Here is a 72,089-nt window from a genome sequence, read left to right on the forward strand (position 1 = left end):
CTCATATCCTAGTGGCTGTTGATTACGTCACTAAGTGGGTAGAAGCTATCCCCACTAGTAGTGCTGATCACTACACTTCTATCAGGATGCTTAAAGAAGTTATTTTGCCTAGATTTGGAGTCCCTAGATATCTAATGACCGACGGTGGTTCACATTTCATTCATGGTGCTTTCCGTAAAATGCTTGCTAAGTACGATGTCAACCATAGAATTGTGTCTCCCTATCACCCTTAGTCCAATGGTCAAGTAGAGCTAAGCAATAGAGAGATTAAACTGATTCTGCAAAAGACTGTCAACAGGTCTAGAAAGAATTGGTCTAAGAAGCTCGATGATGCACTGTGGGCTTATAGAACTTCCTATAAGAATCCCATGGGCATGTCTCCGTACAAAATGGTGTACGGTAAAGCATGTCATGTACCTCTTGAGCTAGAGCATAAAGCTTATTGGGCAATCAAAGATCTCAACTTTGATTTCAAACTTGCCGGTAAGAAGAGGTTATTGGATATTAGCTCGCTTGATGAATGGAGAACTCAGGCATATGAGAATGCCAAGTTGTTCAAAGAGAATGTTAAGAGGTGGCATGATAAGAGGATACAAAATTTTGAGTTCAATGTAGGTGATTATGTCTTGCTATATAACTCTCGTTTAAGATTCTTTGCAGGCAACCTTCTCTCTAAATGGGAAGGTCCCTATGTTGTTGAGGAAGTATATCACTCCAGTGCTATCAAGATCAACAACACGGAAGGTAATTGTCTGAGAGTTGTAAATGGGCAGAGAATCAAGCATTATATCTCAGGTACTCCCATAAATGTTGAAAGCAATATTATTAATACCATAACTTTGAAAGAATACCTAAGGGATATTTATCAGCCTGTTTCAGACTCCGAAAACGAAGAGGTATGTGATTCGGTAAGAAAACAGAGTCCAAAACTTTTCCAGTAGGAAATTTTCTCCGTTTCGGAATATTTGAAAAAAATAAAAAAAATGGAAGTAGTCCAGAAAGTGCGCGAGGAGGCGACAAGCCTGCCCGGCGCAGGCCCATCCCCTGGCCGTGCCGGGAGGGCTTGTGGCCACCTCATGCGCCTCCCGGACTCCATTTTCGTGCGGAGTACTCCTTCTGGTCTAGAAAAAATCAATATATATTCTCCCGTGAGGTCTGACCCCTGTATCACGCAGATTTCCTCTCTTTTTCGTTTCGAGCCTGTTTTCTGCAGCAGATTTGGGGCAAGATGTCTTCTCAAGATTCAGAGGGGGAGAGCTTTGTGGCAGATTACCTTGCTAATCCCAATGTCTATGGGGACTTGGATCCTTATGGCTGGACCACTGATGAGGAAGAAAATAATGATCCAAAGGGGAAGGAACAAACAAGTTCCGATGAAGAGGACGCTCCTCTACCTCACCCTGGACACACGCATGTGGAGTTCAAGAAGTCAAGCCTCCCTGACTAAGGGAAGAAGTCTAAGACTTTCTTTATCCCTTCTCGTTTCTTGCAGGAGAGTAAGCAGGAATTACGCCAAAGGGTGTTGAAGCTTGAAGAGGAAAATGATGATCTGAGGGAGCAGAATTTTATGCTCAAGTGGAAATTAAACAGGCTCAAGACCTCTGCAACCACCCCTCCACCATCACCACCAAAGGAAGACAACTAAACATGGGTATGGGCAATCCCCTTGGCTTGTGCCAAGCTTGGGGGAGTTGCCCCGATATCGTATCACCATCACATCTTTTGCCTTTACCTTTGTTTTAGTTTTCCTTTTCAGTTTTCTCTTTCTCTTGTAGATTAAAAGTATTAGTGTTTTAGTTTTGAGTGTTGCTTTGTATCACCCCCGATGTATTCGAGCTCGTGAGCCATATAATAAAGAGTGTCTTAGTTGAAGGGCTTTGCCTCTTGCCATGATCAAAAGAGTGAGAATAGAACAAAAGCATGAAAGATCATGTAATGATCTTATGGGAAGTGATGGCTTCACATATAAAAATAATGATGATTGAAACTTCTTGAGGGTAGGCAAACGTAGACCTTGGTCATTGTTGCAATTAATAGGAAGTGATGAAGAAGGAGAGGTTCACGTATAAATATATCATCTCTGACACCATCTATGATTGTGAACACTCACTAAACTATTGCATGCCTAGAAGTAGATGTTGGACAAGGAAGACAACATAATGAATTGTGTTTGCTTGGCTCCAATCAATGTTATATGATTAGAGATCCCTTAGCGTGTGAAGATTGCTTCCACCTCACATTAGCCAAACCTCCCGCACTAAGTAGAGATACTACTTGTGCATCCATAAACCATCAAACCAGTTTTGCCATGTGAGTCCACCATACCTACCTATGGATTGAATAAGATCCCTCAAGTAAGTTGTCATCGGTGCAAGCAATAAAAATTGCTCTCTCATATGTTTGATCTATTAGTGTGTGGAAAATAAGCTTTGTACGAACCTGTGATGAGGAAGACATAAAAGCGACAGACTTCATAATAAAGTTTTTTATCATAGGAGGCAATATAAACTGACGTTCCTCCGCACTAAGAGGACACGCATCCAAACCTCAAAAGCGCATGACAACCTCTGCTTCCCTCTGCGAAGGGCCTATCTTGTACCTTTACTTTTTGCCCTTGAAAGAGTCATGTTGATCTTCACCAATTCCTTATTTCACCTTTATCTTGGCTAACGTCATATTCTTGGGAAAGATCTATATTCATATGTCAACTTGGAAGTAAGTATTCATGAATTATTATTGTGACATTACCCTTGAGGTAAGCAGTTGGGAGGCAAAACTGTAAGCCCCTATCTATCTCTGTGTCCAGCTGAAACTTTGATCTCATGAGTACCACGTGAGTTGTAGCAATTGTAGAGAACGAAAGAACGATTGAGTATCTGGATTTGCTTTACAAGCTCTTATTTGACTCTTTCTGATGTTGTGATAAATTGCAATTGCTTCAATGACTAAAGGCTATCGGTTGTTACTTCTCGGTAAGGTTCTTGATCAATGCTTTACTTTGGGAAGGAATTATCACTTTAGCATGAGAGATTATATGTTGGTATGGCTGTTCTAATCATGATCATGATGCATGCATGTTCGTATCTTGTTTTGTCGACACCCTTCCCCCTAAACATGTGGACATATTTATTGAGCTAGGCTTTCGCTTGAGGACAAGCGAGGTCTAAGCTTGGGGGAGTTGATATGTCCATTTTGCATCATGCTTTTATGTTGATATTTATCGCTTCTTGGGCTGTTATTTCACTTCACGGTACAATACTTATGCCTTTTCTCTCTTATTTTGCAAGGTTTACATGAAGAGGGAGAATGCCAGCAGCTGGAATTCTGGCCTGAAAAAGGAGCAAAGTTGATATACCTATTCTGCGCAACTCCAAACGCCATAAAAATCGACGAGGATTTTTTTCCGGATTTATAAAAAAAACTGGGCCGAAGAAGTGCCAGAGGGGCGCCAGCAGGTGGCCACAAGCCTGCTTGGCGCGGCCACCACCCCTGGCCGTGCCCAAGGGGCTTGTGGGCCGCATGCTGGCCCACTGCCCCCCTCTTCTCCCGTATGAAGGGTTTCGTCCAGAAAAAAAATCAAGGAGGAGCTTTTTCGTGGATTCGCCGCCGCCACAAGGCTGAACTTGAGCAGAACCAATCTAGAGCTCCGACAGGATGATCCTGCCGGGGAAACTTCCCTCCCGGAGGGGGAAATCATCGCCATCATCATCACCAACACTACTCTCATCGGAGGGGAATCGTCACCATAAACATCTTCATCAGCACCATCTCATCTCCAAACCCTAGTTCATCACTTGTAACCAATCTCCGTTTCGCGACTCTGATTGGTACTTGTAAGATTGCTAGTAGTGTTAATTACTCTTTGTAGTTGATGCTAGTTGGATTACTTGGTGGAAGAGTTTATGTTCAGATCCTTGATGCTACTCATTACCTCTCTGGTCATGAATATGATTATGCTTTGTGAGTAGTTACTTTTGTTCCAGATAACATGGGATAAGTCATGCTAATAGTAGTCATGTGAATTTGGTATTCGTTCGATATTTTGATGTGTTGTATGTTGTTTTTCTTCTAGTGGTGTTATGTGAACGTCGACTACATAATACTTCACCATTATTTGTGCCTAGAGGAAGGCATTGGGAAGCAGTAAGTAGATGATGGGTTGCTAGAGTGACAGAAGCTTAAACCCTAGCTTATGCGTTGCTTCGTAAGGGGCTAATTTGGATCCACTAGTTTAATGCTATGGTTAGACTTTGTCTTAATTCTTCTTTCGTAGTTGCGGATGCTTGCGAGATGGGTTAAACATAAGTGGGATGCTTGTCCAAGTAAGGGCAGTACCCAAGCGTCGGTCCACCCACATATCAAACTATCAAAGTAACAAACGCGAATCATCTGAACGTGATGAAAACTAGCATGACAAAAATTCCCGTGTGTCCTCGGGAGCGTTTTTCCTCCTATAAGACTTTGTCCAGGCTTGTCCCTTGCTACAAAAGGGATTGGGCCACTTTGCTGCACCGTTGCTACTTTTGTTACTTGTGGCTTGCTACGAATCATCTCACCACACAATCACTTGTTACCGACAATTTCAGAGCCTGCAGATTTTACCTTGTGGAAAACCACTTGTCAGATCCTTCTGCTCCTCATTGTGTTCAACACTCTTACTTATCAAAAGGACTACGATTGATCCCCTATACTTGTCGGTCATCAAACGTCTTCGTGATCCAAATCGCAACCCGTCCCGCGATCCCAGCACGATCCGTCCCGAGCTAGTGCTGAACGGACGGCATCTCCGCATTCAGCACACATACACCTTGAAGATGTCTCCACCTCCTTGATCCAACAAGCGAGGTCAGAGTGGTAGATGAGTTCCCCGTCATCGCGACAACGTGACAGTGGTGCTGGTGTAGCTGTCCCGGGGGGCTTTTCCAAGCACTACTGGAATGTCTAGAGGAGGAGACGATCTAGAGGGACAGGGAGAGGCTATGCCGTCGCTTGTACATTCCTGCAGCCTTCCCTCCCTCACATATATATAGGAGGATAGGAGGAGGGATGCGTCGTTGGGTTTCCCCTAGGGGTGGGGCGACAACCAAGGGGGTGCCTCCCCTCTTGGCCAACCCATGCCCTAGTCGCATGGGCCTTAGGTGGGAGGGGCAGGCAGCCCACCAAGGGATGGTGCAGCCCCTCTCACAGCCCATGGGGCCCTCCGGGGAAGGTGGACCCTCCCAGTGCACCCCCGGAACACTTTCGGTACTCCCGTCACAAAAACCGGTAAGTCCCGGAACTTTTGCAAAACTCGAATATCAACTTCCCATATGTCAATTTTTACCTCTGGACCATTTCGGAGCTCCTCATGACATCCGAGATCTCATCCGGGACTCCAAACAACTTTTGGTTACCACCACACATAACTCATTAATACACAATCGTCACCGAACCTTAAGTGTGCACATCCTGTGGGTTCAAGAACTATGCACACATGAATGAGACACTCTCCGGTCAATAACCAATAGCGGGACTTGGATGCCCCTATTGGCTGCTGCATATTCCACGAAGATCTCTATCGGTCGAACCACGATGTCAAGGATTCAATCAATCATGTATATTGTTCCCTTTGTCCATCGGTATGTTACTTTCCCGAGATTCAATCATCGGTATCTCTATACCTAGTTCAATCTCATTACCGGGAAGTCTATTTACTCGCTATGTAATATAAGATCTCGTGACTAACTCTTTAGTCACATTCTTGCAAGCTTGTATTGATGGTGTATTAGCCAGTGGGACCTGAGATACCTCTTCGTCATACGGAGTGACAAATCCCAGTCTTGGTCGATGCCAACTCAACAGACACCCTCGGAGATACATGTCGAGAGCCTTTATAGTCACCCAATTATGTTGTGACATTTGATACACACAAGGCATTCCTCCAGTGTCCGGGAGTTGCATGATCTCATGGTCATAGGAAAAGGTACTTGAAATGCACAAAAGAGTAGCAATAGACTGACACGATCATATGCTACATTCATAGTTTGGATCTTGTCCATCACATCATTCTCCTAATGATGTGATCCCATTATCAAATGACAACTCATGTTTATGTTCAGGAAACCTCAACCATCATTTGATCAACAAGTAGTCCATTAGAGGCTCACTATGGGCATTGTGTTTGTCTATGTATCCACACATGTATGTGAGTTTCCAATCAATACAATTATAGCATGGATAACAAACGATTATCATGAAAAAGGAAATATAATAATAACCAATTTATTATTGCCTCTAGGGCATATTTCCACCAGTCAATACCCTAGACTTGGGAGTATCCTTGAGCTACCAATCTTGCCGTGTTTTGAATGAAAAAACCATTCACATCTTGCTTGTTCTTTAAGATCTATTTGGTACAAATGACAGTGTGGTTCTCCTTTGGCTTGGGTACCAATTGTGGGTGTTAAAATCGGCCGATCTGGAGTAGGGGATCCAAACTATGGATCTCTGGTCGATGGGTAACAAGAGAAGATGGAGACGGTGTTTTACCTAGGTTCGGGCCCTCTTGATGGAGGTAAAACCCTACGTCCTGCTCTTGTTGTTATTAATGGGGTAGTACAGAATCTAGAGTTGATCTACGACGAGATCGATGGTGTGGTCTGAAACCTAATCGTAATGAGCTTGATGTATCCTACGATCTATGGCCCTCTGGCATATATAGACGCCATGGGTGTCAATGTTTACACGGGGTCGGTTACAACAAAGAAGGAATATGTCGATTACCACATCTTCCTGGATTACACGCCAAGTCTTCAAAAGAGTCCATCTTGAATCCAACACTCCTGCCGATGGTCGAACAACCCAGTGTGTCTTCATAGATCAACTCTAGATTCTGTACTACACCAAGCTCATTACGAGGTAGGTAGACAGCCCAAGGACCCCCTAATCCTGGTATCCCCGAGTAGCCCCCGAACTAACCTCCAATGCCACGGTTCAGGTCCACTTCCTCGTTTCTTCAATCCTTGGCTTGCGAGGCAGGTTCCACATTATATCTGGTTGATCCTTTCTTCCGCATTGTTTCTTCACTTGCGATTGACGAAATGCAACATGGCCCACAAAGAGTGGATATTTTCCTTTCACACAGTTAACCACCCCCTTGATTCCTGTGCACCAATGGAAAATGGGCGGTTCCTTACCAAAGGAAAGAAGTTACACTCCATATAACATGCATGTGCCCTTCAGCAACGCTCCCCATCCCTTCCAACACATCGAGAAGAACACCAAACAAACGAAGTCATGACGGCCACTACAGGACCCTCCTCGCACCCTCATGGCTCTCTCCCCAAGGATTGGGCCATCTGTTCCACCTGGGGCCTCCGTTTGTGGGAGCTCGAGGTGAAAGGGTATTTGCCCGACTCAGATCTAACTCCCTCCTACCCTGGTCAAACCTCCGCCAACGGTGAGGCCTTTGTAGAGAGGTTCCCTACGTCCGATAAATCAGGGAGGGTATGCTTTGTTCCCTACCTCTTATGAGGCCTAGGCTTCCCTATCCATCCCTTTCTATAGGGCCTTTTGGAATATCATGGGATCCAACTTCACCACCTTACCCCTGGATCTATTCTCCATATCACGGGATTTGTCGCTCTTAGCGAGATGTTCGTGGGTTGTGAAGACCATTTTGAATTGTGGAAGAAGTTTTTCTGCCTCGTCCCCCAAACTGAGGGCGGGGCTATTCATGAAGTTGGAGGAGCCAAAGTATGGTGCATAGACATGGTCGGTTATCCGGTAGGTACCCCGAAGGAAGCTCCCGAAGAGTGGACCTCCGAATGGTTCTATATTGAATACGTGCCTTTGTTTAACCCCGTCCGAAAGGGTCTGCCCGAATTCTCAACCGCTCCTATTAACAAGCAGTTTAAATGGCGCCCAAGAAGCCTGTATAAAGAAGATGACTCGAAGGCGAAGCAGCTGCCGCTAAGGTAAAGCTATTGACACACTATCGGCTTACCATGATCGATGTTATGGTCGAAGCCATAGGGCGGTGCGTCCAACCTCTCCAACGTAGTTCCCATCGTCTTTGGCAATTCAATGGTGCAAGTGATGCCACCCGATACAAGTGGGAAGGTCTGGCGGATCCGATGACATTAGCTGCCATGTTAGTTGATCTTCATAAGGGCGAGAAGGAAGGCTTTATCAGCCACAACACCAAGGCTAGTTATTAAAACCACAATCCCATCAAATGGGTTCGTATAGTTCAATTCCCCTAATTTGGATTCAAATGTTATTTCCGGACTGACTAAGTCCAAGAAATTTTATTTTTTCAACATGATTGGAGTTGCATGGTAGAAAAAATCAGCTGCCCTCCACCTCAGCCAGAGAACTATGCCAAGGACGAGGACCCCAGATTCTATGAAATACGTCTATAAATTTAAGAGATGGGTTCTTTATCATAAGAGTATAAATGACACCGAGGTCACCCTCATTGCTAACTATCCAAAGATACCTCCTTCCTCAAACAAGGAGAAAAATAAGAAAGCGCCTTCGCAAAAAGGTCATTCGACTGTCTCAATGGCCCCTCCTGTTACAACGCGTCATCGCTCCATGCGCCGAACACCTATTCTTATAGGGTCTTCCAATTCTACGATGAATATTGGTCCGCCCTCTAAACGTGGATCCTCTATAGGGACTGCTCCCATTGCTCCCCCTCCAAGATGTATCATTTTTAGAATAAGCATTGCTTTTTCCAATAAACAACGTGTATTTACATCTATCGCTGTATTCGATAGGACACGAACACATCCACCTACTTCGACGGCGGTGGACAATGTGAAAATCCCTCATGCAGGTCAGTCCACCAAGGATTATGACGATGTTTTAGTTACCAACTCCGAAGTGGAGAGTGTAATGAACCATTGTCGACGGAAAGAATCCATGCGTCATCCTGGTTTTACCGAACTAGAGTTTAACGATTTCAGTTCGGTTGATGCGCACCTCAGATCTTCCCGAGCAGGACTCAAAGGAGTAGCCAGCCGTATGTCAACAAGCCTTAAGGTAAGTATTCATATTTTTGCTATTTTGCGTATAAATTCCCAGCCACTAGCCCTCGATCCTTGATTGCGCAACATGGCCGATTTGAGGATCTAACCCTAACTGTCGACATGCTTTGTAGGCTAAGAGGGATAAAAATAAAGAACTGTCCTAGGAGATTGGAACTTACGAACACAATGCGAAGCTGCTAAAGCTAAGTTAGAAGAAGTGAAGAGTATCACCACACAAGCACATGGTAAAAGTTTTTGTTTCGAACTCATATGCATAGTTGTCCTATTGTCCCCCCTTTTTTAAGACGAAAGCATATTTTGTAGCATCTGAATCTATAGGCCAATTGCAAAAAGATCTGGAAACGGCCAAAGAATTGCAAAGATATGCCGAGTCTCAAAACAAGGCCAGCTGTAACTCATTATTACGAAGTGTAGACGAAAATAAGAAGCTTAAGGTAGAAAAGAAAGAACATATAAGCCATATTGAGAGTTTAAAGACTCAACTGGAACAAGCCACCGAGGAAAACAAGAGACTGAAAGGTCGAATATTCGGTAAGTAACATGCTGAACCACGTGAATATATCAAAATGACTTCTCAAATCTGATGAACAATTCCATTTCTTTGATACAACACTCTTGACCGGGCATCCGGAGGAAGAAGCCAGTTTGTTTAGCGGCGACCTTCTAAAAGATATGAGCATGGCCGCAAAGCGATGAGAAGAGTTCTAAGGGCCTTATGGACGGCCGAAAAGCCCCCGGAAAGGATGCTGGAGCTGGTTGAGCGCTTTAAAGGGGCTCGGAGCCGATTTGAGATGTGGAAGACATCGGCCTGCCAAGAAGGTACTCGGGAGGTGTGGGAGATGGTGAAGATAAGGTTTATGAATCTCAATCCCAAAGAAATGCACGAGTCGGTCGGCTGGTCCCGATGGTCAAGAGGTGCCTCTTCACCTGATTTACGACCAAGTAATGCCCACTTCACACTCGTCGTAGCAAGATTGTCGCCTAGATGCAATAATAGATAACTTAGATCAGCAGCCTAACACATGATTTTATGTAACCGAGTATTTGCAATTCTCCGTCTCATGTGTTAATGCTATCTTAACCAAACATACACTTCTACCTTCCTGGATAAACATGAGGAAGTGTTCCATACAATGTAACCTGTGAAATAAGTAAACATTTCAGGGAACCAGGCAATACGGCCAATTGGTGCTACCAGGTAGATAATTATCATGGAGTGATATTATATTACTTTTTACTTAGCAAGAAACAACTTCCCAAGGAAACAGTTCCTTTACAGGTTCCTTTCACAGGGTTTTGTGAGCATCCGCTTTGTACGGAGCTAGTGTATGTTTGGGCATTTTAAACCTTGGTGTTAGCCAACGAATTATTGTAATTACCTTCCTTTGCGAGACCAATTCTTCATTAAGAACACTAACTTTCGGCTTCACCCGTCTGAGGTATGTATCTGGATTACCCGGTCGTAAAAATCATGGAGGTGCTCCCTTTATCTTCTAGATGAACAATTGGAAACGTAGAGGATAAACACAGGAGCCACGCAACCCAACTTGTCAAAATCTTAAGTCAAATTTAGTGCATATTGAGGCTTTAAGTATAGGAAGGGAAGACGCATTATAAAAATGATGCACAAATGTATTTATCGGCTTTACAAAGCCCCCACGTGTCTACAGTAATTACATATGTCACGGACACAATTCGGTTAATCCGAACATGATCTAGGATACACTAACCCCTTTTGATAGATGAAAAAGGATATAAAAATTTAAAAAACATAACGAGGAAATGGGTAAGTTTAACTACGTCAGCTTAGCTGTAGAAACACTAAAGACGAGCTGCATTCCAGGGGTTTGGTTCAATACGATTGTCTCATGCATTGCGGAGACGATATGCCTCTCCAGTATTACATTGTCGATGATGAAGGGGCCCTCCCATTTGAGTGATAGTTTGTTCTTTTTCTTCTCAGGGAGGCATAGCACAAGCTCGCCCACATTGTAAGTCTTTACCCGAACTTCCCTGCTCTGATAGCGTTGAGCCTGCTATTGATAAAATGTGGACCGTGCCAGGGCTATGTCGCGCTGCTCTTCTATTGCGTCCATGTCATCCTGCCGATCTAACATGGCTTGTTTTTCCTCGTACATGTGTACTTTAGGTGCATCGTGGATAATGTCGCACGGGAGGACTGTCTCCGCCTCGTACACCATAAAAATGGTGTATAACTCGTGGACATGTTCGATGTTGTTCGTAGGCCCCACAATATGGAGTCGAGCTCGTCTACCCAATGGCAATAAAATTCTTTAAGAGACCAAACTAGACGAGGCTTAATGTCGCTCATAGTGAGACCGTTAGCCCGTTGGACCTGTCCATTTGTTTGTGGGTGGTAGACGGAGGTGTAGTTGAGCTTAATGCCCAAATTCGTGAACCAATCCTTCAGCTCATGGGCTGTAAAATTGGACCCATTATCCATGATTATATTGTGTGGAACGCCATAACGGTGAACCACATCGGATATAAACTCGATGACTGGTCCGGATTTGGCAGAAATTACTGGTTTGGCTTCGATCTACTTTGTCAATTTATTTAACATAACTAGCAAGTACTTCTCTTTCTTGGATCCTCCTTCTATAGGTCAACCATATCCAGCCCCCATACCATGAACGGCCAAGTGATCAGTATTATCCGAAGAGTTGTTGCAGGCATGCGGCTCTGGTTTGCGAAGAGTTGACATCCAACATAATGCTGGTCAAGCGAATGAGTGTCCGCTCGAGCCGTTGGCCAGAAGAAACCAGCTGGGAATGCCTTGCCTACCAGAGATCTAGCCGCTGCATGATGGCCACCCATACCTTCATGTATTTCAACCCAGAGTTGTTTACCTTCTTCCTCTGATATGCATCACTAGAGGACACCAGTACTACTTTTCTTATCAAGACTTGGATCACCGAACTATCAGTCTTGCTTTTGTTTGGTCATCGGGGAGTTCCTAGCGAAGGAGATAAGCCAGAAAAGGTTCGGTCCATGGCGTGATTGTACACATAATCTCATGAGCTGAGAGCAATTCCTCTAATGCGGATCCACCGATGATTTGATCATTTGGCACAACTGTAGGAGGAGCGCTTCGCTCCTTCTCTGTGGTTTCAATATCCCCATGCTCCTCCTACCATACCATGGAAGGATTAAACAATCATTCCAAGAAGGTATTTTTGGGGACACGATCACGTTTGGCATCCATCCGAGCGAGGATATCGGTAGCCTGATTATTGTCCCTAGAGACATGATGGAACTCCAAGCCTTGGAACCGAGCCAATATTTTGAGGACAACATTCCTATAAGCTACCATCTTCGGATTTTTGGCATCAAATTCACCATTGATTTGTGAGATAGTGAAGTTTGAGTCTCCTCGTACATCCAACCTTTCTACATCCATAGAAGTTGTCATCCTTAAGCCATGTAGTAGAGCTTCGTATTCGGCCGCGTTATTGGAATCACTATACATGATTCGCAGAACCTGTCGAATATTGTCACCAGTGCGGGATGTAAGTATGACACTAGCCCCTAGGCCAGCTAGCGTCTTGGAGCCATCAAAGTACATCGCAGTGGGAATATGTACTATACTCTATAGGGATTTCCGCTTTCGTCCACTCTGCTAGAAAGTCATCCAACACCTGAAATTTAATAAATCAGTGTGGCTTGTATATAAAATTTCAAAGGGTAATAGTTCTATGGCCCATTTAGCTATGCCTCTAGTGGCGTCCTTATTGTTGATTATGTCGTTCTAGGGTAGCTCGGGTGCTACCATTACCGAACACTCTTGAAACTAGTGTTGGAGTTTGTGCAATGCAATTAAGACTATATAGACTATCTTTTGGTAGTGAGGGTAGCAGGACTTCAGACAAATAAGAAACTGGCTTTTGTACCCATAATTTGTGGTGTGCCGCCTCTCGTTCAACCACGAGTACCACGCTGACAACCTGATTCGTAGCCGATATGTACAACAACATTAGTTCCCCTGTTGTGGGTGATGACAGTACTGGGTTGCTCGCCAGCAATGTTTTGATTTCTTTCATGGCTGTTGTTGCCTCTTCGGTCCACTCGAAATTTTTGGTTCACTTGAGCATGTGATAGAGAGGGAATGCCTTTTCGCCGAGGCGGGAGATAAAACGGCTTACCACCGCCATACAACCTGCCAGTTTTTAAAGATGTTTCAACTCCATTAGGATTGTTAATTGGAATAGGGGTCAGATATTCGCCGGATTGGCCTCTATTACCCTATGGGAGACGATGGATCTGAGCAGTTTACTTGAGGGGACACCGAAGACACACTTCTCTGGGTTGAGTCGTATGTCATATTGTCGGAGATTGTCGAAGGTTTGCCGGAGATCGTCCACTAGCTTCCTGACATGTTTGGTCATGATGACCACATCATCCTCGTATGTCACGACTGTCTTGCCAATTTGTTTTTCTGTACATGTTTGAATCATGCATGGATACGTGGCACCTGCGTGTTTTAACCCAAAGAGCATTGTATTGAAGCATAATGGACCGTAGGGAGTGATGAAAGCGGTTGCCACCTGATTGGATTCCTTCATCTTTATTTGATGGTATCCGGGATAAGTATCGACGAATCAAAGTGAGTCATGTCCTACGGTGGCATCAATGATTTGGTCAATGCGATGCAAATGAAACGTATCCTTAGGGTAGGCCTTGTTGAGGTCTTTGAAATCAACACATAATCGCCAAGATTTGTCCTTTTTAGGACCATGACCAGGTTTGCCAAGCACTCGGGATGTTTCATGTCTCGAATGAATCCGTCTTTGAGTAACTTTGCTAGTTCTGTGCCCATGGCTTGACGCTTGGTCACTCTTCGCGGGATTCCTAGCATGTGTGAATGGTGCGAGGCAAATATATCCCAGTTTTCTTGCAAGAATCCACATAGTGCTTCATCGATCGCGGGGTCAAACTGTGTTCCGATGGACACTGTTTTGGCAGGGTCCATCGGGTGTACTTGAAACTTGACTATTTCGTCGGCAGGCTTGAAAGATGTGGACTTGGGCCTCTTGTTAAGAGTCGCATTGTCCCTGTCACTCTTGAGCCTCAACGGCCCCTGAGAGTGCCTTGAGGGCGAGAGCTACGGTTTTATTGTCTATCCGTAGGTATTTTGCTAGATCACTTGTCAGGGTAATGACACCATTGGGTCCGGGCATTTTGAGTTTCATATACCCACAATGGGGTATGACCTGGAATCTGCTGAAGGCCTGCCGCTCGAGGAGGGTGTGATAGCCGCTTTTGAAGGGTACAATATGGAAGGTGAGATCTTTGGACCTGTAATTCTCAAGGGTGCCTAAGACCACATCGAGGGAGACCCGACCCGTGCATCGAGCTTCTCTTCCGGGGGTGATTCATCCAAATTTTGTGCTACAGTGTTTGATGCGGAATCAATCAAACTGCATTTTCTCCAATGTCTCCTCATAGATGAGGTTTAGGCCACTACATCCATCCATTAGCACCTTGGATAGCTTCAAACCATCTATAATGGGATTGAGGACTAATGTGGCATGTGTTGTGTTGGACCGTATTCCAGACTGGTCTCCCTTCGTAAATGTGATGGGTGTGTTTATCCAAGGGTGTGCTGCTGCCACCATGTATATTTAGTCGACTTCTCGGGAAGCTCTTTTCCTTTGATTATTTGAGGATAAAGTCTCATAAATTGTGAGCACATCGACACTGTTATTGGGGGGGGGGTCGAGTGAACGCCCTTGCTGTGGTTGGGTCTCGAGAATAGCTTCTCCACTTTTGACCACCTGCCTGACGACCCAACATGCTCGAAGCATGTGGGTTGAGACAGTGTGAGGTAACTGGAAATGAATGGGCAATGGCTATCCAATAGCCTATCCAGTACGATTTGGGATCCATGAAGGGACATGTTATTTTTTGATGGTCCACATTTACTTAGTTGCTACCAAAGTATGCGCTTCTTCCGAGTTTCTCTGGGTAGGTCGGTGCGGGTTGATTCTCCATGCAGCTTTTGAGACTGCCAGGTACTTTCCATGGCGTATTATTGATGTATCAATGTCGAAAGCTCAATGAGGCTTTGAATGCGGTGACACGCGATAGCATTCAAGATTCCCTCTTCGTGACAGTTATTCTGGAATATATTTATAATGTCTAGGCAGTTGTAATTTTGTATTCGGTTTATAGTTAGGAGGAATCTAGCCCAAAAGTGTTGTACTAGCTCTCCTAGCGCCTGTCGTACATGGTGGAGGTCCCATATACTAGGTCCTTCTACGATACTCAGATGATTCCTAGACTAGGAGGTGGGTGGGAAATTTTTTGGTGTTTTGACAACAAGCGTTCATGTGGTATTATAGATCATATCCAGTACCGTTGGAGAATTTGGAGCGTCAGGTCTGTGGCCCATATGGCTGACCGAACATGACAGCTTGGAGTCCAATTTGAGTTCGGGGCATAACTAGTTTGCTAGAGAATCCGAGTTACCGGATACTGGGCCGCATATAGTCCTGAGTTCCAGTGGTCGAGAGGGCGAGCCCCTCACTGGTTCCTCAATAGTGGTGATCAGGTGAGTAATAGGTGGGATATCATCGAGTTTGACCGCGATCTGGATGTAGACCAATGGTTGGTCATGGAATATTCTAATGGCTTCTATTTGGCCAAGTAGCTCGTCCAATTCCCCAATATCCATGGCGTTCGTAAGTACACAGCCTACATGATCAACCGAGGGCGTTGCCACCTTCGGAGTATACGGGGATGTGCCTGGGACGCGGTCATCAGATGGTGATTGGCATGGTGCGTCCCGTTCGATATGTGTCGTGGTTTTGTGACGGCAGATGTCCTCGTGAAGGTCTTAGGTGTGAGGTCATCACACTATGTGGCTCCTTGAGAGGGGTTGGTCGGAATCGAGATACGTGGAGTTTACCCAGGTTTGTCCCCTCCGATGGATGTAAAAGCCTACGACGTGCTTGTGTTTCATTGATGAAGATGATGCTCTCGATTACAAGGGTGCGGAATCACTACCTCTAATCTCGAGGGTGTCTAATCTGTCTATCTCATGATTTGTCTTGGCTAGCCCTAATTTTACTTCACTTGTCCCTCTTGGGGTGCCCTGCCCCTCCTATATAGGTTGAAGGGGTAGGATTTACGTAGAGTCCTACTAGGACTAGGACTAGTTTCTCTGGGAAGGATTTCCTCCTCTTCTTGGGCCTTCTCCGTGAGCCGTCTTGCGTCGGCTTGCACACTGGGCCTTGTGCTTCGTCGTCCACGTAGATCCGGCGAGCAGGGTAGCCTATGAATCACTAGCTCATGGGCCGGGTCAAACCTCCTGGTCGGGTCAAACCTTCTCGTCGGGTCAAACCGTGAGCTATATCTCCAGCATTAGCCCCCGGGTTAGCTTGAATTTATTCATGGTAAGCTCCTAAAATTAGAATAATAAATATGTTAAGGGACCGACTTTCTCCTTGGCCAGCTTATTTTAATGAAGTGGCTTCTCGAAAACCTTGATTTCTTCGAGCCGTCTTCACAATCATGTTGCTAGTCAATGTTCTTTTGAAATATTGGGAACAAAACACCCATATGTCATTGAGTGGGCTTCCAATGTTTTGATCAAAATATTGGAGATAAGAAAACCGTATGAAGTTGAGCTGACTTCCATTGCTTCGGTTTTGATGAAAAATGTTGGGAATAAAAAAATTGTCTGTTCTTAAAACACTTCCAACTTGTGAAGCCGGGTTTCTTGTATGCACTTTGTCCACTCGACCATATAGATAGCTTTGTGCTTGCGTTTCTGGTATTGTTTGCAAGTGTTGGTGATGAAAATGTGGTATTGACCATTGTTCGGCTGCTTAGGGCTGCTTTGAAACCCAGATTGATTATTATGCTGTTGATTGCCCTGATCAGGATGCTGCCCATTGACAGTGTTTTTCTTGGTGCTTAAAACCCGATCTTGAGCCGCCTGGTTCATCGAAACCTGATCTTGAGAATCCGCCAGACGAGTCGCCTTGTGAGACGGCTCCATCATACTGACCCGGATGTCCTCCACCATTAACTCTTGCATGATATAACAATTCTCCCATGAGTGAATACATGTCTTGTCTTGGGTACTATGCTTTTGGGCAAGGCGCCATGAGTGTTTCCTCATAATTGCACGTCTTATTCCCATTGTAAGCTCTTCCAAAGCGGCATTGGTTCTTGCACCCAGTATTGGTATTACCCAGAAATTCTGACCTCCCCTCAGGCTGTTTTTGTTTATTATTTTTGACCTTCAGGGTTTCCACCTTACTAATTGCTCTTTTCACCTTCACCTTTCTTGTTCTGGCCAATTTTCTCCTCGTCCGATCCGAGATCCTTCATGCCATCTGACTCAGCATACCTCATCATAACATCCATTAAATTGCCCATGTCTTGAGTCCTTTGTTTTAGGCGACCAAACTTTAGGACAAGCGACTGGAAGTGACAATTTTTCTCCAAAATCAGGAAGGCTTGGGAGGCCATAATGCTGTCTAGTGAGTGGATGATTTCTGCAACCCGGTGGGTCCAATGATGAGCTGACTCGCCTTTGCGCTAGCCACAATGTTGAAGGCCAACAATTGTCATCGGCCATTTGCATGTTCCTTGAAAATGTCGGGTCATGCTTGTTGGTGACGCCAGCTCAAACAACTGCACTCTGGTGGATTTTGATAAAATTATTGGGAATAAAGAAATCCACGTGATGCTGAGTCGGTCTTTCAATTCTTCATCTAGAAAAAATATGTTGAGCCTGTCTTTCAATGCTTCAGCTCCACTTTAAAATTGATCGCTTGAGGATGTTCTTCCTCTCCCTCTTTTTTCGTCCACATTACGTGTATCCCCCAAGCTCCGAGTTTATAAGTTCATGATAACTTGGCGCTTCACGTAGAAAAATATCTTGGTTGTAGCCCCAAGGGTCGGGTTGTCTTGCTTGCAGCAGCCTGGGACATGTAATTGTCTATACTTAAAAAGCTTAAGCTATTGTAGCCCCCAAGTGCCGGGTTGTTTTTTGCTTGCAACAACCCATGACTTTTGAACTTGGTTTTGAATGTTATAGATAGATAGCTTTGGAGAATTCCGGGGTGTCGTCTGAGTCGCCAGATATGATCTCAGTGTTTTGAATTTCACATGTCTAGCCCCCAAGGGCCATCTCATCAGTATGCGATGGCCCGGGTCTTCAATTTGGACCTCATAATGTGTTAAACAGTTCAATGATGTAGCCCCCAAGTGTCGGGTCGATTGCGTGTCATGCCCAAGATGCGACCCTATCCTCAATTTGGCACGAGGGGCCACGTCAGGGATAGAAGCGCATCTCGTCGTGTTGCAAGAATGGATATCGTCACAAGTACATGTACTGAAAAGAAGAGATATATAAAAGAATTGGCTTACACTCGCCACAAGCTACATCAGAGTCACATCAGTACATTACATAATCATCAAGAGTAAGAGCAGGGTCTGACTACGGACGAAAACAAATGACAAAAGAAGAACGACGTCCATCCTTGCTATCCCAGGCTGCCGGCCTGGAACCCATCCTAGATCGATGAAGAAGAAGAAGAAGCAACTCCAAATGAACAATCAACGCACTCGCGTCAAATAACCTTTACATGTACCTGCAACTGGTGTTGTAGTAATCTGTGAGCCATAGGGGACTCAGCAATCTCATTTCCAAAGGTATCAAGACTAGAAAATCTTAATTGGGTGAGGCATGGTTAAGTGGTGAGGTTGTAGCAGCGGCTAAGCATATATGAGGTGGCTAGAACTTACGAGTACAAGAAATAAGAGGGGGGAAGATCTAGCAAGCGGACGTGAACTACGGATGATCAAATGAATGATCCTGAAGACCTACTTACGTCAGACATAACCCCACCGTGTCCTCGATCGGAGAAGGAACTCACGAAAGAGACAGTCACGATTACGCACACAGTTGGCATATTTTAATTAATTAACTTCAAGTTATCTAGAACCAGTGTTAAACAAAGTTTCCACGTTGCCACATAATCGCGGGCACGGCTTTCCGAAAAGATTTAACCCTGCAGGGGTGCTCCAACTAGTCAATCACAAATTACCACAAGCCGCATCGAAATCCTCAATCACGAAGCTCGCGGTCTCGTCGGATTCCCTAGTGGAAAACCTCAACTCTGAGATTACCCAAAGCATCACCGGAATCCCAATGCACAAGATATTTCGTCAAAGGTAAAACTAATCTAGCAAGGCCGCCCGACGTATCGACGATCCCGATAGGAGCCGCGTATCTCGTTCTCAGGACACGACGGATGAGCTAGACGTCGGGATCGCTAAACCTTCGGGTGACCAGAGGGGCGCCGGCCATCGCTCAGGTGGGACCAACACTCATGAGGAGCACTGGCCCGGGGGTTGATTAAATATCCTCGGGTTAATTACTCCCTATGCAATTCATTAGTTGTTAGGCAAAAGTAGTACCAAAGTCGGGCCTTGCCAGACCAGCTTTAATCTAAAAGAATTATCAAGGGGGTCTCCATAACAACCCCAATCGTGTTAGGAGTGCTCATTTATGGAACATAACATCGGTAGCCGAAAACTAAGGGGGCAAAGGTGGAACAAAACACCAGGCTAGAAAGGCCGAGCCTTCCACCTTTTACCAAGTATATAGGTGCATTAAAATTAAATAGCTTTTACATATGGTGATATCACAAGGGACTCATGTTATCACACGGAAGCAACTACACCTGCAACTAGCAACGCTAACAACATGGTTAAGCAAGCACTAACATAGCCAAACATTGGTTTGCTAGGTTGAATAGTTGAAGGTTTCATGGCATAGTTGACAGGCTGATATTTAACAAGTGGTAGGCAACGAGACGTAAACGGTAGAAACGGTAAAACTAGCATGGCAATGATAGTATTGATATCTGGGGAAATGGTCATCTTGCCTGAGATCCCGCTTGGAAGAAGAACAACTCCGTGAATTCGGCGAACCAACGTAGTCGAACAGGTCCTCACATTCCGACACGCTTGCGGAACTCTATCGAGACGGAGCAAACCGAAAACAAGCATCAACACAGATATTCACCACACGATGCACAACATGATGCAAACCTATTATGATGCATGATCAGTTCAATCATGCAAGTGATGACATGGCAATTCACCTCACGCAAACACTACACATTAAATGAAGCTCGATATGCAACGAGTTGCATAACGACGAAACCCCACAATTGATTATTAGTTCACTCCCGATTATTTACACAACAATATTAAATGTTGTTAACAAGGCAAGGGTGAAGCGGTGATTCTACATGGTATCCTAGACGGTTAACTCGCGGAGCATAGAGCAGAGCTACGACACAAGAACTTGCAACACAAGATGTACATGCCATGAATGTATCATGCATGCAAGTACAAACATCACGGGCAAGAAGAGAAAGAAACAGGTGTCGCCACGGTGAGCGAGAGGGAACCATGGCGGCAAGACGGAAACGAAGCCACAACAACGTTCCTATCCCGATAACTCATCGAGATATCGTGCCAACGTATAGGGAGTGTGTGTGGGAACGTTAAATAAAGATGGGGTGATCCCGGTTACCGGGTTCCCATGTGTCGGGGCACAACATCAGAGGGACAACATGCAACGGGCAACATACGGCGCAAACATACAGTACATCTCATTCATCATATGCGTTCGGTACACGACACGTCTCATCGGTATACCTTTGAAGCGTGCATATCGGAACGGTTCGGATCGGGGCGGACGTCGTGGTCGTAGTTGTCGTCGTGGTAGTAGTTGTACACGGTCTTGTCGACGGTAGTCGAACTCGTTCCCGGGGGTCGACGCGGGTGACGATGTTCACGGCAAACTTGTCGACGAACCACAGCAGGCGGGGATGTTGCCCGCGACGATGGCACGCAACACAAGAGCAACAACAACAACTAGCAACGCAGCAAACTACCTACACCTACTAGCACTAGCATCCAACAGCAAGCAAGCTAGCACCTATCTAGCAAAATGGCGCGTAGCAAGGCAAGGCTAGCAGTTATCTAGCAGCAGCAAGCAGCAGCCAACGCAACCAGCAACTCACAAACAGTAGCAGTCGGCAACAGCAAGCACAAGCAACAAGGCACAACAACCTACAGGCAGGCAACGGCAGCGTCGGCAGCAACTAGCTAGCATCAGCCGACATCAGCAGCATCAACAGGCAAGCAGCAGGTGCAAATCGGCAACATTAGGCATGCATCCGTAATAGAAACAACTACCGCAAGGGCAGCAACTATCTACCCGGCAACAGCGGCAGCAATAGCTACACAAGGCGACAACAAGCAGCAGCACATCGGGCACAACAACTCGGTAGCCACAGGCAGGGGTGACGGCGCACCACGACGAGGGCGGCGGGGACGGCGAGGCCACGGCGGCTCGGCGAGGCACAACAACTCGGGCGGATCAGCCTGGGCCAGGGCGGCTCGAGGCGGCGCGGCGTGGGAGCTCTCGGGGAAGAAGGCGGCCATGGCGCGGGGCGGCGAGAAGAGGCGAGACCGAGGGCATGGCGGGGAGGCCTAGAGGCGAGGCCATGGGGATCGGGGAGGAGAGGTTGAGCGTGGGGGATTTCCTCCCTGGGCAGGTGGCGGCGCGTAGGGACGAGGGGGAGATAGAGGGTGGAGGAATCGGGAGGAGGAGAGGGACGAGGGAGAGGGGAAGACGGCGCACGGGGGAAGCGGACACGGGGACGAGGGCGCTAGGGTTTGGGGCCTGGTTGGCCTTGGGCCGGGTGGGCCTCTCTCCCTCCCTCTATTTTTGTCTCTTTTTTAAAAAAAATCAGAAAACAGCACAAAAGAAAAATGCTTTTAACAAAATAAAAAATGCCTTTTTTTACTCCTTTAAAAATACATCCCAACTTTAAAAAACAGATTGGCATTTTTAAACGAATAAAAATAACCTTTTGAAGAATTAAAATAAACCCTTTTACAAAAGAATAAAATAAAACCCTTTTTATTTAAAGAATAAAATAAAGGCTCTTTAAAGGAGAAAAGAAATGAGACTGTTTTAGAAAATAAACAAAAGGAAGAAATAAAGAAAACCCAAGGGTTGCCCCCACATGTAATAAAATGATTTTCTAAAAGAAGAGAATCTTTTGACAGGGTTAAAACTGAACTCTTTAGCAAAACCAAAAAAGAAAGAAAAGAGAGGGGAGAGAAGGTTTACGTCCATGGTGCAACAGGGTTTGAAGCGGCTCTGTTGCACCCACTCTCAACACGCCAACGAACAACGCCACACTCACAAAGCACTCACAAGCAACACCGACAAATAACACAGTTGACATGATGCCATGCATGATGCGATGATGCAAACTACATGACGATGAAACAAACAAAAATAACCACACGACGGAAACGGAAACAAAGGGGAATCTTCTGGAATGTCGGTCTCGGGCTGTCACATTGCGTGCGGCGACTCGGGACTTTCATGTACTCCTTTGAAAAGAAAACATCATATGATGTAGCCCCCAAGTGCCGGGTCGTATGCTTGCAGCGACTTGGGGTTGTGTGAGAATAATATAACACATCATAATGCACTTCAGAAGCAACCCTGAATTTGAATGAATCCTTGACCTTGGTTGTAATGCAACCTAGTATTTTGTCGTTTGTACTAATATCCTGGAATAATGCCATTGTCCTTGAGATGAAATCCCTGCTCGTGGTTTGCAATGCAACCCGGCAAATATATGCTTGAGAAAACCATAAGTTTTGTAGTTTACTATAGAGCACATGTTGAGGAAATCCAAGAGCCGGTCAATTAGGTGACCCGACATTTATAAGTGATGCGCCAGCTCAGCAATATGTAATATACCAGTTCAGCAATATGTGAGAAAGTAGCTTTTCGACAATATTTATATCGCATATGCTGATTTGAAAAAGGCCCAATCATTTAACACTAGTTATGATAAACCATGATGAAAATCCGGCCAGTTTTGGCTCTCAAAGACTTTATTTGCTCCTACAAAAGTTTATGTTGTAACCCGGTTTGAAGATCGGCATGATATATATGTATGATGCATAATGCAATCCAGGATGATGTATGATTGAAGTAGTCATAATATGACTGTAGCTTTTGTGACCCGGTCATTCACGACGAGCTGGTAAAAATAGTACTTGTACTTGAAAAGATCAAGTGGTGATAATATAAAGGAATAATAATTTGGCTAAGTGAGACACGGTAAAAATAGACTCACTTTCGAAGTCAAGTCTTGCTTCAATGAAGCGGGCACAATAACCCATGGTTTATCCTCGCTTTCAATATGCCGTCTCTCACGTGACATACCCATGTTTTAACCTTACTGATTCAGGGTCTATAATGGATTGATCAGTCAAGAGTGACCTTCTTCGGAGTCGCCAAAACATACCGGTAGGTTTAACCATTTTGTGGCGTCTTTGCCGATCAAGAGGGTATGGAGCTAAACTCTTTGAGTTAGAAGCCCCCAAGTGACCTATAATCAAAATAGAAAATCCTGGCATAGGATTGTAGAAGACAATGCTATTACTGCTAAACAACTCGGGGAAGGTAATCCTAGACAAGCCGGCTTGATTCTATTGATCACGCTATGATAATCCGATAAAGAAGGATACCCATGTTTGAACAACGCATCGTGGCAGGTGAACTTCTTTGGCAACCTTTAATTTTTTACCCATAAGGCAGCAGTCCCCGGGTTCCGGGTTGTCTTTCCTGCAATGATCCGGAGTTCTTGAATTTGTTAATTAGATCATGTCTGTGTAGCCCCCGAGTCTTAAGTCGACTTGTGGAGGCGGATTGAGAGTCTTCATACTTGGTCGCAGCATAAGCTGGTGTAAAGTTGACAGCTGAATGCTGGCATTTGAAACTGGAGATGATGTGGCGAGTTGATGATCTTTGTGATGTTCATCATATATCTTTGGCAAATGATGTGGCCAAATTGAGTTCATATGCCTCCTGACCCATGCTTTTTATTCTCATTTGATCTGGTCTTCCTCTCTTCTCCAGGGTCATTTTTCTTTCTTTGTTGCTTGGCTTTTGAATTACCGGCTCAATGTTTGGCTGGCTCAAATTGTAGATTCTCCAGGGATATTTCCTTCATTGCAATCTCTTTCGTTGCTTCTTTTGATATATTGAAGTAGAACGTATCGCTAGGGTATAACAGGCCAATGCTTCTATCCATTGCATAACCCGGTGCGACTGAAGGCTCGCGCAAACTTTGACGATGTTGCGTAAGACATGATTTCAAATGTCACTTTTCCTTTGCTTCAATGTTATTGAAGAAGACGAGCCACGGCATTGGAAACCAATGCGGATAGCGAATTGGCCATGGTGTTGTAAACTGGCGCGGACGGTGAGTCGGCCGCGTCATTTGTAAGCCGGCGTGGACTGCGAGTTGGTCACGGCGCTGTAAACGCTGGGGCGGCGACTTGCACGCGTCCGTCGGAAGATGTGGCGTGTACGGATGTCGGCGCGTGATAATATTGGTGCAGGCTCCATATCCACAATATTATATCACCTTCGTAGTGACCACTTTGCCTGCGCAGAAAATTTTTGCACACAAAGTAATTATTCATAAAATAAAAATTATACTGATAAAATAAATAAGGTGGATAACACCTGGTATCTTTTACGGATGAACGTTAGAAAGCTTGTGACATATTTGATGTTGACCAGACCCAGGGCGACGGCTTGCGCGCATTCGTTGGACGGCTCGAGCGAGCAGGCACGACACCGACGTGATGATGTAGACCGGACTGCGGGACGACGGCACGCACGCATCGGTTGGGCGGCTCGAGCGAGCCGGCACGACACCGGTGTGTTGACGTAGACCAGACCATGGGGACGGCGGCTTGTGCACCGTCGTGTTGATGTAGACGCGAGAGTCATCTTCAACGAGTATGGATGTGAGTCGGTCATGACTTTGTACGCTATTGTGGACACGCGAGTTAGCCATGACAACGTAAACCGGCGTGAATATACGAGTCGGACGTGGCATTGTAAACCAGTACAAACGCACGAGGTGACTGTGGCGTTGTTGATCTTGACTGAGCTCCATAGGGACAATACAACGCACCTTGTAGACTGTGCTCCATACGGACAATATAACGCACCTTTCTATTAGATAATTATCCCACATAAAATATATCCAGCATATACTTCGACGATAGATGATCTATGCGGAGGGTAAGAATTTTACTTTGCTCCCTGATCCACACAGTGCTACTCGCTCTCGTGCACATGCAATTGTAGGCCCGCAAGGCTGAACTCGGGACTTGGGCGAAGACGTACCCTGGCCTTGTCATTTGCGTCCTGCTGCTGGCTCCTTCTTTGTTGTGATGCCCATGTAACGACTATAGAAAGCCAGCTAGTAATTTCTTTTTGTTCTTTTCCTGATACATGTACTTCGTTTTTGTTGTTTCTGGTTTCCACACCAAGTAGTATCAGCAACAGTACCGGCTATACGCAGCAGCAACAACTCGGCGAGCACTTTCGTTTTTGTTTCTTGGTCCAGCCGAGGATCGTATAGTATTTTGTACTTCCTCTGTCCTAAAATAAGTGTCTTAAACTTAGTACAATTTTATACTAGAGCTAGTACAAAATTAAGACAGTTATTTTGGAACGGAGGGAGTATGTAACAGTAGCTTCTCGTGAAGTAGCAGCTTCTCGTGACGTAGCAGCTGCAGACGATTTGGCCACGTGAAAAGTAGCAAGGCAACTAGCAAAATCGATTATATCTTGATTCTCGTGCATGAACTACGTAGTACTATTTGAAATGATGTAAGAGCAAGTATAATAAAATACAGAAAGCAGGTTCTAAAAATTAGAATACTATATTTTTATTCAGTTGGATGAGAGAAAAGAAAAGAGAGAAAGGAAGCAGGCTCTTCGTGAAGAGCTAGCTCTAGCACCTCCTACTAGATGCTTTGTAAGAATGAAAGATGAATCATATATGATAAAAATAGTAATATTTTATAACTAACTATTGTACAAGTTAATTATAAAATAGGATATAAGATGACTTATAGCCAACAGTTGGCTATACTATTAACCATGCTCTAAGGCGGAGGTAGACCAGTGGGGCAGCTCTCCGTAGAGGTGTGACGGCCGCTGCCGCCCACGGCGACCCGCAGTAGAACGCCAACGGGTGGGATACGCCTATTACGACGGCTCAGCGGAGGCGGTGGCTCGAGGTCCACTCCGGCGAGGGCAAAGCAGGGGAAATCCATGTAGCGGTGGATCCAAACGGTTGAGCCCGCGGCTGTTGCGGCAGCGGCGGAGACCCGCCGGCGAAGGGCGGCCGTAGAGGATGGTGGCTCAACGTTAGGGCGGCTGGGTCGTGGTCATATCCGTTCCAAAGTTATCGCTGCGTCCGCTTCCCGGTCGTGGCTGAATCCACTTTGGGTCATCGCTCCTTCATTTTTTATGACTAGCTAAAGGACCCGTGCGTCGCAACGGGAGAAAAACAATTATAGTCTTCAATGATGCTGATCATATTATGTCTTTAAAATTTTTGGACATTTCTTGAAATGCATGAACATTTTTTGAATTAGCAAACATTTTTTTCAATTGCACTCAAAAAATAACACACAAACTTTTTTTCAAAATCATGGACTTTTATTGTTTTCACCAACATTGTTCTCAAAATTATGAACATTTTTCTGAATATGCAAATATTTTTACAAAAATCCTGAGCATTTTTTGAATTCACAAACATTTTATATTTTCTTCAAACTTTTATTTCAAAATTCCCAGTTTTGTAAATTGAAAAGTTTTTCAAAGTTCTAAATTATTTAAACAAAAAAATGGAACAAAAAAATGAAAATAAAAAATGAGACTAAAAACAGAGGCACGCACTGTTTTTAAGATTTTTACACGCACTTTTGTTTAAAATCATTGACTTTTTTATTTTATGGACATTTTCTCAAAGTTTAAACATTTTTTATATGCAAACATTTTTGAAAACTCCTCAGTAGTTTTTGAATTCTCAAAGAAATATGTTTTTTTGAATATTTTATTTCAAAATTCTCAGTTTCTTAAAATTGAGAAAAGTTGTTTGAAGTTCTAAATTATTTAAAGTAGGAAAAACAAAATGGAACTGAAAATAAAAATAAAAAAACTAAACTAAAAAAACAGGCGCTCACGCTTGGGGTGGCCCAAACAAATGTGTTGCATCTTTTTCCATCGCCCAGAGCGTAATATAGGAGGTGCCTACATGGGCCGGTCCAGTCCGATGATTTTCCTGTTTGAAACGTTTTTTATAAATTATAGGTGGCATTGATGGGTAATTTTAGTCAACTTTAAGGTCAATTTGGATGACGTACGGAAGAAGCACTATTTGCTTTATTAGTAGGTAAGATTGGTGAACGGGAAGAAGCATCAACTTAACGCACATCTACCAATTTGAGCAGAACCCATACTTGACTTAAAGAAGACTACCAAAAGGGTCCGTGCATTGCACCGGGTGTAAAAAAAAAATACTTAGACAGTTGAAAAAAAATGCTTAGACAATATGAAAATCAGAAGTTAAGCCATTATATATTTTTATATTTACATGTTTAATATTTTCCAATTTCATGGTCAAAATTTATCAAACCATATTTAGTTTTGATATTTAGTTTTTTATACACATTCTATATTTTTTCGTATACATCAGGAATATTTTTTATATGTGTTTGATATTTTCCAAGTACATGATTAGCATTTTTTTTCATATTAATCTGTTATGTCTAATTTTTTACATATACATTGTATTTTTTGTGTATGTTTTTTATACATTGGAAACATTTTTATATGCACATTTAATATTTTTTAAATGCATGATCAAAAAATTCAAAAAGAATTAAAAGTTATATAGTTATTTTTCATTACGCATTGTACCTTTTTCTATGTAATGATTTTTTATTCAATTTTGGCATTCCTTCGGTGCATGATTAACATTTTATCAAAGGTTGCATATATAGGTGATTTTCATAAATAAAATATTCAGAATATATCCAAATAAAACAAAAAGAAATAATTAAAAAAATAAGTGCTCAAGGCCATACTGGACCGGCCCAGTCTCTTGGCGACACAGAAAATAGGGGGAGAAAAGTGTGATGGAGAGGGATCGAACCCATTTTTAAGCGCGCACCAACAACCACTTGGGATGGCCGTGCTGTTGTGATATCTTGGTGGATCTATTCCTGTTGAAGGAAAGGAACGACCAATTTATTAGAGCATTCTCTTCGTTTATGCCGAGCTTTCTCTTCGTTTGAAGCATTGTGCATTCGGGAGCTAAATAACACTGTATATAAACAACACACTACACGGACTGAGAGATAGACAAAAAAGAGTCACGCATCAGCGAGCTCGGAGGGAGAAGACCGACAACGCTAGTGGTTACTGGCTAGCTAGCTCGGAAAGGCCACCCATGGCGAGCGGGCCGAACGGGGGAGGCAATGGAGGCGAAGGCGGCGGCGGCGGCGGGCTGATGAAGAACATGAGCCTGCTGCGGCTGCAGTACTACTGCGTGCTGGGGGCGGTGGCCGGGGCCGTCCTGTTCGCCATGCTCCGCTACGTGGCGGCCGCCGGCAGCGGCGTGGCCCTCTCCACCAGCTCCGCCCTCGCCACGGCGGCGGCGCCCGCCGGGGCCGGTGAGCACCGGAAGAGCAAGGGGATGGCGCAGGCGCCCACGAAGGCGACGGCGAAGGTGGCGACGAAGCCGAAGGAGGTGGTGGTGTTCAACTTCGGCGACTCCAACTCGGACACGGGCTGGGTGGCGGCGATAATGGGGATCCGCATCACGCCGTCGAAGGGGCGCGCCTTCTTCCACCACCCCACCGGCAGGCTCTCCGATGGTCACGTCGTCCTCGACCCGCACTGTGCTGTGGTGCTCCATCTAGCTCGCCTTTTCGCCTAGCTTAGCTTAGCTTCCAAATCTGCTCCACGGCTCCAGCAGCAGCAGGAGGAGGATAATATCCGTGCGTCTCCGACAGCCAGATCATCCATGGAGAAGGACAGCCACAAGGAGGTGAGCCCAATTCCCATCCCCACCCAACGAATCCTTGCGGGGAGATCAAATCCTCCTGTTGTCCATCCGTCCATGGATTTTCTTTCCTTTTTTCGTGATCTAGTTGTGCCGAGGCTTGATGGAAGATTCCGATGCGTGCGTGCGTGCAGGGGGAGGGGGCGACGACGTGGATGACGGTGCCGGCGTTCGGGGACTGGGACATGAAGAACGGCGCCATGCCGTACTACTCCATGGACTTCTCCAAGATCCGGGAGATGCGGAAGCAGAACAAGAAGGAGCTCTCCCGCGCCAGCCTCGGTGGCGACGACGACCTCCTCTCCCACCACAAGCAGCAGCAACAGCAGCCATCCAAGCCCCCCGAGCCCACGGAGGTGGCCGCTGATGTCCGGAACATTGAAGGCGCGCGCCATCGAGGGAGCTCGAGATGCGGCTGATTCTGCTGGATAGGATGGATGGGGGCGCGGCAGAGGAACCGTCATGTTCTCGTGCGAATAGGACAGATCGACTTACAGAGGGACTGCGGGTTGAATACCCAAAAATGGAGGGGCTTTTGTGCAAAAAGTGCCAATGACTTACGACAGAAGCGTTCCATGCTTTATTATTAGGGGAGACTCTTGCCGTACGTGACGGTACTTTCTAGCCGGCTTCCGATTGTAGACGGGATAAAGAAATCTGAACGTGCCCAATTGATCACACTTGTTGTGCCCTCCTTCTAGCGCCATCTGCAGTTGCCTGCCTCGTGCGTCCATGGTAGAGACTCGTTATATCGGCGTTGATGAGGATAAATTGTCAGCCTTGGCGACTTGCGGTGCCGCACAGGCGCACAACCCTAATTCTCTTTTTACCGTGCCTCATGCTTTTTTACGTCGATGCTAAAACTTTTCCAATCTTGATCAATGAACTTGTAGTTGATGAAGATTCTTTGTGCCGACTCTTTCTAATCTGGGGATCATACGCTTCTCGATCCCTAGGAGATTCCTTTAAGAACACAACACCACCGTGCGAAAACCCACAGTGGATGCCAACTGTCATGGTTTTGTCACGACAAATGTCCTCATGAAGGACTTAGGTATGAGGTCATCACACTATGTGGTAACTTTAGAGGAGTTGATTGGAATCGAGAGACGCGAAGTTTACCCAGGTTCGACCCCTCCGATGGAGGTAAAAGCCTACGTTCTACTTGTGTTTCATTGATGATGATGATGAATTCGATTACAAGGGTGTAGAATCGATAACTCTAATCTTGAGGGTGTCTAATCTGTCTCTCTCATGATTTGTCTTGGCTAGACCTAATTTTAGTTGACTTTTCCCTCTTAGGGGCCCTGCCCCTGCTTATATAAGTTGAAGGGGTAGGTTTTACATAGATTTCTACTAGGACTAGGACTAGTTTCTCTTGGAAGGATTTCCTCATCTTCTTGGTCCGTCTTCATGAGCCGCCTTGCGCCGACTTGCACACTAGGCCTTGGTCTTCGTCGTCTAGGTAGATCCGGTGAGCGGGGTAGCCTACGAGTCACTAGCTGATGGGTCGAGTCATACTTCATGACCGGGTGAAACCTCCTGGCCGGATCAAACCTTCTAGCCGGGTCATACGGTGAGCTATATCCTCAACAGGATCCGAGACCGGAGCCTAAGCATGAGCCGTCTCAAGGATGAAATCCTCACCCTTTGATGTTGAAGCATCATTAGGGAGGGATGTTGTAAAAATAAGGTCTCCCTGGGGATCAGCGACGAACTCCAAGTTCCCGGACCGAATATCTTGATTAGGGCAAGACTTACGATCTGATCTAAGTGACCGGCGGGATCGGCATGCAACACAACACTATCGAACGCGAAAATCTGTTTGTTCGCATCTTGCTTATTCTTTAAGATCCATTTGGTTCCAATGACATTGTGGTTCTCCTTTGGCTTGGGAACCAATTGTCGGTGTCAAAATCGGCCAATCTCAAGTAGGGGGTTCGAACTGTGTATCTAAGGTTGATGGTAACAAGATACGACGGAGATGGTGTTTTACCGAGGTTCGTGTAACATCTATGATGCGACACTTTCCTTATTTGGGGGCGAGGCCTCAAAAGGGGAAGGAGTCACATCTAAGCGTTTCGCAAGCAGGATAAACAATGCAATAAATAATAGATGGAATAGTAATAAGATTTAGATTACACTCGTGAGAAGCTAAATAATAAATCCATAGAGTCATTCATTATTCAAATATAAAACAGGGTCCGATTACGGACAAAATAAACGACAAAAGCTAATGTTACCCCACCTTGCTAGGCCCACGATCACGACAAAGTGCCTCTAGTCCTCGTGGTACGTCACGTACATCCGTACACTGTCCTCGTCAAACTCCCAGTTCAGCTGGTTATCCTCGAATGCATCTGTGTCTGCGGTACATGTACATGTGGGTGGTTGTAGTAATCTGTGAGCCACGAGGACTCGACAATCTCATGACCATTCCATCGAATCTAACTAAGTTGTTGGGTAAGGAAGGGGTATGTGTTTGAGTTTCCACGAACTCTAAGCATTTATGGTGGATAACTTACGTAGAACAAGATGTAATTTAGTGGTCTTTGCATGACGGTCGCAACTAAGAATGATCACTAAGTGATCCTGAACACCTACTTACGTCATTCATAACGCCACCGCGTTCTCGATCAGAGAAGGAACCCTGAAGGATATAGTCACGGTTACGCACAAAGTTGGCGATTTTAGTTAAGATACTTCAAGTTATCTAGAACCACATGTGAACAAAGTATCCATGTTTGCCACATCACCACGGGCACGACTTTCCGAAAGATTTAACCTAGCACGGGTGCTCCAACTAATCCGTCACAAATTACCACGGGCCGCATAGAAATCCTTGATCATGAAACTCGCGATCTCATCAGATTCCTTAGTGGAAAACCTCAACTCTGAGAACACCCAAAGTCTTACCGGAATCCCAATGCACAAGATATATCGTTAAGGCAAGACAAGTCCAGCAAGACCTCCCGACGTGTCGACGAACCCGATAAGAGCCGCGTATCTCGTTCTTAGGACACGACGGATGGAAAAGCATACGGGGAAACTGATAACCCTCAAGTATAGGGGATCACAATAGTTTTCGAGGGTAGAGTATTCAACCCAAATTTATTGATTCGACTCAAGGGGAAGCGAAAGAATATTCTCAAGTATTAGCAGTTGAGTTGTCAATTCAACCACACGTGAAAGATTTAGTGTCTGCGGCAAAGTATCAGTAGCAAGGTGGTATGATAGCAGCAGTAACGACAATAACCAGTAGCAGCAAAGTAACAACAGTAGCAACAGAGTAACAACAGCAGCAGTGATAGGAGTAGCGGCAAAGTAACATAGCAAGGACCAGTAGTAAAGGACTCATAGGAAGTGGATCGGTGATGGATGATTATGCCGATGTGATTCATCATGTAACAGCTATAACACGGAGAGATAAGTAACTAGCTCCCGTTCGTCAATCTAATGTAGGCATGTATTCCGTATGTAGTCATACGTGCTTAGGGAAAAGAACTTGCATGACATCTATTGTCCATCCCTCCCGTGCCAGAGGGGTCCTAATGGAAACTACGGGATATTAAGGTTCTCCTTTTAATAAATAAGCGGACCAACGCATTAACACTTGGTGAATACATGAACTCCTCGTACTATGGTCATCTCTGGGAGTGGTTCCGGCTATTGTTACTCTGGGGTTGCCGGGTCATACCACATAGTAGGTTACTACAACTTGCAAGATAGGATCTAAAACACACATATATTGGCGACAACATAATAGGTTCAGATCTGGAATCATGGCACTCGGGCCCTAGTGACAATCATTAAGCATGGCAAAGTAGTAGCAACATCAATCTCATAACATATTGGATACTAGGGATCAATCCCCGTCAATACTAACTCGATTACACGATAGATCTCATCCAACTCATCACCGTCCAGCAAGCCTACGATGAGATTACTCACGAACGGTGAAGAACATAATGGAATTGGCGATGGAGGAAAGTTGATGATGACGATGGCGATGATTTCCCCTCTTCGGAGCCCAGAACGGACTCCAGATCTGCCCTCCAGATGAAGAACAGGAGGTGGCGGCGCCTCCATATCATAAAACGCGATGAATCCTTCTCTCTGATTTTTTTCCGCACGAAACGGAATATATAGAGCTCATATTGGAGGCGGTGGAGCCTTGTGGGCCCCACAAGCCTGCCTGGCGCGACCAGGGGGGTGGTCGCGCCACCTCGGCTTGTGGCCCACTAGCTCACCTCCTCCGGTGGATCTTTGCGCAGGTATTTTTCATTAATTGCAGAAAAATTCTTCTGCACAAAAACAACACCATGGCAATTTTGTGGAAAACAACGTTAGTCTGGGTTAGTTCCATTCAAATCATGCAAATTAGAGTCCAAAACAAGGGCAAAAGAGTTAGTCTGGGTTGTTGCAACTATGTCTAACTCATAACCAGAATTTCAGCAAGATCACAAGCAAACCACATAAGCAAATGACATCTAGGTCTCACGGTAAACTCATATCAATGGCATAATCAGCTAGCGAGCAAATAATAATAAGCCTCAAATGTCAACACTTCAATCAAAACAACATGAAGCAGTGCGAACAAGTGGTATCTCGCTAGCTCTTTCTGAGACCGCAAAACATAAATGCAGAGCACCTTCAAAGACCAAGGGCTGACTAAACATTGTAATTCATGGCAAAGAAGATCCAGTCACATTCATACTCAACATAGTTAAAAGCAAAGCATAAAAATGACAGAGGTGCTCTCTAATTGGTGCTTTTATAAGAGGAGGATAACTCAACAGGAACATAAATAGACAGGCCCTCCGCAGAGGTAAGCATTGATTTGCAGAGGTGCCAGAGCTCAAGCTTTGAAAACAGAGATAATAATTTTGGGTGGCATGCTCTCATTGTCAATGCAATGACTAAGAGTTCTCAACATCTTCCACTCTACACATGCTATAGGCGGATCCCAAACAGAAAAGTAAAGTTTTGACTCCCCCACCAGCAATCAATCACACTCCACGGCTAGCCGAATCCTCGGGTACCGTCCATACCAACATCAACCTGGGGGAGTTTTGTTTGCAATTATCTTTTTGATTTGAGCATGGAACTGGGAATTCCAAATACCGGCCCCTTTCTCGTGAATGATAGTGAATAAACACATATCGAGGATAACACGCCTAGGATGGAAGATACTGATAGCCCCTTGTCACCACATGAGCGGTTCGGGCACGCAAAACAGATTATTTCTTGAAGATTTAGAGAGTGGCACATGCAAATTTACTTGGAACGGCAGGTAGATACCGCATATAGGTAGGTATGGTGGACTCATATGGAACAACATTGGGTTTATGGAAGTGGATGCACAAGCAGTATTCCCGCTTAGTACAAGTGAAGGCTAGCAAAACACTGGGAAGTGACCAACTAGAGAGCGACAACAGTCATCAAAATGCATTGAGATTAACCAACATTGAATGCAAGCATGAGTAGGACATAAGTCACCATGAACATGAATATCATAGAGGTTGTGTTGATTTTGTTTCAACTACATGCGTGAACATGCGCCAAGTCAAGCCACTTGAATCATTCAAATGAGGATACCATCCTATCATACTACAACACTGTCATCTCAAAATTCATGTGGGCATCCAAGACAAACCATTATAAGCTACTAGCTAAGTAAGCATGGCATAAGAAACTATGATCTGTAAGTTGTCATTGCAAACATGTTTCTCTCAGAACAAAGCTGAATCAGGCATGATGAGCTAGTCATATTTACAAAAACAAAATGGATTGAGTTCATACCAGCTTTTCCAGGCTCAGTCACTTCATCATATATCATCATTATTGCCTTTCACTTGCACGACCGAACGATGTGAACAATAATAAGCATGCTCGTGCATTGGACTAAAGCTGGAATCTGCTGGCAAACACAAAGGAGAAGACAAAGTAATATGGCTCTTTGACAGCTAAACAGGTATGCATGCGAGAGCCACTAAACATTTTAACCAATATCTTCTACCTTGACCCAAAGAAAAAGAAACTATTTACATGGGAAAGCTCCCAACAAGAAAAAGAACAAAAAGAAAATATTTTTGGGTTTTCTAAAACTAGACAGACACACTAAACAAAAACGATAAAAAGAAATAAACTAACATGGATGATATAGTGGCAAAGTGTGAACACCGGCTAACAAAGTGAAAGCATAAGCAAGAATGTAAAGTCGGTGAGAACACGTACTCCCCCAAGCTTAGGCTTTTGGCCTAAGTTGGTCTACTCCCAAGGAGGGAAATAACCAGCTCCGGGGTACTGCGAAGTGGACTGAGGATGCCACTATTGTGTGAGCTCCTCTGGCTCCCACTGATAAACTGGCGTGTAGTACTCGACTGGTGGCTCGGGCATGCGCACCTGTGGTTGGGCTAGGCCCCAATATGCGTAGATGTCCGAGGGCATAATAATGTACCTGCATGCATGAAGATTGAACAAAGGAGGAGCAGGCAAAGTAATAGTCTCACGAGTACCCTGACTAAATACTAGGTTATAAATCATCCTTCTATTTATATCTCTATCAAGAAAGTCATGGCGAACCATGCTATCGTAATCTAGATATCTCCCGGGAAGAAGAATCTCTTCTTCCTCTTCTAGTCTAATAGGTATCTCAAAGTGTCTAGCAAGACGAGTAGCATAGATACCTCCATAGACAATGCCCTTAGAACGGTTCGTGTTCAACCGTTGAGCTACTATAGCACCCAAGCGATAAGTTTTATCATTATAAAGGGCTTCGCGCAAGACCGCAAGATCTGGGGAACTAAGTGACCCAACTTTCCCATGGCCAATCAAACATTTTCCCACAAAAAGTGAGAAGTACCGAAGTATGGGAAAATGAATGCTAGCAGCTCTAGCGCAAGACACTCCTCTCTACTCTCCTACAACAATAGTATCGATGAAAGCTTCCAAGTCCCGTGGACGAGGTTCATGAATATCCCCAATGTAAGGTAAATTGCAAACATTGCAAAAATCTTGGAGTGACATGCGCTGGGGGATATCATAAAGTTTGAACTCAACCATAGGAGGATTCTTCCTCAGATAGAAGTTAAAGCTTTGTACGAAGATATTAGTGAGGAGGAGGTATTGCAGACACTTATCTTCAACGAAGGTGGTAAGGCCTGCGTTTTCCACCAAGTGATAAAGGTCCTCATAAATTCCAGCGGCGCGTAAGAACACGTCGCTTGGCTACTCGCAAGCTCGAACTTCTGCGACTCGAGGGACCAGATACTTGGGCTTCTTCTCACTCCCATCATCGTTGGGGTCATGGCTTGAAGAGCCTCTTAAGAACCTCCTCATCTTTTCCTTTTTTATCTCTGAAAATTTCTGAATTTTTTAGTGATTCTAAGGCAAAGTGAACAAGGCTCAACGAAACTCGTAGCAACTACTCCCACAAGTGCCTAGAGGCCATATTACGCATCAAAACTACTTGGGACCCGCTAAAATCAGCATGAAAAGCTCAAGAACATGGTCACCCAAGGCAGCAAAAATATGCGGAGTATAAGGCACTAGAGCAAAAACTAATTGGACCAATGGAGGAGTCACTTCCCAAGGAGTAATTTCCCCAAAATAGTTCGGAGAATGGTGCTTTGAGCAAAGCGATCGAAAATCCCAGCAAGACCAAGAACACGGGTTTGAGCATGATACGTCTCCATCGTATCTACTTTTCCGAACTGTTTTGCCCTTGTTTTGGACACTAATTTGCATGATTTGAATGGAACTAACCTGGACTAACGCTGTTTTCACTAGAATTGCCTTGGTGTTGTTTTTTTGCAGAAATGAAAGTTCTCGGAACGTCCTGAAAATTTACGGAGAATATTTCTGGAAAATATGAAAAATACCTGCGCAAAGATCCACCGGAGGGGATGGGCTAGTGGGCCACGAGCCATGTAGCCGCCACCCCCCTGGTGGCGGCTATCAAGCTTGTGGGGCCCACGTGGCCCTTCCGCCCCCAAACTTAGCTCTATAAATTCACTTTTGTCCCAGAAAAAATCAAGAGAGAATATTTCGTCGCGTTTGCGATACGGAGGCGCCACCACGTCCTGTTCTTCATCTGGAGGGCAGATCTAGAGTCTGTTTTCGGCTCCGGAGAGGGTAAATCGTCGCCATCGTCATCATCAACCTTCTTCCCTCTCCAATTCCATGAAGCTCTTCATCGTTCGTGAGTAATCTATTCGTAGGCTCACTTGGCGGTGATGAGTAGGATGAGATCTATCATGTAATCGAGTTAGTTTTAACAGGGATTGATCCCTAGTATCCACTATGTTCTGAGATTGATGTTGCTACTACTTTGCCATGCTTAATGCTTGTCACTAGGGCCCGGGTGCCATGATTTAAGATCTGAAATTATTATGTTGTCACCAATATATGTGTGTTTTAGATCCGATCTTGCAAGGTGTAGTTACCTACTATGTGTTATGACCCTGCAACCCCGGAGTGACAATAACCGGAACCACTCCCGGTGATGACCATAGTTTGAGGAGTTCATGTGTTCACCAAGTGCTAATGCGTTGGTCCGGTTCTTTATTAAAAGGAGAACCTTAATATCACGTAGTTTCCTTTTGGACACCGCTGCCACGGGAGGGATGGACAATAGATGTCATGCAAGTTCTTTTCCCTAAGCACGTATGACGACACACGGAATGCATGCCTACATCACATTGACGAACGGGAGCTAGCCACATATCTCTCCGTGTTATAATTGTTGCATGATGAATATCATCCAAACAAATCACCGACCCATTGCCTACGAGTTTGTCCCACTGCTGCTGTTACTTGTTTTGTTGTGCTGCTGTTACTACTGTTGCTGCTGCTGTCACTTGCTTGCTCTGCTGTTACTTGCTACTGTTGCTACTTGCTACTGTTGTCACTACTGATGTTCCTTGCAATTGCCGCTACTCGTTACACTGCTGCTACCTGCTACAATACTGGTTCGCACGACGTTGACGGGAAAGAATATTTCCTGTCTACCGGCAACTTCTGGCGCCATTGATACAATCGTTAGGAATAGTCTGTCGTCAACAGATCGTTTCTAACACCGTTGTTATCATATTACTTTGTTGTTGATACTTTGCTTGCAGATACTAATCTTTCAGGTGTGGTTGAATCTGATACATTCAGCTGCTAATACTTGAGAGTATCCTCTCACTTCCTACTGACGAATCAACAAATTTGGGTTGAATACTCTACCCTCGAAAACTGCCTCGATCCCACGCGCTGGTGGGTCATTGCAAGACAATTTCTAATTGTTGAGCAATCGAGAATAGCATTTGTCTAGCCATTGCCAGAGATCTCCTAAACAACATTTTTCTGGCGCCTTTGCCGGGGAGGCGATTGCTATATTCTCTGAGTCACTTGGGATTTATATCTGCTGATCACTATGAAGAATCTGAAAGATCCAAAAACCAGAGTTTTGCCCTCAACTACAAGGGGAGGTAAGGAATTGCCATCTAGCTCTGCACTTGATTCACCTTCAATTATGAGTAAGTTTGCGACATCACCTCCTTCTAGAAATCTTGATATGTCTGCTGTGCTTGATGATGCTTATGATGCTGCTATGACTGATACTGCTTTGCCTGATACTGCTAGAGATGCTATGCCTAATGATGCTAGAGATGCTATGCGTGATACTGCTTTGCCTGATACTGCTAGAGATGCTATTCCTGATACTGCCTTGCCTGATGATGCTATGCTTGATATTGCTAGAGATACTACTTTGCCTGATGTTCCACTAGGAGTATTCCTTGATGCTCATATTGATAGAGTTACTGCCAATGCTCGTGATGCTTCTGAAACTGCCGATACTATTGAGATAGAACCTGCTTTTGCTCCTGCTAGATCTAGCTCTCCTAGATATGAATTGCCTGATATACCTGAGGGTTACGTTATGGAGGGAGAGATAACTAAGGATTTTCTTGCGTGTAAGGATGCCTATGACGCTGAGAAATTAGTTCTCAAGTGGAAGGAAAAATCTCTGAAAGCTAGGATGAAATACGACCCGAAGTTTGCCACTTCACCTATCTTTATCACCGATAAGGATTATGAATTCTCTGTCGACCCTGAGATAATCTCTCTAGTCTAATATGATCCTTTCCACGGTTATGAGTCTCAGGCGGTCGTAGCCCATCTTACCAAACTACACGATATAGCCACCCTTTTCACTAGTGAGGAGAAGATCCACCACTACTATATCCTTAAGCTGTTTACTTTCTCTCTAAAGGATGACGCTAAAGCCTGGTTCACCTCTCTTGCTCCTGGATGTGTGAGTAGTCCCCAGGATATGGTCTATTACTTCTGTGAGATATATTTCCCTGCCCGTAAGAAGCAAGCTGCCTCGCAGGAAATATACAACTTTGCTCAACTCCAAGAAGAGAGTCTCCCACAAGCGTGGGGGAGGCTCATCCAGCTACAGAATGCTTTGCCTGATCACCCTCTTAAGAAGAACGAGATACTTGATATCTTCTATAACGGACTTACCGATGCCTCTAGAGACCACCTAGATAGTTGTGCCGGTTGTGTTTTTAGGGGAAGAACTATTGAACAAGCTGAGATCCTTCTGAATAACATCTTGATCAACGATAATGCTTGGACTATTCCCGAACCACCTCCTGAGCCAACTCCTAAGAAAAGAGGTATTCTATTCCTCAGTCCCGAAGATATGCCAGAAGCCAAGAAATCTATGCAAGAGAAAGGCATTAGATCTGAAGATGTCAAAAATCTATCACCTATCGAAGAGATCCATGGTCTCGATAACCCGATACAAGTAGTAGAAGTGAATTCTCTGCGTAGGTTTGATGAGAGTGATATTCCTTTTGACAAACCTGCTAGCCTATGCTTTGATGAATTTGACAACTTTATTGCCAAACAACAGAGTTTCAATGATTATGTTAGCAGACATTTGGAACAAAGTACTCGTATGCTTAGCCATTTAAGTGCTTGTGTAGACAGAAATGTCAATGATCTGAAGCTTCTGAGTAAACATGCCTCTATGATTACTACTCAGGTAGAACAAGTACTTAAAGCTCAGAATGACTTGCTCAATGAATTAAATGACAATACTGTCAGAGTCATTACTAGATGAGGCAAAATGGCTCAGGAACCTTTGTATCCTGAAGGCCATCCTAAGAGAATTGATCAAGATTCTCAAGGAATTAATGCTGATACACCCAGTCATCCTAAGGAGAAGAAGAAGGATGATAGAAACCTACATGCGAGTTCACCAAATACTGTCACACCTGAAGAACCTAATGATATTTCTGCGTCTGATGCAGAAACACAATCTGGTGATGAACATGAACCTGGTGATAACATGGACAGCGATGTACATAATGATGCTCAACCTAGAAATGATAAGGATGTGGAGATTGAACCTACGGTTAATCCTGATAACCCACAACCTAAGAGATACGATAAGAATGACTTCACTGCTAGGAAGCATGGTAAAGAAAGGGAGCCATGGGTTCAGATACCTATGCCCTTTCCTCCTAAGCCATCCAAGAAAAAGGATGAGGGGGATCTTGAGCGCTTCGTTGAGATGATAACACCCGTCTTTCTGCAGATGCGGTTAACTGATATGCTCAAAATTTCTCCGTATGCCAAGTACATGAAAGATATCGTGACTAATAAACAGAAGATACCAGATCTTGAGATCTCCACCATGCTTGCCAATTACACTTTCAAAGGTGGAACTCCTAAGAAACTTGGTGATCCCAGAGTGCCCATTATACCTTGCTCCATTAAAGGAAACTACGTAAGAACTGCCTTATGTGACCTTGGAGCCGGTGTTAGTGTTATGCCGCTCTCTCTTTATCATAGACTTGAATTGGATAAGTTGACACCCACCAAAATTTCTGTGCAAATGGCCAACAAATCAACTTCTTTTCCTATCGGCATTTGCGAGGATGCGCCTGTTGTGGTTGCTAACACCACTATCTTAACAGACTTTGTTATCTTGGATATTCCCAAGGACGATGCCATGGCTGTCATCCTCGGAAGACCCTTTTTAAACACTGCAAGGGCTGTTATAGATTGCAACAAAGGCAATGTAACTTTCCATGTCAACGGTAATGAGCACACACTGCACTTTCCGAAGAAACGATATCAAGTACATTGCATCAATGCTATCGAAAAGACTTCATCGATTCTTATTGGGAGCTTTGAATGCCCTATTCCTCGTGTCAAGATGAAGTATGATTTGCTTGTTGGGGAGATACATATCCCCATTGAGGTGACTTAGTGGCTATTTGACAAATTCTCCGTTTCTTCTTGCGATTCGAAAAGGTTTTGTCATGAGGGTTTGATTAACCCCATTGACGGATTTCTTTCGATGACCATGAAATGGATAAATCAAAGAGTCACATACATTTGTTTTAAGCTTTCACTTTCTGTTGCTTAGAAGAAAAATGATAGATTTAATTTAGTTTTTCCTGTTTTCTGTTCTAGCGTCCCGGAGAAAAATACCTCGAAAATAAAAGTTCTCCGATGGTCCTGAAAATCCAGTATGATATTTTCTGGAATATTTGAAAAATACTGGGACTGAGAGCTGGCCGGGGGGCCAAACCAGCGGGCCACAAGCCTTGCAGCCGCCGCCCCCCTGGTGGCGGCTAGCAAGCTTGTGGGGCCCACAGGGACCCCCTCCACTCATTCCAGCTCCCATCCTCTTCTTCCACCTCCACAAAAAAATGTTTCGTAGCTCAAACCCGTGTTCTTCCTCATTTAGCTGTGATTTTCGATCTCCTTTCTCAAAGCACCATTCTCCGAACCGTTTTGGGGAAATTACTCCGTGGTAAGTGACTCCTCCATTGGTCCAATTAGTTTTTGCTCTAGTGCTTTATCCTTCGCGTATTCTTGCTACCTTGGTGACCCTGTTCTTGAGCTAGAAATGTTGATTTTAGCTGGTCCCAAGTAGTTTTAGCGCGTGATACGGTCTCTAGGCACTAGTAGGAGTAGTTGCTACAAGTCGGGTAAATTCTTACTCACTTTTCTTTCGAAGTCTCTAAAAATTTCAGATTTTTTCAGAGCTAAAAAAGGGAAAAGATGAGGAGGTTCTTGAGAGGTTCTTCAAGCCATAACCCCAAGGAGGATGAGAAGAACCACCCCAAGTACGTGGTTCCTCGAGTCACAGAAGTTCGAGCGTGCGAGCGGCCAAGTGATGAATTTTTGCGCGCCGCTGGGCTTTATGAAGACTTCTATTACTTGGTGGAGAACGCAGGTCTTACCGCGTTCGTTGAAGATAAGTGCTCACAATACCTCCTCCTCACCAATATTTTCATTCAAAGCTTCAACTTTTATCCGAGGAAGAATCCTCCCATGGTTGAGTTCATGTTATACGACATCCCCCAGTGCATGACACTACAGGATTTTTGCAATGTATGCAAATTACCTTATGTTGGGGATATCCGTGACCCTCGTCCACGGGAGTTGGAGGATTTCATGGGTACTATTGCTGTTCGAGAGGAGAGAGGAGTGTCTCACGCTAGAAGTGCTAGCATACATTTTCCTGTGCTTCGGTACTTCTCATTATTTGTGGGAAAATGTTTGATTGGCCGTGGGGAGGCTGGATCACTTAGCTCTCCAGACCTCGCGGTTTTGCGCGAAGGCCTTTATAACGAAAAGACTTATAGCCTAGGTGCTATAGTAGCCCAGCGGTTGAACACCAACCGTTCCAAGGGTGTCGTCTATGGAGGTATCTATGCTACCCATCTTGCCAGACACTTTGAGATACCCGTTAGACTGGGAGAGGAAGGAGAGATGCTTCTTCCTGAGAAATATCTGGATTATGACAGCATGGTTCGCCATGATTTTCTGGATAGAGATGCTAGTAGACGGATGATTTATAACCTGGTTTTTAGTCAGGGTACTCGAGAGACTATTAATTTGGCTGCTCCTTCTTTGTTTGATCTTCATGCAGGAAGGTACACTATTATGCCCTCGGACATCTACGCATATTGGGGCTTGGCCCAACCACAGGTGCCCGTGCCCGAACCGCCAGTCGAGTACCAGACGCCAGTTTATCAGTGGGAGTCAGAGGAGCTCACACAGTAGTGGCATCCACAGTCTGCTCCGGAGTATCCCGGAGCTGGTTATTTCCCACCTTGGGAGTAGACCAAGCTAGGACAAAAGCCTAAGCTTGGGGGAGTATGTGTTCTCACCGACCTTACATTCATACTTATGCTTTCACTTTGTTAGTCGGTGTTTACACTTTGCCACTATATTATCCATGCTAGTTTATTTTCATTTTCTCGTTTTCTTGTTTTGTGTCCTTTTGAGAAAACCCAAAAAGATTTTTATTTATTCTTTTGCTTGTTGGGAGCTTTCCCGTGTAAATAGTTTTCTTTTTCTTTGGGTCAAGGTAGAAGATATTGGTTACAATGTTTAGTGGCTCTTGCATGCATACCTGTTTAGCTTTCTAAGAGCCATATTACTTTGTCTTCTCCTTTGTGTTTGCCTGCAGATTCAACTTAGTCCTTTGCACGAGCACTCTTATTATTGTTCACATTGTTCGATCGTGCGAATGAAAGGCAATAATGATGATATATGATGAAGTGACTGAGACTGGAAAAGCTGGTATGAACTCTATCTATTTTGTTTCTGTAAATATGACTAGCTTGTCATGCCTGATTCAGCTTTGTTGTGAGAAAACCATGTTTGCAATGACAACTTAGAGATCATAGTTTCGGATCCCATGCTTAACTAGCTGAGAGCTTATAATGGTTTGTCTTGAATGCCAACATAGATTTTGAGATGGCTATGATGTAGTATGATAGGATGTTATTCTCCTTTGTATGATTCAAGTGGTTTGACTTGGCACATGTTCATGCATGTAGTTGAAACAAAATCAACATAGCCTCTATGATGTTCGTGTTCATGGTGATTTATATCTTGTTCATGCTTGCATTCAATGTTAGTCAAACTCATTGCATCTTGATGACTGTTGTCGCTCTCTAGTTGGCCGCTTCCTAGTCTTTTGCTAGCCTTCACTTGTACGAAGCGGAATACTGCTTGTGCATTCACCTCCATTAAACCCAAAAGTTTTTCCATGAGAGTCCACCATACCTACCTATTTGCGGTATCTACCTGGCGTTCCAAGTAAATTTGCATGTGCCATTCTCTAAACCTTCAAGAAGTAATCTGATTTGCATGCCCGAACCGCTCATGTGGTGACAGGGGGCTATTGGTATCTTCCATGTTAGGCGTGTTATCCTCGACATGTGTTTATTCTCTGTCATTCACGAGAAAGGGGCCGAAAATTGGAATGCCCAGTTCCACGCTTAAATCGAAAACATAACTGTAAAACAAGACTCCCCCCGGGTTGATGTTAGTATGGACGGTACCCGAGGATTCGGCTCGCCGTGAAGTGTGATTGATTGGTGGTGGGGGAGTTAAAACTTTACTTTTCTATTTAGGAACCGCCTATAGCATGAGTAGAATGGAAGATATTGAGAACTCTTGGTCATTGTGTTGACAATGAAAGCATGCCACCCAAAATTATTATCTCTGTTTTCAAAGCTTGAGCTCTGGCACCTCTGCAAATCAATGCTTCCCTCTGCGAAGGGCCTGTCTATTTATTTTCCTGTTGAGTCATCCTCTTCTTTTATAAGCACCAATTAGAGAGCACCTATGTCATTTTTATGCTTTGCTTTTGATTGATATTGAGTATGACTATGGCTGGATCTTCGTTGCTACGAATTACAATGTTTAGCGAGCCCTTGATCTTTGAAAGTGCACTGCATTTATGTTTTGCGGTCTCTTAAAGAGCTAGTGAGATACCACCTATTCATATTGCTTCATGCTTGTTTTGATTGATTTGTTGCTATTTGAAACTCATTATTATTTGGTCGTTAGCTGATTATGCCATTGATATTAGTTTATCGTGAGACCTTTGTGTCACTTGCTTATGTGGTTAACTTGTGATCTTGCTGAAATTCTGGTTATGAGTTAGACATAGTTGCAACAACAAGACCAAACAGAGTTTGTCAAAGTTTTTCTTTCTCTTTCAATTTATCAACTGAGTTGCTTGAGGACAAGCAAGGTTTTAAGCTTGGGGGAGTTGATACGTCTCCATCGTATCTACTTTTCCAAACTCTTTTGCCCTTGTTTTGGACTCTAATTTGCATGATTTGAATGGAACTAACCTGGACTGACGCTGTTTTTAGCAGAATTGCCTTGGTGTTGTTTTTGTGCACAAATGAAAGTTCTCGGAACGTCCTGAAAATTTACGGAGAATATTTCTGGAAAATATGAAAAATACCTGCGCAAAGATACACCGGAGGGGATGGGCCAGTGGGCCACAAGCCCTATAGCCGCCACCCCCTGGTGGCGGCTAGCAAGCTTGTGGGGCCCACGTGGCCCTCCCGCCCCCAAACTCAGCTCTATAAATTCAATTTCGTCCTAGAAAAAATCAAGAGAGAAGATTTCGTCGCGTTTGCGATATGGAGGCGCCGCCACATCCTGTTCTTCATCTGGAGGGCAGATCTGGAGTCCGTTTTGCGCTCCGAAGAGGGGAAATCGTTGCCATCGTCGGCATCAACCTTCTTCCCTCTCCAATTCCATGAAGCTCTTCATCGTTCGTGAGTAATCTACTCGTAGGTTCGCTGGCCGGTGATGAGTAGGATGAGATCTATCATGTAATCGAGTTAGTTTTAACGGGGATTGATCCCTAGTATCCACTATGTTCTGAGATTGATGTTGCTACTACTTTGCCATGCGTAATGCTTGTCACTAGGGCCCGAGTGCCATGATTTCAGATCTGAAATAATTATGTTGTCACCAATATATGTGTGTTTTAGATCCGATCTTGCAAGTTGTAGTTACCTACTATGTGTTATGACCCGGCAACCCCGGAGTGACAATAACCGGAACCACTCCCAGTGATGACCATAGTTTGAGGAGTACATGTGTTCACCAAGTGCTAATGCGTTGGTCCGGTTCTTTATTAAAAGGAGAACCTTAATATCCCGTAGTTTCCTTTTGGACCCCGCTGCCATGGGAGGGATGGACAATAGATGTCATGCAAGTTCTTTTCCCTAAGCACGTATGACGACACACGGAATGCATGCCTACATCACATTGACGAACGGGAGCTAGCCACATATCTCTCCGTGTTATAACTGTTGCATGATGAATATCATCCAAAAAAATCACCGACCCATTGCCTACGAGTTTGTCCCAGTGCTGCTGTTACTTGTTTTGCTCTGCTGCTGTTACTACTGTTGCTGCTGCTGTCACTTGCTTGCTCTGCTGTTACTTGCTACTGTTGCTACTTGCTACTGCTGTCGGTACTGCTGTTCCTTGCCATTGCTGCTACTCATTACACTGCTGCTACCTGCTACAATATTGGTTCGCACGACGTTGATGGGAAAGAATATTTCCCGTCTACCGGCAACTTCTGGCGCCATTGATACAATTGTTAGGAATAGTATGTCGTCAACAGATCATTTCTGACACCGTTGTTATCATATTACTTTGTTGTTGATACTTTGCTTGCAGATACCAATCTTTCACGTGTGGTTGAATCTGACACATTCAGATGCTAATACTTGAGAGTATCCTCTCACTTCCTACTGGCGAATCAATAAATTTGGGTTGAATACTCTACCCTCGAAAACTGCCTCGATCCCACGCGCTGGTGGGTCATTGCAACACAATTAATTGTTGAGCAATCGAGAATAGCATTTCTCTAGCCAATGCCAGAGATCTGCTAAACAGAGCTGCGAAACGATTTTTTTCTGGAGGTAGGAGAACCATATGAGAGCAAGAATGAGTGGACGGGGTGCCTGTGGGCCCCACAAGCCTGGGTGGTGCGGCCAGGGGGGTGGCCGCGCCTCAAGGGCTTGTGGCCCACTGGTGCAGCCCCCAGACAAGCTCTTTGTCTCAGAATTTTTCAAAAATTGCAGAAAAAATCATACTTGATTTTCAAGACGTTCGGAGAACTTTTATTTTCGGGGTACTTTTGCACGGGACGCTAAAACAGAAAACAGGGAAAACTAAACTAAATCTATCATTTTTCTTCTAAGCAACCGAAGGTGAAAGCTTGAAACAGAGGTTTGTGACTCCTCGATTCATCCATCTCATGGTCATCGAAAGAAATCCATCAATGGGGTTGATCAAGTCTTCTCGACAAACCTTTTCGAATCGCAAAAGAAGAAGGAGAATTTTTGAATAGTCACTAGGTCACATCAATGGGGATATGTATCTCCCGAACAAGCAAATCATACTTCATCTTGACACGAGGTATAGGGCATTCAAAGCTCCCAATAAGAATCAATGAAGTTTTTTTGATAGCATTGATGCAATGTACTCGATATTGTTTCTTCGGAAAGTGCACCGTATGCTCATTACCGTTTACATGGAAAGTGACATTGCATTTGTTGCAATCTACAACAGCCCCTGTAGTGTTTAAAAAGGTTCTTCCGAGGATGACAGCCATGGCATCGTCCTCAGGAATATCCAAGATAACAAAGTCTGTTAAGATAGTGACATTGGCAACCACAACAGGCACATCCTCGCAAATGCCGATAGGGAAAGCAGTTGATTTGTCGGCCATTTGCAGAGAGATTTCAGTGGGTGTCAACTTATCCAGTTCAAGTCTACGATAAAGAGAGAGAGGCATAACACTAGCACCGGCTCCAAGGTCGCATAAAGCAGTTTTAACGTAATTACCTTTAATGGAGCAAGGTATAGTGGGCACACCGGGATCACCTAGTTTCTTAGGAGTTCCACCCTTGAAGGTATAATTAGCCAGCATGGTGGAAATTTCAACCTCGGGTATCCTCCTCTTATTAGTCACAATATCTTTCATGTACTTAGCATACGGAGACATTTTGAGCATATCTATCAAACGCATTTGCAGAACGACACCTCTGATCATTTCAACGAATCGCTCAAAATACTCATCATCCTTTTTCTTGGATGGTTTGGGAGGAAAGGGCATAGGTTTCTGAACCCATGGTTCCCTTTCTTTACCATGCTTCCTAGAAGCGAAGTCGTTCTTATCGTATCTTCTATTCTTAGGCTGTGGGTTATCAAGATCAAAAGGTTCAATCTCCACATCCTTATCATTGCTAGGTTGAGCATCAACATGAACATCACTATTGATATCATCATTAGGGTCATGTTCATCACCAGATTGTGTCTCATCATCAGAGACAGAGACATCATTTGGAACCTCAGGTTTAGCTGCAACACGGTTTCTAGCGTGCAAGTTCCTATCATCTTTCTTCTTCTTTCTAGGATGACTAGGTGCATCAGTGCTAACTCCTTGAGAATCTTGTTCAATTCTCTTAGGATGACCCTCAGGATACAAAGGTTCCTGGGTCATTCTACCGCCTCTAGTAACGACTTTAACAGAATTGTCATTCAACTCATTGAGCAAGTCATTTTGAGCTTTAAGTACTTGTTCTACCTGAGTAGTAACCATAGAGGCATGTTTACTCAGAAGGTTAAGATCATTGACGTTTCTGTCCACACAAGCACTTAAATGACTAAGCGTACGAGCATTTCGTTCCAATTGTCTGCTAACATAATCATTGAAGCTTTGTTGTTTGGCAACAAAGTTATCAAAATCATCCGGGCATAAGCTAGCAGGTTTATCAAAAGGAATATCACTCTCATCAAACCTACGCAGAGAATTTACTTCTACTACCTGTATCGGGTTATCGAGACCATGGATCTCTTCGATAGGTGGTAGATTTTTGACAACTTTAGATTTAATGCCTTTCTATCACATAGATTTCTTAGCTTCTTGCATATCTTCAGGACTGAGGAATAGAATACCTCTTTTCTTCGGAGTTGGCTTAGGAGGTGGTTCGGGAATAGTCCAAGCATTCTCATTGCACAAGATGTTATTCAGTAGAACCTCAGCTTGTTCTACAGTTCGTTCCCGAAAAACACAACCAGCACAACTATCTAGGTGGTCTTTGGAAGCATCGATAAGTCCATTATAGAAGATATCAAGTATTTCATTCTTCTCAAGAGGGTGATCAGGCAAAGCACTCAGTAGCTGGATGAGCCTCCCCCAAGCTTGTGGGAGACTCTTCTTCGGCTAGATCAAAGTCGTATATATCCTGCAAGGCAACTTGCTTCTTATGGGCAGGGAAATATTTTTGAGAGAAGTAGTAGACCATATCCTGGGGGCTACGCACACAACCAGGAGCAAGAGAAGTGAACCAGGTCTTAGCATCATCCTTTAGCGAGAAAGGAAACAGCTTGAGGATATAGTAGTGGCGGATCTTTTCCTCACTAGTGAATAGGGTGGCTATATCGTGCAGTTTGGTAAGATGGGCTACAACCGTTTCAGACTCATTACCGTGAAAAGGATCAGATTCGACCAGAGTGATTAACTCAGGTTCGACAGAGAATTCATAATCCTTATCGGTCACTGTCGTGGTTTTGTAACGGCAGATGTCCTCGTGAAAGGACTTAGTACTGGAGCCATCGCACCTTGGTGGCGACTCAAAGAGGTTAAGCGGGAGAGACGCGGCGATTTACCCAGGTTCGGCCCCTCGTGAGGAGGTAAAGGCCTACGTCCTGCTTTGGTTTGTATTGATGTGGTTTCGATTACAAGGAGGGCGTAACTCGCCGGACCTAGCACTCGATGATTTCTAACCTGCCCTCTCCTCCCCTGAGACTCGCCTTTATATACAGGTCGAACCCCTAGGGTTTACAAAGGTGCCTTCCTTCCTACAAATCGTGACCCCTGTGGTCTCTAAGTCGCCGTCTTCCAAAGCTTGGAGGCCTTCCAGAAATCATAAACCGTCATACGACCTTGATCTGGCCAGGACAAGGCCCAAATAATTGTGTGGGTGAATCGCCTGATTGGTAACCCGACCCAACTAGGGCGGGTCATTAATAGGTAATATCCCCAACATTAGGCCCCAGATTGACTTGAACTTCTTTTCACGCCAATAATCCCGCTTAGTTGAAGGCGATTCATTCCTCATTTTTCTTCATACATCACAAATTGTAACCCGCCATCTGGCGCCGAAAAACTCTTTAAGTCGTCAAACCATTTCTTGTTGGCCTCTTCTTATCCCTCGATTTTCAGAAAGACTGACATAATCCCAACGGATCTCTGCGCATCGTTATCCCAAAATCTTCGGAATGCATTGATAGCAAATCTTTTTATTCCCCGGCGGTTCCCGCTCGCGGCGCCTCGATTCCAGCGCCCGCCCTGATAAATAGACGGGGGGGGGGGGGGGGGGGGGGGCAGGACTGACGCTTCCCACCTACCAGTCTTGTCAATCTCCTCCCCATTATCATCGCAAGAAACTCTCATCGCCTCCCGTGGGCCCCGCCACCGACCGTTCTTTCTGCCTTCGCCCGAGAAGCTTCGGCGCCGCCCATAGGCCTTTGCCGTCGTCAAGCTTCGCACCGCGCCCGATCCGTCCGCCACCATTGACCATCTCGCCGTTCGCCATGAGCTCCACCATCGTCAAAGATCTCTTCGCTCGACGGGACCTCCGTGCTTCTCCAACGACCTTCGTCGCCGTCGGCCTTCTCTGACCGAGAGCATTAGGTTAGGCCACCGCCCATTTAAGAATAGATCCAATCCTCGTTTGAAGCTCCAGCGCCGCCATGTTCTTGATGTTCTTCGTGAGCATATGTCGCCTGAACTGATTAGTACAAATGCCGACGAGATAACCAAATGCTTCGAATATCTTCATTTATCCGCTCTTACTTGCGAACCTATTATAACGTTTCATCAAGCGAAGGGCGTCACCTCGTCCCGGTGATAAATTTTTTGCGCCCAGCCATTTTTCTCATGTTTTTCCATCTATCCAGTAGATCCATAATTAACCTACTGTTTTGCAAAAACTTGTTTGTAGTCTTTACACTTCGACGTTTTGAACAAATGTCTCCATCATCCTTAGAATGTAGCTCCCGAGAATAACCAGACTTCGTAAGTCGCCATAGCAACCCAACTCGGCTCTTGATATGGCGGGTCAAGTTTCCCTCTCCGTCCGTGAACAAATTACTTGACGCGTTAGATGAACTTATTTCACCCTTCACAGTAGATGTTCAAGGCGTATAAATCCATACTTTACTTCTTTGTAGCATGGGCGCCGTATTCAAAAGTAACTGGCTTCCTACCAAGGTCGATGACACTATACTAGCAGACTATGTGAAAACGGGCAACTTGGACCCTCAGAATGTTATCGGCTGGCATACCGGGTTCGGAGAAGATCTCCCTAACCCCAAAGAAGGGGAAATAGTCCTTTTTTTTGAACACCTGGAGCGAGGTTTTAAGCCGCCCGGATCGAAGTTTCTTAGAGACGCCATGGCTTTCATGAACGTCCGCCTCCAGGATTTGGGACCCAATTCCATAAGTAACTTATGCCAATTCCAAGTGTTCTGCGAGGCTTATCTGCGGATTGAGCCCTCTGTTCCTTTATTCTGGCACTTTTTCCATCTGAATCGCCAACGGAATTCCACAACGGCCCCAGCCTGGAACTCGGCGGTGTCAATGTCCAGCGCCGCAGGGATAGCCCATTTCCCTCACTTGCCATGCCCAGCCATCCCAAAGGTTGGGGCGAGTCTTGGTTCTACTGTCAAGAGACTTCTCCTGCAGGCGAAAACAAGCTTCTGGGCTACAGGAAAAATCGCCTTCCAACGAACATCAAGCTTCCAGACAAGCTTACCGAGGAGGAGGAATCAGAATTCATCCCAGTACTGTCTGAGTGAAGATCCTTGATAAACAACGGCCTTACTGGGGTTGACCTAATCCGCTGCTGGGTCGAATGGCGTATTCTCCCTCTGAATCGCCCGGACGGTCTGATGTGCGAATTTGATGGCACCCTAGATCATCCTCAATGTTATTTCCATACGGCTTTAACAGAAAAGGACATCGTCACCATTATCAAGAAGCTGACTGGCGAGCCTGCGGGAAAATGCGGCCAAATCGGCCTCAAGCCTTTCTGCAAAATTAACCCGGAGCCCAAGGTGAACAAATCTAACCCGCCTTTGGTCTTTACTTCTTATGCTTCATTTGTATTGTGGTTTTTGTAACATATGCTATTTCCGAAAGGCGATAAGTTTTGGTCCAGGAAGCCCAAAAGGCCAGCCATGAAAAATGTTAAGCCGCCTTCAAAGAAAACCAAGGGTAAGGGCAAAGGTGCTACGACTGAGCCATCCGAAGTCGATGAATCTCAAGTCGGCGATGCACTTTCGGAGGTAAAAGTTCATCTTCTTTTTACTTGCCATGCACTACTGTTAACCTTTGTATTTATATCTCTGTCTCTCGCGAAATAGAATGAAGACAACGAAAGCCAGGAGGACTCTGTTGAGGTAATTTCTATTTCCTCCGATTCATCTCTTTCTCCACCTAAGCCGGCCAGGCGAGTTTGTGGGAAAGTTCCCAAATGCTTGTTTGGACCCAAATTTCCTACTGAAGAAAGCACAACATACTTCAAATCGGAAGACCCGAAGTCATTCCGGTGATCTGGTGTCCGGCTTACCAGCAACGAACAAAAGGAAACCAAATGAGATACTTATGAATAACAATTCTTCATGTTTCTTTGGATCGCATCTGTAACCCGCCTATATCTTTTACGTATAATTCTTGTCGAACTCTCCTCCTACATCTGACGACTCAGTGATGTCGACACTTTCGCCAATGATTCGAGTTCCTGGTCAAGTCTTTTGGTAATCTTACTTTGAATTCTGAGGGTAATAGACTTCCAGTTCCTTAATGCGCTTCTCCCTTCTTTTAGGGCACAGGCCAAAAAAAGGAAAACCAGCGGATCAACTCCTGTCACAACTTCAGAGCCCATCAAAAAATCAATGCGACTTAGGAAAACCCGGACCAAGGCGAGCCTGAAAATCAAATGGATCTTCCAGACTCACCCAAGGAAGCAATGGATGCCCCTAAGTCGCCAAGCCCATTGATGACAACAGAAGACCCGGATGCTGTAGTTATTACTGGTATCGGCTTCTCTAAGCCGGCAGCAACGGTTTTGTCAAGGCATGTGGCATCCTCCTCTCAAGCCATTCCCGAATCTGGACTCTGCAAGGCGAGGCTTTCTGAATATGAAAATCTGGAGTTCAAGGAACTCTGCTCTGGTTTTTCAAGGCGAGCTACGAGATGGAGAAAAGCCTGCTGCGGATGTTAAAAAACAAACACGAGGTAAGTTTTGTTATATTGTATTACTCCCATTAACCCCCAAGGGCCGGGTCATCAGTAAAAAGATGAGCCGGGTCTTGATAAAAATTTAGAAAAAACTTTGCGACCAGTAACCCCCAAGGGCCGGGTCATTAGTAAAAAGATGAGCCGGGTCTTGAAATTTTTTAAGAAAAACTTTGCGACCAGTAACCCCCAAGGGCCGGATCATCAGTAAAAAGATGAGCCGGGTCTTGATATCGTATAATTTTATCTGAAAAGAAAAAATTATACATTAGCCCCCAAGTGTCAGGGATATTTGCTTGCAATAGTTCTGAGACTTGCCCCTTTTTTGTACTTTCAACAGGAAACTCTTGCTCAGACTGAATCGGCGCTTGGCCATTTAAAGAAAAACTTATCTGGTCAGCAAGATGCCCGAGCTAAGTCGGAGGAGAAATATCAATTGGCTTTGGCTGAGCTGGAAAAACTAAAAGTCGATCTGAAAAGAGCTCAAGCTGACCAAGATGTTGCCATAAAAAGAGCAGAAAAGGCTGAAGCCAGGCTGGCCACTATGCAACAAGAATTGTCCGGCTTAAAGCGTCATATCTCAAACATGAAGCAAGCCGTCTTTGGTAAGATTACTTAAACTTTTGGTCTTTTCTGCCTCCTTTTTCCTTTTTATTGTAAGCCGCTAATTATCATGACCCCTTACTCAGGTCCGAGAGCCGCCAACCTTCGGGAAGATTATGTGCTGATGCTAAAGGCGATTTACACGTTGACAGAACAACTGTGCACCAGCAGTGTATTAACTGTTAAGGATGTGATGGGTGCCAAAGAGCCAATAACTTCCATAAAGAAGGTGCTTGGCTGCCTATCCACACTTCCCCCTCAGATTGGCGAGTTAACTCGGTCAGCCGCCCGAAGAGGTGTTCTAACTGCCTTGAGTCGCTTCTTGGCGTATGCTTCAGAGATCAACCCGGAAGAGGTAGTGGCAGGCTTTCCGCAACTCAAAGATGATGGGTCAGAATTCGTTGAAGAGGACTATCAACATGTTGTCAAGGACTCGCGACTGGCAGCAACCCAACTCGAAGCAAGTCTTGATTTATCAAAGTATCAGGTGGCTTATGACAACAAAAATAAGAAGGTCAACCCGCCTGCCTTTGTGACGACCAATTTAACTCCTCGGCGACCCAAGAACCCTTTTGACTTGGAAGCAGACCTGGCATCCATCTTGACTGACGAAGATGACTTCGCAGCTCTGGCTAAGTGCAACTGGGTATTGGGCGACTTGCAAATTGAGGTCGGCCAAAGCTCGCAGCCAAATGATCCTAAGGCGCCAACAGAATAAACCTCATCGATTTGCGTGAGAGCCATGTAATAGGTCTTTTTCATAAGTCAATACTGTTTTTGTGATACTGTTCGAAAGAATCTTTATATCGCCCTTAAGGCGATTTGAAATATTTGACCTGCCATTTGAGAATCCTTTATGATGCTTAATCCGTCATGGACGCAATAATTCTAATCATCATCCTGACTTAAGCTTTGAAAACAACATATGTGAAACCAAATAAATGATAACAAATATTTTCAAGAAGAATCAGAAAGTAAAGTTAAAAACCCTCATGGCTATGCCAAAAGGATAAAAACCGCAATTTCGTCGGCTCATAAGGTCGCGACAGAACGGGGCGAGTCAGAAAACTCGAGCACACACCCAGAACGATGGTTTCGTCGGCTCATAAGGTCGCGACAGGACGGGGCGAGTCAGAAAGCTCGAGCACACACCCAAAACGATGGTTTTGTCGGCTCATAAGGTCGCGACAGGATGGGGCGAGTCAGAAAGCTCGAGCACACACCCTAGAATGAAGGTTTCGTCGGCTCATAAGGTCGCGACAGGATGAGGCGAGTCAGAAAGCTCGAGCACACACCCTATAATGCAGGTTTCGTCGGCTCATAAGGTCGTGACAGGATGAGGTGAGTCAGAAAGCTCGAGCACACACCCTATAATGCAGGTTTCGTCGGCTCATAAGGTCGCGACAGGATGAGACGAGTCAGAAAGCTCGAGCACACACCCTATAATGCAGATGATTTCGTCGGCTCATAAGGTCGCGACAGGATGAGGCGAGTCAGAAAGCTCGAGCACACCCTAAAATGCAGGTTTCGTCGGCTCATAAGGTCGCGACAGGATGAGGCGAGTCAGAAAGCTCGTGCACACACCCTATAATGCAGATGATTTCATCGGCTCATAAGGTCGCGACAGGATGAGGCGAGTCAGAAAGCTCGAGCACACACCCTATAATGCAGATGATTTCGTCGGCTCATAAAGTCGCGACAGGATGAGGCGAGTCAGAAAGCTCAAGCGCCACCCTAAAATGCTGGTTTCGTCGGCTCATAAGGTCGCGACAGGATGAGGCGAGTCAGAAAGCTCAAGCGCCACCCTAAAATGCAGGTTTCGTCGGCTCATAAGGCCGCGACAGGATGAGGCGAGTCAGAAAGCTCAAGCGCCACCCTAAAATGCAGGTTTCGTTGGCTCATAAGGTCGTGACAGGATGAGGGGAGTCAGAAAGCTCAAGCGCCACCCTAAAATGCAGGTTTCGTCGGCTCATAAGGTCGCGACAGGATGAGGCGAGTCAGAAAGCTCAAGCGCCACCCTAAAATGCAGGTTTCGTCGGCTCATAAGGTCGCGACAGGATGAGACGAGTCAGAAAGCTCGAGCACACACCCTATAATGCAGATGATTTCGTCGGCTCATAAGGTCGCGACAGGATGAGGCGAGTCAGAAAGCTCGAGCACACACCCTAAAATGCAGGTTTCGTCGGCTCATACGGTCGCGACAGGATGAGGCGAGTCAGAAAGCTCAAGCGCCACCCTAAAATGCTGATTCTGTCGGCTCATAAGGTCACAACAGGATGGTAAAAATTGTTCTTTTAGTGAAGAAGCCCCCAAGACAGGGTGTATATTCAACTTTATTGCTTTATAATGAAACTGAAAAACTTACAAAACGTAGAGCTTAAGAGCTCAAGTGCAATAAGGCTGCAGATGGGCAATATTCCAGGGGCGAATTGACTCAGCCTCCGTGGTTGGCCGGTTAGGCCAGAGATCCACCAAATAATAAGAGCCATTGCGGAGATTTTTACTGATGACGAACGGTTCTTCCCAAGGTGGTGACAACTTATGCATGCCTGCACGATCTTGTATCAACCGAAGAACCAAGTCGCCTTCCTGAAAGGTCCGACTTTTAACCCGACGGTTGTGATAACGCCGTAGATCCTGTTGATAGATAGCTGAACGAGCCGCAGCCAGGTCACGTGCCTCTTCTAAGGCGTCCAAAGAATCTTGACGCGCCAGCTGATTGTCTTGTTCCACATATGCGGCGACTCTAGGTGAATCATGCCTTATATCAGTAGGAAGGACATCCTCCGCTCCGTAGACCAGGAAGAAAGGGGTGAAACCCGTGGACCAGTTCGGGGTAGTCCGGATACTCCACAATACTGAAGGCAATTCTTCAACCCAACACCCTGGGTTTTTTTCCAGGGGAACCATGAGTCGGGGCTTAATCCCTCGCAAAACCTCCTGATTCGCCCGTTCTGCCTGCCCGTTAGATTGCGGGTGAGCGACTGCAGAAACATCAAGCCGGATATGTTCTCGACGACAAAACTCGTGCATCGCCCCTTGGGACAGGTTAGTACCATTATCAGTAATGATACTGTGCGGGTATCCAAACCGAAAAATCAACTTTTTCAAGAAATTGACCGCTGTCTCCGCATCACATGCTCCAATAGGTTCCGCCTCAACCCACTTGGTGAACTTATCAACCGCCACCAGCAGATGGGTCTTCTTGTTAGAGGACATTTTGAAAGGGCCAACCATGTCCAGCCCCCAGACTGCAAAAGGCCAAGTGATGGGGATCATCCTTAATTTCTGAGCCGGTACATGAGCCTGCCGCCCATAACGTTGGCATCCTTCGCACCGACGAACTATATCTTCCGCATCTGCATGAGCCGTCAGCCAAAAGAAACCATGACGGAAAGCCTTTGACACCAAAGAGCGTGACCCGACATGATGCCCACAATCTCCGGAATGAATGTCATTTAAGATTATGCATCCTTCTTCGGAAGAAACGCATCGCTGAAAAACTCCATAGGCGCTCCGCTTATATAACTCGTCATTGATGATGACCATGGATTTGCTGCGCCGAACGATTTGGCGAGCCAAAACTTCGTCTGCTGGTAACTCACCCCGAGCGAGATAAGCCAGATAAGGGAGAACCCAATCCGGAGTGACATGGAGAGCCGCCACGAGCCAGGACTCAGGATCTGGTATTGCCAAGTCCTCCTCTGATGGCAGAATCACGGATGGTTTATGCAAGATATCCAGAAAAACATTAGGAGGAACCGGCTTTCTCTGGGAGCCAAGTCGTGAGAGGGCGTTAGCTGCCTCGTTGAGGCGCCGATCAATATGATCCACCTGATAACCATGAAAATGACCCGCCACTTCAGACACAGCTCGTCTGTAAGCCGCCATCATGGGGTCCCGAGAATCCCAGATACCTGAAACTTGATGTGCCACCAAATCAGAGTCGCCAAAGCATCTGACTCGTGTTAGATTCATCTCCTTGGCGAGTCGCAAGCCATGAAGCAAAGCTTCGTATTCCGCCGCATTGTTAGTGCACGGAAACATGAGTCGGAGAACGTAACAAAAATAATCTCCTTGAGGGGATACCAACACCACACCAGCCCCCGAGCCTTCGAGCTGCCTAGATCCATCAAAATAAATAGTCCAGTAAGTGAGATCAGGCCGGTCTTCCGGAGCCTGTAACTCCGTGCAGTCGTTGACGAAATAAACTAAGGCCTGGGACTTGATGGCTGTGCGGGGGGTATACTGTATGTGATGGGGCCCAAGTTCTATTGCCCACTTGGCGATCCGCCCTGTTGCCTCCTGATTCTGGATGATGTCCCCAAGGGGGGCAGAGCTAACCACTGTGATAGGGTCTTCTTGGAAATAATGCTTAAGTTTTCGACTCGCCATAAACACCCCATATACCAACTTCTGCCAGTGTGGGTACCGCTATTTGCAAAGAGTTAGCACCTCGCTGATTAAATATACCGGGCGTTCCACTGGGTATTCCTTTCCTTCCTCCTTTCTCTCAACGACCACCGCCACACTTACTGCTTTGGAATTTTCCGCGATATACAGAAGCATGGGCTCTTTTTCAGTCGGGGCGGCCAGGACCGGCGGGTTAACCAATTGGTGTTTCAGGGCTTCGAGCGCCTCTTCTGCCTCATTCGTCCAAACAAACCGATCGGATTTCCTCAAGAACTGATAAAGAGGGATCGCCTTCTCCCCCAGGCGACTCACAAAACGACTTAGGGCCGCAATGCGACCCGCCAGTCGTTGAACTTGATTAACGTTCGCCGGCTTTCCAAGGGATGTAACTGCTTCCATCTTGTCCGGGTTAGCTTCAATGCCGCGCTCCGATACCAGAAAACCCAGCAATTTCCCTGCAGGCACACCAAAAACACACTTGGTGGGATTTAGCTTCATCTGATATACCCCTAGGTTATCGAACGTTTCCTTGAGGTCCTCTAGTAGCGTCTCCCCCTGGCGGGTTTTGATAACAATATCGTCGACATAGGCATGAACGTTGCGACCGATTTGGTTGCAGAGGCAATTCTGGATGCAGCGTTGATAAGTCGCCCCCGCACTCTTGAGTCCAAAGGGCATGGACACATAACAAAAACCCCGAAGGGGGTTATGAAGGCTGATTTTTCTTGATCCTCGAAGGCCATATTGATTTGGTGATATCCTGAGTAGGCGTCCAAAAAGCACAATCGTTCGCATCCCGCCACCGAGTCAATGATCTGGTCGATGCGGGGAAAAGCGAAGGGATCTTTTGGACAGGCTCTGTTGAGGTCTGTGTAGTCGATGCACATACGAAAAGTACCATTCTTCTTGAGTACCAAAACCGGGTTAGCCAGCCATTTGGGGTGAAAAACTTCCACGATGAAACCGGCGGCTAAAAGACGGGCAACCTCTTCCCCAATCGCCTTGCGTCGCTCCTCGTTAAATCTGCGAAGGTATTGCTGGATGGGTTTGCACTTTGGGTCAACATTAAGATGGTGCTCAGCGAATTCTCTCGGCACACCAGGCATGTCAGAAGGTTTCCATGCGAAGATGTCCCAATTCTCACGGATGAATTCGATGAGCGCGCTTTCCTATTTGGGGTCCAGACCCGTCCCGATGGTGAATTGCTTGGACGAATCGCCAGGCACGAAATCGATCGTCTTAGTGTTGTCAGTTGGCTTGAACTTGAGGGGCGACTCAGAATCTGTAGTCGGCTTTATTAGGGGTGACATGTCCGCCGGGTCAACATTGGCCCGATGGTGTTTGAGCTCTTCCGCAGCACAGGCGACTTCCGCATAAGCTGCGTCCGCTTCTTCACATTCCTTTGCAATCCTTCTATCTCCATCAACTGTGATGGGTCCTTTGGGACCAGGCATTTTGAGCTTGAGGTAGACATAGCACGGGCGAGCCATGAAGCGGGCGTAAGCCGGCCGCCCAAACAGCGCATGGTAGGGGCTTTTCAATTTGACCACCTCAAAGATTAGTGACTCCGACCTATAATTCTGTGCAGTTCCAAATGCCACTGTGAGCCTGACTCGGCCTATGGGATAGGCCGACTTGCCTGGGATGATTCCCTGGAAAACCGTAGTTGAAGGCATCAGGCCTTTTTCCAGTAAGTTCTTCATTTGGAAAGTGTCAAAGTATAGGATATTGATGCTGCTGCCACCATCCATTAGCACTTTTGATAGGGTGTAACCCCCAACTTGGGGAGCCATGACCAACGCCAGATCGCCGGGGTTATCAACTCTCGGCGGGTGATCCTCCCTACTCCACGTTATGGTTTGTTCAGACCAATGGAGGTTTCTGGGAAGCGCCGGTTCAGACACACTGTACGCCCGGTGACTCACCTTCTTATCACGCCTGCAAGCATTAGTGGTGAAAACATGATACTGCCCATTACTTAACTGTTTGGGGTTGCTGCGGAAGCCCCCATTATCCTTGTGACCCTGCGGAGCCCCCTGTGGGGGTGGCTGCTGAAAGGCTCCGGGCGGTTTATACCGCCGCTGGTGGTGCACCGGGTATTGGCCGCCGCCTGGCTATGGGCCTCCCTGAGCCCCCTGTCCGGGAAAACTGCCAAAGGGGTTCTGTCATTGGTTGGGTGCAGCGAATTGCTCCTCGCGCTGGTCCGGGTCATCGTTTTGACTCTTCTTGATCGCCTCCGCCCGGAATTCTCGCATCACGAAGCAGTTTTCCCAAGAGTGAGTCGCCGGACCGTTTGCCGTGGCGTGGTGCGGGCAAGGGCCTTTGAGTAGCTCTTCGTAGTTACGCGGCCTATTCCCGCTAAACCCCCTGTTTTTCTTCTTGCCGTTGTTGGCGTTGGTATTGGCGACTAAATCCGAGGGCTCTTCTTGCGGCCTTCGCTTGCTGTTGGTCCCTTGATTGTGGCGGTTACGTCCCTGGAAGCGGGTATGATTCTTGGATGACTCGCCCTTCTTTGGCGAATTAGCCTTACTGTCTTCACCAGGATCTTTGGTGTCATCAGCCTCAGCATACCTAGTGAGGGTGTCCATCAGTTCTCCCATGTCTTGGACCTTTCGCTTGAGTCGCCCTAATTTTTGCACCAAGGGTTCATAATGGCAATTTTGCTCGAGGATCAGCACAGCCTGAGCCGTCGTAATGCCATCTGACGAATGGATAATTTCTGCGACCCGCCGTGACCAATGGTGAGCCGACTCATCCGGGCGCTAGACACAGTGCTGTAGATTGACGATCGTCATCGGGCGTTTGCAAGTTCCTCGGAAGTTTTTGATGAAACGCTCTTTTAACTCGGCCCAGGTCTGGATGGAGTTGGGAGGTAAGTTTTTCAACCAAGTACGTGCTGACCCCTCGAGCATCATCATGAAGTATCTGGCGCAAACCGCCTCGTTTACATCGAGCATGTCCATGGCGATTTCATAACTCTCGATCCACGACGCCGGCTCAAGGTCTGGGGTGTAATTAGGCACTTTTCTTGGCCCCTTGAAGTCTTTGGGCATCCTTTCGTTACGAAGGGCGAGGGCCAAGCATGGTACTCCTACTCGCCCTTCGCCCCCGACGAGGGGGGCCGGGGCGTTTTGGACGTTTGGGAGATCCCGGCCCGGCGGGTTCGTTTCAGGCGGGTTGTCCTGTGGGACGTGTAGTGGTCCGCTGTTTACTGCGGGCTGGTCCTCTGGCCGACTCCTGGTGTAACTTTCCTGGGGGGTGGAATGCAACCTCCCGAGGCTATGTGAGAACTGGGCATTTTGAACCACCGCTGTCTTCAACATCTCGATGGCGTTCCTTGCTTCTATCTCAGCAGGGGTGTTGCCGTGAATCGGAAGAGACTCCAGATGGCGAGTTGCGGCCAACACGTTATCCACCGGGTTGAAAAAGTGGCCTTGAGGCGTCCGGAATTGGGGAATGTGACCCTCAACTGGCTGAGCCGGCGGGTTAGGCGGGCGGCCTGGTCCTCCCCCCGGGGCGGCTCCCGCCCCAGGGGTTCGTGGAGTGTCGAACAGGCGGGTCGGGTTGAGATCATGGGGCAGGCGACCCTGGTATCTCCGCTGATGGACGACGTCGGATGCGGCGCTGCTGTCTCTCGAGCCGCCAGTTGTCAGTGCTTAAACGCATCTTTCCGCCGTAATTTGAGCTTGCCGAGTCTCGATCCTGGCGGACTCTATCTCGGCATCCCGATGAGCCTTTGCCACTGCCTCTCTGAGTTTCGCCAGTTCTGTGCTTATCTCCTCCTGGTTTTCTGGTGTGAGGGGAGTCGCCATTAGCCTTGTGATCTCCGCCGCTAAATCCACCAGGACTGCGGCCGGGCTCCTGGACGTCTCGCCGGTTCCATCACCTCCAGTAGGGTTTTGTGTGGGTTGAGTCGCCCCTGGCATGTAGATGGCAATCTGGCGGCGGGTTCGGTCAAGGACTTCGGGGTCCATGGCCAGCGACAAGCCCCCAAGACAATCCCCATGCAGAGACCGGATTGAATCTGAGTCGCCCATGGATGATTCGTCATCAAAGTTGACCGATGTAGTTTCCTGAGTCGCCGAGCGCTCTGGCTCCTCCGATCCCTGCATGAACCCCACAAATACCGGGCAAGTCAGATTTGGCGTTATCACTGGGCGGACGTACCTGGCCGGCTCGACGATGTCGGTGGAGGTGTCCGGCTCAGGTGCGGATGATGCAATCATGCCGATGAAGATGTTGATCTTGCCGAAGGGGACCCTATAACCAGATTCAATCGAATCCGCTTCAGGTCCCCATCGCTGGTTGTCGATGTAGGTTACCCCGCGGCGGCTCTGAGTCATGATCCCCGTCGCGTAACTCCCAAACCCTGGTAGGGCTCCCTTTGAGAACTCAACTCCACCGTGCGTAGGCCCCACGGTGGGCGCCAACTGTCGTGCTTTTGTCACGGCAGATGTTCTCGCGAAAGGACTTAGTACTGGAGCCATCGCACCTTGGTGGAGACTCAAAGGGGTTAAGCGGGAGAGACGCGGCGATTTACCCAGGTTCGGCCCCTCGTGAGGAGGTAAAGGCCTACGTCTTGCTTTGGTTTGTATTGATGTGGTTTCGATTACAAGGAGGGCGTAACTCGCCGGACCTAGCACTCGATGATTTCTAACCTGCCCTCTCCTCCCCTGAGACTTGCCTTTATATACAGGTCGAACCCCTAGGGTTTACAAAGGTTCCTTCCTTCCTACAAATCGTGACCCCTGTGGTCTCTAAGTCGCCGTCTTCCAAAGCTTGGAGACCTTCCAGAAATCATAAACCGTCATACGACCTTGATCCGGCCAGGACAAGGCCCAAATAATTGTTTGGGTGAATCGCCAACAATCATAAAGATAGGCGAAGTTGCAAACTTCGGGTCGTATTTCATCCTAGCGTTCAGATATTTTTCCAATTGAGCAGTAGTTTCTCAACATCATAGCTATCCTTACACGCAAGAAAGTCCTAAGCTATCTCTCCCTCCATAACATAACGCTCAGGCATAACAGGCAATTCAGGCATAGTAGCAGGTTCTACTTCAATAGTATCAGCAGTTTCAGAAGTATCATCACATCTAGTAGCAACTCTAGCAATTTGTGCATCAAGGAATGCACCTTGTGGCAAAGCAGTATCAGGCATGGCATCATCAGGCAAAGCAGTATCAGGCATAGCATCATCATGCAAAGCAGTATCAAGCATAGCATCATCATAAGCATCATGGGCATCAGAAGTAGCATCATCAAGCACAGGCGACATATCAGGATTTCTAGGAGGAGGCGATGTCACAAACTTACTCATAACCGAAGGTGAATCAAGTGCAGAGCTAGATGGCAGTTCCTTACCTGTCCTCGTAGTTGAGGGCAAGATTTTGGTTTTTGGATCTCTCAGATTCTTCATAGTGACCAGCAGACGTCAATCCCAAGTGACTCAGAGAATATAGTTATGCCTCCCCGGCAACGGCGCCAGAAAAATGTCTTGATAACCCTCAAGTATAGGGGATCGCAACAGTTTTCGAGGGTAGAGTATTCAACCCAAATTTATTGATTCGACTCAAGGAGAAGCGAAAGAATATTCTCAAGTATTAGCAGTTGAGTTGTCAATTCAACCACACCTGAAAGATTTAGTGTCTGCAACAAAGTATCAGTAGCAAGGTGGTATGATAGCAACAGTAGCAACAGTAACCGGTAGCAGCAAAGTAACAACAGTAGCAATAGAGTAATAGTAGCAACAGTGACAGCAGTAGCGACAAAGTAACGTAGCAAGGACCAGTAGTAAAAGAATCGTAGGTAGTGGATCCGTGATGGATGATTATGCCGGATGTGATTCATCATGTAACTGCTATAACACGGAGAGATAAGTAACTAGCTCCTGTTCATCAATCTAATGTAGGCATGTATTCCGTATGTAGTCATACGTGCTTAGGGAAAAGAACTTGCATGACATCTATTGTCCATCCCTCCCGTGGCAGCGGGGTCCTAATGGAAACTACAGGATATTAATGTTCTCCTTTGAATAAAGAACCGGACCAACACATTAACACTTGGTGAATACATGAACTCCTCATACTATGGTCATCTCCGGGAGTGGTTCCGTCTATTGTCACTCCGGGGTTGCCGCGTCATAACACATAGCAGGTGACTACAACTTGCAAGATAGGATCTAAAACACACATATATTGGCGACAACATAATAGGTTCAGATCTGAAATCATGGCACTCGGGCCCTAGTGACAAGCATTAAGCATGGCAAAGTAGTAGCAACATCAATCTGAGAACATAGTGGATACTAGGGATCAATCCCCGTCAAAACTAACTCGATTACATGATAGATCTCATCCAACTCATCACCGTCCAGCAAGCCTACAATGAGATTACTCACGAACGGTGAAGAGCATCATGGGATTGGCGATGGAGGAAGGTTGATGATGACGATGGCGACGATTTCCCCTCTCCGGAGCCTAGAACGGACTCCAGATCTGCCCTCCAGATGAAGAAGAGGAGGTGGCGGCGCCTCCGTATCGTAAAACGCGATGAATCCTTCTCTCTGATTTTTTCTGGGCGAAACGGAATATATAGAGCTGAGATTGGAGGCGGTGGAGCCTCGTGGGCCCCACAAGACTGCCTGGCGCGGCCAGGAGGTGGCCGCGCCACCTGGGCTTGTGGCCCACTGGCTCACTTCCTCCGGTGGATCTTTGCGCAGGTATTTTTCATTAATTCCAGAAAAATTCTCCGTAAAATTCAGGTCATTCCGAGAACTTTTATTTCTGCACAAAAACAACACCATGGCAATTCTGCTGAAAACAGCGTTAGTCCGGGTTACTTCCATTCAAATCATGCAAATTAGATTCCAAAACAAGGGCAAAAGAGTTCGGAAAAGTAGATACAACGAAGACGTATCAGAAACCAGTCCTCGAGTTTCCTCGCGGTGGGCCCGTAGTCTGCCCGTCTTGCACCAACACTCATGATGAGCACTGGCCCGGGTTGTTGATTAAGTCTTCTCGGGGTAGCTATTCCCTATGCTTTATTATTAAGTTATTACCAAATTAACACCAAAGTTGGGTCTTGCCAGACAAGCCTTAACACTAAACGATTTACCAAGGGGGTCCCCATAACAACGCCAAACATGTTAGGAGCGCTCAACTATGGAATAAAACACCGGTAGCCGAAACTAAGGAGGCAAAAGCGGAACAAATCACCTTGCAAAAGGCCAGGCCTTCCGCCTCTTACAAAGTATATAGGTGCATTAATTAATAGCAATTAAAATAGGATGATAATCAAATTGGTTATGTTATGACATGAACGAGCTTGCACCTGCAACTAGCAATTCTATAACATGGTTAAGCAAGCACTAACTTAGCCAAACAATATTTGCTAGGAGGTGAAGGTTAGAGGTTTCATGGCAATGTTTGGAGCCTTATTTATCAAGTGGTAGGCAGCGGTAAGTAACGATGGAAATGATTCGACTAGGCATAACAAAGCTAGTCACGATCATCTTGCATGCGAGATCTTCAGACTAGAATTGCTCTTGATCTTCCTGAACATACTCAACAGAATCCTCTAACTCATTCTCAGCACCGGATGCTACCCAAAAGAAATAAACAACCAATAAACACCAAAAAGTGATAATGTAACAATCAATATGATGCAAGTGTGGCACAAACTTCAAAGCATGCACATAAATAATCCTACACAACTCACAAAATGCCACCTCATCACAGAATGACACTTTTGCAAACTTGCTCAAAAGTAAAATCTAATGCCACCATTGGATTCCTTGGGATTTTCTACCCCAAATCCATATATCACACTCACATACTTGCATGCATAAAACTATAACAAAACATAAAAGAAAACTACTCTAAATCCTAAATCACTTATATGTCAAATGAGTGACTCATTTGGCATGTGCCAGATTTGGCATATTCCAATTATGGATATATCCCCAATAGGAAATACCACACAATCAACAACAATATGAACATAGATTATTATGACAGGGGGTCCCACTAGTCATAGACACCAGGGGCCCCCTTGTGCATGACAGGAGGGCCCTGTGGCCCACTGTCAGTGGCACACTACAACAAACAACAATATTCAACAAACAATAAAAAAGGGAGAAGTGGGGGTCAAACCCACCACTACCTGCTCTAACCACAGTGCCCCCACCACTGAGCTACACCAGTGTGGCTGCACTAATAAGGGAAGTAAACTACCTATACTAGCTATGCAGGCAGTGCAACAAAAGAAAAACCAAAATAAAAGGGGCACACGAGGGGCTTGAACCGTCGACCTACTGGCGTTGCGGTGGCTCGGTTGCCACTGCTGTAGTGAAGTGCTACTTCTAGAACAGGGGCATCAAACAAGGTAAACATGTAATACAACACTCGCACACCGATGGAAAATGCGGAGAAATAAAAGGGGGCACTGGGTTTCAAACCCGTCATCTCGTGATCACTATGCAGAGAACAAACCAGTCGGGCTAGTTGTGGTGGATCTGCCCAAGTAGGGGATCCACCCTAGCTGAGTTGAATAAAGGCGGCGCCTTCCCTACTTAGCAGAGTGGCGCCACCGACGAACTCACCGGTGCAACCATACGCACACGACAACGCTACGGGTTCTACCTCTACGCAACGCGCGGCTACGATGCGGAGCAACTGCTAGGCCACACATGCATACATGCGGTCGTGCACGCACGTGCAAACGAGCGCCGCACTCTGTTCAACGGAGCAACCACGCGGCGCTATGCCTAACGCGAGAAGGCTAGAAGAGAGATGAAGGGGAAGTGGCGAGTTGCTCACCCAGGGGCGGAGAAGAGAGGGGCTTCGACAAAGAAGGGATATGACAACGTCGACATCGTCGTACTGCTGCGGAAGAGGTTGCCGGAGGTGGCCAAAGTAGTGGACATCAGGGACGTTGTGGTAGAAGACCTTGATGTCTGATCTCTTCGCGAATGGACCACCCGTGGCGTCCGCATCCTCCGGGTGCAGCTGGGGAAGAGGAGGCATCGATCTACGCCGGCGACGAGCGCGAGTAGAAGCTGTCCATCGTGACGGTGGTGCTCGGGGGATTTCCTGACGTCTCTAGGGGAGAGGAGGAGGGGAACGGCGAGCGTTAGGGTTAGAGAGGCTGGGGTGGAGCTAAATAGGTCTAGCCACGATCTCTTGGCCGTTTGATACGAGCTGGAGAGCGATCAGTGGTGGTGCTAGCGTTCGTATAGTGCTGACGCACGCGAGGAGGAAGAAGGGCGTCGCGAGCCAGGCCTTGGGCCGAAAGCAACGGGAGTGGGCTGGCTACTCTCCCTCTCTGCATCAAACGTTTTGAAAAATAAAAATAAAAGGGCTTTTGAATAATTTGTAGAGGCTAAAAGTAAAATGTTTTGAAGAAAAGAAAAATACATTTGGTGTGCTAAAAACATGCCACAATTTATAAAAATACATTGGCATTTTTAGCAGAGCAAAAATAAATCCCTTTTGTTTAAAATAAGGCTCTGTTTTAAATAACCAAAAGAAAATAAACCAAACCAGAGGGGGTTGCACTCCACAAATAATAAGAAGATTTTAGGAGGGGAGGAACTTTTTATTGGGACCAAAACAAGAACTTTTAAACCTGCCTCTAAATAAAATGAAAAGAAGGGGTTTTAGGGCTATGGTGCAACAAGATGTTTTGAGAGGAATCTTGTTGCACCCGAATCACAATAACAATCACAAGCCACTAAGACACATTGCACTCACAGTACCAAACACCAAGGTGCAACACAAGCAAAAGATGAATGATCATATGCATGACGCCATGATGCAACAGAAATGAAGTCAAGATCCAACTCATTCCACTTAACATTAACATAGCAAGGTTGCCATACAAGGAAAGATATACAAAAGGGGGAAGGTATTGCATTGGGGTTGTTATAGTTTGGGACCTCTTGAGGGAGGTAAAACCCTACGTCCTGCTCTTGTTGTTATTAGTGGGGTAGTACAAAATACAATGTTGATCTACTTTGAGATCGATCGTGTGGTATAAACCCTAATCGTAATGAGCTTGATGTGTCCTACGAGCTACGAACCTCAAGCTTATATAGATGCAAGGGGTGTCGAGGTTTACACAAGGTCGGTTACAACAAAGAAGGAATATGCAGATTACTACATCTTCTTTGATTACACACCAAGTCTTCGGAAGAGTCCATCCTGAATCCAACACTCTTGTCGATGGTCGAACAACCTAGAGAGTCCGGCCTATGAGAGTAGGTAGATGGACCAAGGACCCCCTAATCCTGGAATCCCTCACAAATTCCCACACTTTATTGCGCTTGAAGTTATTGAGTTCATCATGCATGTCTTCAAGCCAATCCGAGTCCTCGAGTGCCTCATGTAACTTAGGGGTTTAATAAAAGAAACAAACATGTGATGCTCACAATTTTTTTTAATTGTCTACTTGTGGTTCCCCCCTTTCTCAAACTTCCAAGTACATTCTCGAGTGGAAAAAATCATGGCAATGCGACGCTCCAATAGCTCTTCAACAAGAATTTGGGGAGAATCAGTTTGATCATCTTGAGCTCCGTCTTGAGCTTGCTCTTGATCTTGATCTTGTAGAGGGTCATGAGAGTGATTGTGGGTGTCACTTGGTGCAACACCATCATCATGAGATTGATCTTTCCCTTGATCTTGATCAGTTGTTTGAGGGCCTTCACTTTGTACTTCGGAAGCATGTGGATAAAGTTTTGGTGATGGTTCCACTTGCGTAGAACATAGTCCTTATCCTTTGGGCACAAGGGGTTCCTCAACGGGTAGGATGTGTCCCACACTGATTCTTCTTATGGCTTCAGGAGAAATTTTATCACCTACATCACAAATACCACTTTAATACACTTGGGAGCCATTATTTTCATCAAACTCCATGTAACATGTCTCCTAAATGAGTCCATTTGACTTGTTGAGAACACAATATACATGAGAGTTTGTAGTATAACCAAGAAACATGTCCTCTTGAGCTCCAGTTTCAAATTTAGATAAACGAGCTCCTTTATTGAGAATGAAACACTTACAACCGAACACCCAAAAATACTTGAGTTTCGGCTTGTTACCGGTAAGTATCTCATATGGAGCCTTTTTCAATCCTTTGCGGAGGTAGAGCCGGTTGGATGCATGGCATGTGATGTTGATGGCTTCGGTCGAAAAGTTGTACGGAGATTTCAATTCTGCCATCATGGTCGTTACCTCATCCATCAACGCCCGGTTCTTCCTCTCTGCAAAACCATATTATTGAGGGGTATATGGTGCGGAATATTACTTTTGATCCCCTCACCGCTAAGAAACTCATCCAAGGTGTAGTTCTTGAACTCGGAACAGTTTTCACTTATAATCATCAATATCTTTGCATCATGTTGACTTTGAGCTTCATTTGCAATGTCAATGGCAGTTTTATGTTTGGTCTAACTCTTCCTCTTGAGTAAGAATACCAATGTATATCTTGAATAATCATCCACAATGAACAAGTAATACTTTCTTTCTCAAAGAATATGAAATGATCACTAGTGCAACCATGCTCTATACAAACGATTTTTACCCCCTTTCCGCGAGGTAGTTTTAAACCATCACCTTACTTGTGTGGGAGATAGGGGGTCCTATCTCACATGACACCCATAAATCGTCGGCGATGCCTACGTCCTGTCACACACGCCAGGAAAAAATAAAGCATGTGCGATTGGGAGGACCATGACAAACAAACATATTGAAAATTTTTATGTGCTTCACATCCCACACAGGGAATGTCAAAGATACGTATCCGTTCATACTGTACATCACACAGAATTTTCTACAACACATCGTTTGTGATAGGGCTGGCCATCACATAAGATAGTAATAATTCTTGTGATTGTGTTATTCAATACATCACTCATGGTTGACCATCACACACACACACACACACTTGTTGTGTGAAAACGTTTGTGATAGGGTGGCCTAACGCACAGAGTTGTCGACTGGAAGTCATGTGTGATTGTTCATTGATCTAACACGCTAACTTTCTGGAAACTTTGTGGGTTTGTTGAAGTCATCGCCCACGGTGTTTTCTAGAAACTGTATGCAATAGGAACCACAGTTAGCAGCCTATTTGCTCTATCATTTATAATCCATTTAGTAATCAAATTAACATTTCATATCAAGCACACAATATATTTCTTATTTGTATTAAGGCAACAAGGATTTCATATTTGAATTACATCAGGGTACGACATCATATAGGCATATACTACCTAGCTACCCAATTGCACAACTGGACAAATTTTCAAATGCAACATCTAAAACCTTTGGAAATTAAGTAGCATCATAGATGGTAAATAGACAGATAAGTCTCGTATAGAAAACTGTTGAAGTGGAAGGCAAATATTGAGCCTTCACTGATGTTGAAGGTCCTCACAACTTTAGGGCAGTGCATGTGGATGATTGTCGTCCCATCATTCGTCCTCTTGAGGAAGACTTCAAGATTATACCATGGGTGTTGTATGAATACCTTGCTCACCTCTTGACCATATAGGTGGTTTGAGACACAATCATCGATGAACTGCCTTGAAAAGGACTGAAAACAAACATATGCATAAATATCTTTTCTAAAATTTGACATGGCGCAAAGGGAAAAGGGAAAGGTGAAAGAGATGGTACCATCCTATAGTTCACTTCCATCTTCTTCATTGTGCAGACAAGCATCTTGTTGTTTTTCGTACCGAGTTTCTTTATCTTAACAATATTTTTGTGTTTCTTGATTTGAGTGATATTCCAGGACACCTCATTTCCCCATGTGCAAAAAGTGTAGAACAGTGGGTCTAAACCTCTTACAACAGGACCTACATGTGCAAGAAAAAAAATTAAAAACCTTAATATTAGAATGGTTCCTGCAATTGCACAATAATGATATTAGTGAAATGACCATGGATGTGCAAACCTCGATGGTACACTTGAATGTCTCCCATTGTTACCCCGTGCAAAATATTTAAGATAGGTACTAATCGTGATATAAGTCATATTTGGCATACTGTCAGTGAAATATGTTAATGAAAAATAAACACATTGCAGATCCAATAGATTAATTCGAGCTAGATGGAAAAGCCATTTATCTAAACCAAGTGTGCTAAGAACTTGGAAATATTGTAACTATATATGTTTCACACGTATTTAGTACATCTAAATTCGATTTATTTCTCACATGCATAACAACACAAGATTGTATCAACAACAAGCGAACAATACATTGTAGAATTGAACTAAATAGTTAAATGATCACCACAACAAATGAACGAAATAGTTAACTAAGCACCACATTGCCGAATAGAACATATACTAGAAGGTCAGGTTGCAAGTAGCATTAAATTGGGCATTTCACTTGAATTTCTATATGAAAGGCAGGAGCAACACATGTAACTGGTAGACCAAACAAGCTTAACTGGTGTAGCTTGCTGAACAAAGGTCCTTAGTGATAAAGCTAAGAAAAACAAGCTATTCCTCATCGTCGGAGATATCGATGACGATGGGCTTCTTCAACTTGTAAGAGGGCGAGGCCTCCACATCGTGGGTGCACCCTTGGGAGTGGTGAGTGTCCTAATCCTTCCCCGACACCAACATGCCAGTTTGGAGTTGAGGTAGCACATGCACGTTGAAAAAACACATTGTGGTCTTCATCGAACGCACTGGCGGTGCCCTCGAAAAAAGACCACGAGCTGTCATTTCACTACAGGAATCAGCTTCCTTGCCGTCTACCATAGGAGACGGCAAAGGACCATTCCATGGGCGGCAAAATTTCCACGGTAGCTAGCGTCGGTAAAGAGCTTCCTTGCCTTCTACCG

At 45.5% G+C, this 72,089-nt stretch overlaps 2 protein-coding genes across 2 annotated transcripts; both read left to right on the forward strand.

Annotated features, from left to right (window-relative positions):
- The first annotated feature begins 28,444 nt into the window (after positions 1-28,444).
- On the forward strand, positions 28,445-28,933 carry LOC123450433. The gene has a single exon (XM_045127686.1). It carries the CDS (start codon positions 28,445-28,447, stop codon positions 28,931-28,933), a length of 489 nt encoding a protein of 162 aa, XP_044983621.1.
- An 87-nt stretch (positions 28,934-29,020) lies between these two features.
- On the forward strand, positions 29,021-29,478 carry LOC123450434. The gene is made up of 2 exons (XM_045127688.1): positions 29,021-29,044; positions 29,194-29,478. Exons 1-2 carry the CDS (start codon positions 29,021-29,023, stop codon positions 29,476-29,478), a joined length of 309 nt encoding a protein of 102 aa, XP_044983623.1.
- Positions 29,479-72,089: the final 42,611 nt, after the last annotated feature.

Source organism: Hordeum vulgare, chromosome 4H (assembly GCF_904849725.1).
Source record: "Hordeum vulgare subsp. vulgare chromosome 4H, MorexV3_pseudomolecules_assembly, whole genome shotgun sequence".
Lineage (NCBI taxonomy): Eukaryota > Viridiplantae > Streptophyta > Magnoliopsida > Poales > Poaceae > Hordeum > Hordeum vulgare.

Excerpts from the sequence above, each read along its gene's own strand:
- LOC123450434 (XM_045127688.1), top strand. The coding sequence starts at position 29,021 with ATGGAGAAGGACAGCCACAAGGAG. Across the intron at positions 29,045-29,193 it reads AGAAGGACAGCCACAAGGAG|GGGGAGGGGGCGACGACGTG; the intron begins GTGAGCCCAATT and ends GCGTGCGTGCAG.
- LOC123450433 (XM_045127686.1), top strand. The coding sequence starts at position 28,445 with ATGGCGAGCGGGCCGAACGGGGGAGGCAATGGAGGCGAAGGCGGCGGC.